The sequence below is a fragment of the Thunnus thynnus genome, chromosome 6 (assembly GCF_963924715.1).
Source record: "Thunnus thynnus chromosome 6, fThuThy2.1, whole genome shotgun sequence".
Lineage (NCBI taxonomy): Eukaryota > Metazoa > Chordata > Actinopteri > Scombriformes > Scombridae > Thunnus > Thunnus thynnus.
In genome coordinates this window covers 7803472-7858246 of record NC_089522.1, presented here as the reverse complement: position 1 = coordinate 7858246, position 54775 = coordinate 7803472, and the positions used below count along the sequence as shown (strand labels likewise).

The following is a 54775-nucleotide window of genomic DNA, read 5'->3' as shown; positions in this document are numbered from 1 at the left end:
AAAGTTAGTGTGTAATGTGGTTGTGGGCTGCTGCTGCTTTGTTAATCTGATACTAAATTTTGTGACTGACTAAAATAACTTTCCTGCAAAAGCTCTGACTGGCTAAGCCCTGACAGATGACAGAAAACTGCAAAGTAAAGAAAAGAAAAGTTAAAGTGGCTACAAGGCCCAAATAAGATCATAAATGGGCTATAATTACCTCTTCAGCATTTTACTACCAGCAGGAGAAAAAGTCAATTGAATTCAGATGTACGGCTCACAAATTTCTTGTGCTCTTGGATTATTAAATTATATATTTTTTTCAATTTTTACTTCAAGACATTTTTACTAGAGAGCAAGTTACATTACATCTTATACAAACTCACACATTGTAGCTGATTTGGATTTCTCTGGACAAGTCTTTAATAAAAATATCTCACACCTATGTGGTCACTGGGATACATATGACACTGTGAGGAAGACTGTCGGAAGTCGCTTTGTTTAGCTAATTCCCCTTTAAACACGGCAGTAGAAAAACATGTTACTCCGTGTATTAATAAAACATAACCATAATAAAAATGTTGAGGCTTTGAACCTTTCAGTGCTCTCCCGCTGTTTTATAAAAGCGCATTTTCTTGATGAAAAATGATACCTCCTGAAGTTTACTAAATGATGTGTTTTTATATCACCCCTGTTATAATTGATATTCCCCACTGTAAGCCGTGGCACTTCCCATTTGGGAGAGGTCTCCTTCCGCCGCATGTAGAGCCGACTGCACGGAAACCAGAGCCAGTCAGTCAGTCAGTCTGCTGGCACAGAGGGAGGCAGAGACGACTTTTCGCTCCTTCGTTTCTTTATTTCTCACAGGCATCTCAATTCCCTTTTCGCCAGTCACAAGTCACCTGGATTAAAACAACAGCAACAACAACAACAAAGAAAAGAAAAAAAACAAAACAATCTTTTCCGACGTGTACTCCACTCGATGTGAAAAAGACAGAGAGGGAAAGGAGAGCAGATAAAACAGAAGCAATGGGAGCGTTCAGGGTGCTGCTGGGGACTTTACATTACATGGGACTCTACATGCAACTTAGTGTCTCAACGAGGCAAGCTGGCCACGGCGAAGTACAGAATCACATCTCTGGCAACGGTAGGTGTGAGATCCGCTTCAGACGTCTGTAATTCGTTTTATCTTATGAGAGGACATCAAAGGGGTTGTGGAGAGGACGGCATAGGTGATACCATCTGCTCACATGCAGAGGAGGAATTAAACAAAGAACAGCACGCAGGCTGAGAGGATGATGCTGATATTATGCCAACTAATGCAAAATGTGTGTTTCCTTTGTGTGTGAATACCCAAAGGGCTTGTGTTTTCTTGCTGTCAGGCATTAAATGAAAAAGAGTTTACGTGTATGCATTCAATAGATCAACCTGTCATTCACTAAGTGCATTTCTGCTCATTTTATTTGACCAACAAGATCTGTGATCTTGTTTAAAAATATATGTTCAGACTATTTCCAGTTATAGTTGTTCAGTCTGGTAGGCAGGATAAATGTGGCAGCCCTCTCTGATGAGTTTAACTACACATTTCTGATGTATACTGAGTATACTGGTGCCTTTAAAGGTTGTTGTGATCTTTGGTGGTGTAGCAGTTTGTGATGTATGGTGATCCAGCGCTCATGACTGACAGGATTTTGTTTTCTCTGAGAGCTGCAGCTCTTCACCAGTGCCTCTCATCCCTCTCTGTCCTGGTCAGTGGGTGATTCATCCAGGCGGAGCAGAGGTGATGTCAGCTGATAGATGGAAGTTAATATTCTCTTCTAGTATCCCCATGAAATCTACGGTATGCTTTCCAAAACTGAACAACCTCCCACCGATTCAGGTCTGCCTCCTACTCTCTCACACCAGGAGCTTCCCTAAACAGCCTCCAGTGTTTACTCTTCCTTACGTCATACAGACCAACACGCAATGTTACGGCTCTCTGGTTTGTCCTGGTAACTTTGGCTCAGCCTGACAATTTCCACAGGTGTCACGCTGTCAGCAGCATTAAGTGTGGGTTGAAAAATAAAGTGAGGAGGTGGAGGAGGTGATAGCCTGAATACCTCAGTGTCCTTGAGCAGACACTGTGTCTTATGTCCGTTTCCAACTTCTCTTACTTCTGTAAAGGTTCTTTATTATCAGATGCTTCTCAACATCCATAACTCAGTTTGGGTCTCACACACTAACCTGCATTATGCAGAAACTGCATCTGAAAAGGCACCTTCATATCAATAGTCACAAAGAGAATTTAAAAACTCTGATAGTTATGCAGCACTAGTCAATCAGACAATATATATATATATATATATATATATATATATATATATATATATATATATATATATATATATATACATATATATATTTGAAAGAGGTGCTCATGGGACATTTTACAGTTGAAAAATAAACTTGTGGATGACTGTGATTTTCTATATATACTTTCACATTTCTGCACTGACATTTGTTGTTATTAATTCTCTGACGTACACACAGATACAGACATTTCTGCAATAACCTATTATCGGCTCAGTCTAGCTCTTACAGCGCACACCGATGAGGATCCTATTCCCTATTAATTGAGACACTGATGAAATTAACTCACCAGGTAGGTTCACGTCTGCACCCGCGGAAAGTGACTAGTGTGAAACTTGAGACGAACTCATCACTTATTAGCTTTTTCTGCGTCTTTCACCTGCATCTCACTGCCTTCATCAGTGGATTGAGTTTTCTCAGTTGTCATGGAGATGGCTCAGTTGTCATGTGATACTCCTGATACTGACTCCTGGTTGATGCTGTGACCGGTTTTGATCCGGTGTTAACAGACAGCTGATGTCATACACACTTCCTCTCGAGAGGTTCCTTTCATCAGGCTGTAGCAGCAGAGATGAATTGGTTTGTGGTAAGTGATGACTGCTTGTGACTTGAAAGTCTGTATGTATGTTCTAACAGTCCAGCCACATAAGGAGCTCCCACGGGAATGCTGCTGGTTGTCTAATACTATAACTGTGTACTATCCATTAGATGTCTCTTTGTTATCCTTTGTTAAAAAGCATGACAGACTGGCCAGGTTGAAGCATGAGCGTGCTGTGTGCAAAATGCTGTTAAAAATATTTTGTGTTTTCATTTTGTTGCCATTTGGAGGACTATGAGTAATATCTCATGGTAAGTTGGTGCATTAATAACAGAAAGGGATCTGTTTTTCAAATTGAAAAATGTTATGGAAAAGAGTGTGTGCAGATAAACTTGTTTTTGTTTAGTCCTGAGGGTAGAGCGAAAGAAAAGAGGAGGGCAACAGGAGATTTAAAACTCTTGCAGATGGTGAGTGCGGTACCAGATCCATGTACTGTTATTGCTAATTGAAATACTGAGTGGCCACGTAATGTAATAATTAGTAAATCATTCAGAACACGGTGCATAATGCTGTGGCGTAGAGTTAAGTCTAATAGGATTGTCAGATGAATTGCAGGTATAATGATTTGCAAGGTGGAAGTGATTATAGTTCAGGGATGTAGAGGATAAACCCACCTGAACTCATTTAACACCTTTTTTATTTGCTGAGTAAATTTTACCATTTTTTCTTTTTTTTTTTTTTTGACTGACATCAATAGGTGTGAGATGAATTCACAAGACAGGCTACACCACAGTGAGTCTTATCAAAACGAATGGCATGAGAACTGGGTCAACTGAGGAAAATCACAAAGCCTTCATTTGTTTTTCTGAGAACAGTGTAATTTCAGGTTGTGGTGGTGTTTTCCGAGCCCCTGGGGGGGTCATGATTTATCCTCCTTTTCCTTCACTGGCACATCACCAGCTGGAATAGAGAGCAGTGAGGAGAAAGAAAAGTGATTGTATAGAAGTGAATGAAAAACAGTCTGAAAATCTCTGCTTGATTTTCATAATGTCTAGATCCACATCTGCCTTGATGCTGTTTTACTCATTGATACTTTTCAATTAACTTCTCATTAAGACATGGTTATCCAGTGAGGTGATTACTCCAGCCAATCAATTGCCTTAATTAATCAGTGAAGGGTAAATGAGCCGTCGGGCCAGTGAGATACTGAAACTTTCCAAAGAAGAAATAGATTCTAATGAGACATCAGGACCAGACTGACCTTCTCATAACATTTGGATAACTGTTTTTTATTTCCTTTTGAGTCATTTATCAGCTGCCATTACAGCCACAGTGACATATCACTCTTACTCCAGCATCAATCTAAAGGAAAACCTTTTCTCCACTTTAATGTAAGGTGACAAACATGTATTTTTGGCTCTACTGACTTGACTAAAGCAGATATTTGTGTCTGTGAGCTGTCACACAGGGCCGGTCTCATATCGTCACCCTCTTTTGACCTCCATTACCTGCAAAACCAGCCCCGTTCTGACTCCTATTATTAGACTATTGGATTTGAAGCGTTCTTCCAATTCAACAGGTGAAACATTTACCATTCAGACAGAACAGAATCCTCTATGGCTGCTGCACCATCTTAAAAGGCTTCAGGCATGGCTGCTCCTCCGCACTATCACAGTGTTTGAGAGGAATATACTGGATGAATGTATGAGTATAAACACAGGTCTGGCACAGATGCAATCACAGCCTGCGATGGTTAAGCCTCCTTCACAACCTGGTCTTTGCCACCTTAAATGCAAAGCAAACTGGAGCACTGTGGCAGTGACATCACACTAGTATTAGACTATTAAAAATTTAAAAATGTAACACTGGCCAATGCAGTATCACTGGCAAACATTCAGCAACAGCTTGTGGGGTTTACTCGTGTCTTCTGCAGAATCAGACACCAAATGTCTCCCTCTGCTCCTCGCCTCCCACTCACTCACTGTTCAGTACCGACGGCGGTGTATCGACACAACAGCAGGCTTCTATACAGTGTCACAGCAGCGAGTATGGAAGAACAGTGCATTTAAGAGCCGAATATACTGCAGGTCTCTGGTGGAGATTCACTGACAGTTTTTCATTACTGTTACAAATATAGAATACACTGTTAACTAGATCAGCTCGCACGGGCACAGATCCAACTAGCACTGAATAAACATAGTACTGGCTTTTTAAAAAATAATTACATGAACAGCTGTTTTATCTCATCAGGATACTCACTGAGATTTTGTAACAAAATTCTGCTAAATTAAAGACAATTAGAATGATGAAGGTAATAAGATGAACATCAAGCCATATTTTTCCACCTGTGTCAGTACAGTCAGTTTAAAAAAGAGCATGTGTAAACTATGCTATTGAACAGATGTGCCACTTTTTGTAGCAGCTATATTCATTTATATTAGCCAACCTAAGAGAATACATTTTTAATTTTTTACAATAACACATACATTATAACCATCGTTTATTTTGAAGTTACAGAGGCCCCAATTCAGGTATAATTTTGTTGCTGGTTGGTTTGAAGACGCTCAGCTGCTTCAACTGTCCTTCACTATCAGCATGGCCAAATACCTTTGAATCAACACACTTTTAAACAATAACTATGAAAATCGTTTCATTGGAAGATTGGTATTAAAGGACCAGTGTGTAGCAGTGAGGTTGCAATTGGCTACAAACTGAATACTACCCCTCCTCATCCTCCCCTTCCAAGCATGCAGGAGAAACTACGGTGGCTGCGAAAAATGCAAAAGGCCCTCTCAAGAGCCAGTGTTTGGTTTGTCCGTTCTGGGCTACTGTAGAAACATGGTGGGCTCCGTGGAAGAGGACCTGCTCCCTATGTAGATATAAAGAGCTCATTCTAAGGTAATGAAAACACAACAATTCTTATTTTCAGGTGATTACACACTAATTAAAACATACTTATGAATATTATATTCCATTTCTTCCAAGTCCATTAAATTGTACACACTGCACCTTTAACATTTTTCACATTTCTCGTATTGCAAACCTGTCTACTAAAATGTGTCATATCTAACTATCTATTAGCAAATAGTTTTATAGAATATGTAATGCTGCCTGTAATATGGGTTGAAAAAAAAAAGAAAATGTCTGTTGTTGTTCCTTGACCTATTGATAATCTGATAACAACAGTTAAACCAAGCGTTGAAGTAACACTATTTTAAAATACAGTAGGTATCAATCTTCCTACTTTACCGCCAGCAAGCTTTTAAATAAAAATGTTTTGATATAAGTGGTGCTGAAACACTCAGATGAATAATTGATTAGTTGGTCAACAGAAAATGAATCATCAGTTCTGGTAATCGATTCATTGTTTTTTGACTGTCAAGAAAAAAATACCAAACATTTGCTGGATTCAGCTCCTCAAATGTGAGCTGAACAGTTTTGTGCCTTGGACAGTTGGTCGGACAAAACAAGCAATTTAAAGATGTTACATTTGGCTCTGGAAAATTGTAATGGCCATTTTTCAATATTCTCTGAAAATAACAGATTGGAGCTCCAGATAGAAGCCCATTCATTGCCTCTTTATAACTGTATTCTCTGCAAAGTCAATAGGTGCTCAATCTGCCTTCATATTCTTTCCAGTATCTGATGTGACCTAAATTTCTTTCAGATTTAAGATACATGGGGCTCTTTTATACTCTCTGTCTGTCCCCCACTGTCAATTAACACTCTCTTGCTCAGAAAGAGACATAAAAACAGAAGAAGAAGGAAAGTGTCAGAGCAAACAGGAAGAACGAGTGAGGGAGGAGAGGAGAGGAGAGAGGGACAGGCTGACAGTTTTAAAGCTTGTTGGTGCTCAGCAGTAGGTAGAGCCATGTATTTAGGTCCTGACCTCAGTATATACTCCTCACTGAGAGGACAAGTGCTGGAGGGCAGGCTGCTATAAACTACAGAGAGGAGAGAAATGATTACACACATAATGCACAGTTTGGTTGTCTCAGGACATAAAAATCAATCTCTTACATGGCTTCGCCTGCATATCCCTTCATGCGCAAAGTATAGCAAAGTTAAAATCCATTATATTTTCATATTAATCTGAATTGATTTCGCTGCTCTGTCATTTGTTGATACAAAACAACAGTGATTCAAGCTAAATCTACATGATAGTTGTTAAATGTCAAGGACTGCCACATGATAGCAGGAATCAAATTAAACTTTGAAATAAAATGTGACTAACATACTAACATATGTTTTATTATAATCAAAAAATCTCTTGTTTCTTTTTGCATAGAAGAGCAACTACACCCTCAATTTCAGCCAGAACCCTCCCCTCCAGGATACAGTATCTTGCAATTCACTGACAGGCACCACTTGAACCAAATTCAACTGTTGAAAAAAAATTTGTGATAAGAAATAAATAAAAGTTTTTGCTGTTTTTTTGTGCTCTTTAATGAAAACTGATTTCCACTCGTTAAAGACACTCACTATATGTAGATTTTTTTTTATGTGATTATATCATCTTTTCAATTCTGTTTTTTAGTTATAGAAACATTACGCAATCTTGCAGATAACTGGTTCAGTGTGGCTTTGAGTTCAATCATGTTTGTCTCCTGATCCGACGAGAGACTACCAAAGTCTCTTTTTCGATACTTCCATTGGGGGGCACCAGAGATGAAAATTCTACGCATTAAGCCTTTAATTCATGGAACAATACAGAGCCATAGTCTTACACCATTAGGGCACTAGTATGTCCATATATGTATACAATTTTATTGCTCAATCTTACAAGTTTTCATGTATGCTGCTGGTGACTTTTTGAATGAAGGCAAAATTGTTTTGCTCAGTGGAGATCTGAAAGCATTTTAGAGTTGGCTGGTCTGCATTCATTTCCCAGGTTCTGTTGCAAAAAACAATAATTAACCAACACTGGACTTTAAAGGCTGATACTGAAATGTTGGGATCTAAACTGCTAATTTGTGTGTTTATAGACAGCATGTTTATACAGTACGCTACTACTTCTTTGCAAAAATACAACAATTAAGTGACTCGCCAGAATTTAGTTTTCATCATGGTAGAAAAGACAAAGGAAATTCTTGTGGGGTTTGCAGCTTAAATGAAGCATCTCATTGAATGTTACAACAACTCTGTACTACAATGAGTCCGGAAATGAATAATGAATACACAGAAAAAACAGAACAATGTTACAAATTAATAGAATATGCCCAGAGCGTATCAATTAATTCCAGCTGTTACTGACAGATGTTCTGTAGCTGCAGCTGCGGTCAGGAAGGAAGTCATATGAGTGGACGACACTGTCTGGCTGTATCTGATACAGGCAGGCAATTCATCAGTCTAACCCTTGAAGAAACATGGCAGCAGTTCAGGTGTTGTACACATTGCTTGACAATTTGGATTCAGACCTTCAGTGTCCTCCATCATTCTTGCCTCCTCCTCCTCCCCTCGCCTGTCACTGCTCGCTGTGTTGTGCTTAATAAACTCAGAATCCTCTCCTCTCCTTCCCCCTGCATCAGAACGCTCTCTTCAAAATCGGCACAAACAAGCTGCGGGGTCAGCTGGCAGTCAAGGACTCTCCCTCTGTCTTTCTCTATAAGTGCCTTCTGCCCCACTCGTCCTTCAGTCTCTTGCAAAGCACTTCACGGGTGTGTTTGTGCGAGTGTGTATGGGGACATACTTTAGAGGAGAAATGATTGCAGGCAGCTCTGAGCGTGGCGATCCAAAGCTGCACTTTCTCTGAGGTGTCCCTCTATGACTGAAACTCATCTCCGGGACTCATCATCCAGCCAGTGTGTGTGTGTGTCTGTGTGTCTGTGTGTCTGTGTGTGTCTGTGTGTGCATGTGTGTCTGTGTGTGCATGTGTGCAAGGCTCTGTGGACTTTGTGTGAGAGATGATAAAGGCAGCTTTGAGACAGATGATCCAAACTCTCGCTCTCTGTATTCCATGTGTGTGTGTGTGTTTGTGTCTTTGCGTGGGTGTACACTGCAAGTTATGTGTGTGTGTGTATGTATGTGCGTGTGTGTGTGTGTGTGTGTGTGTGTGTGTGTGTGTGTGTGTGTGTGTGTGTGTGTGTGTGTGTGTGTGTGTGTGTGTGTGCTCCAGGAGATGGACGGGGATAGAGTATTCCCTCTATTGCACTCAGCATGATGATGTTGGGGGAAGTGCTTGGCTGTGAAGACTTGTCTGAGAGAGTGTTGCTTATCTTCCATTAGACACATTACTGCCAACATTGCCATCAAAGAGGAAAGACATACACACACACACACACTCAGATTTAAAGACACACACACACTTCTCCTGGGGAGGCACTTGGCAGGATTCATCTGTTGGCAGTCTCACTGAGGGAGGAAAGAGGAGGAGGAGGAAGACAGGCGAAGAGGGGAATGTGATGTATCCATGGTCCAGGATCAGTCATTTGCAGCCTGAAAGAGCTCCTCAGCCTGCAGCAGGCCGCCACATAATTTAGTAAAGTATCATTGTTCCCTGGAGAGTCTCTCTAATTTGTGTTAGACATTTTTCAGACTATGCAACTGTATCTTTAGGTTTTAAGTTACATTTTGATTTTACAGGTCATTAGAGATTATCTGTGTTTCTTTGCCTCATGAAGAAAATCTAACTGTTTTTAGTTTGTTATATAAAGTGGATATGAAATGCAGGAGTGATATTTTCAGCACAAGCCTCCATACTGTATGTGTTACATCACACAATGCCTCTGCTACCCAGAACGACTCAGAGGAATGTAAATGAATCATGAGACAAAAATGAAAAGCCAGTATTGTGTGTTTGTTGTGTTCTAAAACAATCAAGCTTACAATGCAAAATGCTGTCTTAGTGCTTTTTAATCAGTTTTAATGCAGGAATGCGATTACAAGGCTGTCTCGTCAGTCCATTGCAGTGAATTTATAGTTCACATACTGCTGAGACATATGAAAATAATCATCCATTGTGCACACTGTAAAGTACACACGTAGGCTACCATATAATAGCCATATTACGAGCTACACTGGAGGCCGGGGCCATTCTCCCTAATATTGCAACACACATCTTCACACACACTCTGGCAGAAATGTATTCGGCTGAGCTCTGTTACTATAAAAAGCCACAATTATTGAAACATTCATAATCCTGCAATGGGTTACTGTCTTTCATTTGCACTGTACGATCCCCCACCTCATAATATTGTGAGTTGGTTGCCACATACAAACAAACTTATGTCTGCTGTAGCATCACTATATTAAACATGCTAATCCCATTGGATTCATATGACAGAACTTATTAATGTATAGGAACATATATGAATATGTTGTATCACCCTATTTTCCATCCCGCAATCCTCAACAGGGTAGTATAGACGATGGATGAATGATGGGATTTTCAAGCTCACCTACACTCTAATGATTGGGCATGAAGGTTCATTCTTCATCTTGGGAACAGTAGAATGTCAAAATATGGTCCACTCACTAGCTTTCAGTCCTATCTCAAAGTCTTTTTTGTAGCCTCAGTCTTTGCAATACCATGTAAAGCCATCAGGTGCATATTTCAAATCCCTTCTACAGGGTTCTCATTTTAAATGTTGAAAACATTAAAGTGGACATATCAAGCACATTTCCATGAACAGACATCCGTGATAAGATAATGTCAGCTTGTCTGCAAGGTAGAAAAAAACATAGCAAATGAAGTATTAAAAAGAGTTGAAGCCCTGGCTTTTGACTAACCGGGAGCATTTCTACATATGTTAACCTCAAGTTTTGGAACTTTGAGCATGTTTAGTATAGATATCCGAAATCATAACAGTATATAAATGAGAGAAAATCACAAAAAGCATAAATGTCCCCTTTTAAAAAGTCAGCCGGACACAGTGTTTTCAACCAACTCATGGAGCCAACATTATCTTAATTAGCTGATAAAATCTTGTCTCCAGCTAGAAATTAAAAGCCTGCTTTTGTTTGAAATTAAGGACCCATTGTTTCATAAAATTACTAAGAATTCTGAGTGGTAAATCTGCCCCAGTTATCATTGTAAACTATATATACTATATACTACTAACTATATATGCATATGCCATGCTAGAATGAAAAAGTTGACAGGCTGAAGTCCAGTAAATTATTTACCTGACAAATCAAGGTATGTCATCACATTGATGCAAACTTTATACAAAAATATGAAATAATATTAAAAAATAATATTAAATGGATTGCCATAATGGTATAAATGAGTTGATAAAATCTCTGACAGCAGAGAAATTTATATATTGCCCAAGCCTATTCTGAATTAAGGTTTTGGGGTCCTTACACCAGGTTATGTGGCTTTATGTGTTGGTCCTGAAACACAAGTTGCATTGTCATCCTGACATTAATTTCTGAATAGTTAGTAAATACATTTTGAACTTTCCAGACTTCTGGACCATGTTAAATAATTTCCATGTGTTCAGTTACGGCAGTGACCAGTTGGAATCTCTTGTCAGTTTTCTCGGGTTGCTGTGAAAAGCATTATTCTACAGTTAATTACATTGAGTCTAGCTGCCTTTACAAGTGGCTATATGTGATTCATTGACTCTATTTTTAAGTTATTGGTCATGTCTTACTTTTAATTGTTATGTACAGCCACCCTCTCCCCTAACCTAGCAATTCCTCACCATAATAACATGTCTCTCATGAAAGTATACGCTGCTATTCTATATACAGCGATGTTATGGCCTCGTGTCAGTCCTTTGAAATCAGCCCATCACATAATCAGCAGGCAGCATCCCATGACTTCAAGCATATGGGGGAAACTGCCTTTGAAGTATGCTTTAATGTGTTTGCTTCTTACTCTGCCTTTCATGTCGTTGATATCGAAGCATTTACATTTACATTTTGATGATTTTTCTGAAGCACTGTTTCAAGGAGAGCATGGAAAGGTTACATTATTCATAAAACTCACATTCAGTCATGCCTTCGATGTGTAAGGTACTACTTTTATTCTGAACCTCTTTAATCCTGTGAGACCCACCAATGACTCCAGGCTCACAAAATGTATTTTAAATTATTGAGCCTATCTCAAAATTTTGATGTTGGGCAAAGTTTTGGAGAGTGTGTATAAAATGATGCAGAGGGCTACTAGAATATTTCTATTTGATTGAATAATGTATGAATATGGCTGGGTTTAAATATTTTTTTACAGAATATACAAAGTTGGCATTGTCTTTCAGTGGTCAAGATGTTTTTACAAAGTTTAAGGTGATGAAATTTAAAAGGGGACTCTGAACCGCGGATTTTACACATCAGAGACTGTTTACAGGTCTTGGAGAATATTATATTGTATAAGGTCTTTTGTGGCTCCAGAAGGAGCTGTGTAAAATCTGATAAATGATGTCAGTTGGGGCTGAAGACTTCGAGTTTGAAAATGAACAGAATTTGGGTGTGTGGAGTAAGTGAGGTTACCGGACCTCTGCAGCCCGCTCCTCATCTCTGCTTGAGGCCTGTTGCTCAAGGCTACATTAGCCACTACTAGTAGAACACACCTGAATCTGACCAAACTGCCCGTGGCGGAGTTGCATTTTGCCACAGGTTTTGACAAGAAAGATGAATGCATGAAAAAAAGAAAATATCTCTGGTTCAGCTGCATTGATTTTTGATTTTTTTAGTGATTTTTTTAAAAATGTCCATCATGAGTTCTACAGTGTTCTAGGAATGCAATGCTAAATTTCATAAAAGTGCTCTTTTAAGGGGAAAATATCAAGTTGGATGCCAAAACCCCTACAGTTCAACAATATTACAAAATGGAGGGGAGTAACTCATCCTACCTAAGTACGTCATATACAGATATGTCATTTAACAGTCTTTAGGGGTGAGAAAGGCTAACTGTGAATGTGATGATGATTGCTCGTATCTGAAAAAGGTTGCATAGCTAAAGTTAAAGTTTATCAAAGCTACATGAACAGTACAAGTTTGAGGCTTTGATAGAATTTAATCTAATCTGAATCCAGACTCTAATCCTTTTTCCGTATTTATTTACAGCACTTTTAGGTAGCATAATGCAGTGGCATGGTGTGACTTCTCCACTAGGTGGGGCTACGGCCCAAGGTGGCTCTGTGTATTTTGGCTTTGAGCATGCACTGTACAGTGTAGCGTGGAGCCAGCTGCTGGTGGCTAGCGGCTAAACTAGCAGTTTCTTAAAGTTTAAAAAATATCTTTTGGTGGCCACTTAGCAACTCTTTTCTCTTTACAGTTATCACCACAGTACCACAGATATCAGTGTACGTTTTGCCTGCCTTCAGGGGTCAAATGTTATCTAATAAAGAAGCAGCAATTGGGTGGAAAATCGTTCAATCTGGCAACATTTCTTGAGCATAAAATTTTCTGCCCCAGACCCATCTATTTATGGTGTGCAGTATCAACCAATCAGGGGTCACCAGGAAAAGCCATATAATGATGTGGCGGAGAAAAGTATGCCCTTCGGCACACAGGGATTGTAGGCATCACATTTTCATTAGTCATTGCACATTTCTATAATTATATATGATTTATGTGAGATTAACAACTGAAAGTTATATACACACACAACACAACAATACCAAAAATTATTTTTATTAAAATATGTATTTCACAATTGGAATTGCAGGAGGGGCAGCGCCTTCAAGGGCCCAAACGCCCCTGACAAAATGTGGAAGAGATTTACCAAGCACCTTATTATGTAAATGTGCTGACAATTTAACATGTCGATTTCACGGCTGAATAAGTGCTGTGTCATTTTGTTTTGTGTCATGACAGCAGTCTGACTAGGTTGACCTAGTAGCATATCCGTAACATTTGCAAGGCAACAGTCCCCAATAGCACCACTCTCTCTTGAGCACCAGGTGCCAAATATCATGCAAGTATTGTGGCTCTTTCCATAATGTTCCTGTCATATCTGAATAAAAATATGTGAATCATTAATGTAATTGGACACCCACAGTACATCTGACTCATAAAAAGCCATTACTTTAAGTTATTCATGAGGCCAGAAATGTTGTATTCAGTTTCTGAAAAGGGCTTGGAGCATAACAAATTTGTGCATATTTGACTTGGAACTAGGAATCTGAACTCAACCTTACCAGTAAAAAAGTCTACATATGCAATGTAGACAGCAAAAGGAGGAGCGTAAATGTATGCATTTTATGCACCTTTGTAATATGTTGGTGCTCTCTGCTTGTAGCTTTACTCCCTCATGTGTATCCATTTCCTTGGACCTGCTTGTACTATATAAGCAGAGAGCTTTTTTTCATCTGAATGTCTATGTGAAGGCAAAATACCTTTAAGTTTTTCATTTTAATGCCAAACGTCTGGCACAGACACTCCTAGTTTCAAATCTCAGACCACCCAGTGTTCACATACAATATAAAGGCACGCAGCTTCAAACTCCACGCTCATTAGGTGCTGCTGGACACATAATCCAGCGAGCAGACACAGAACAAAGCAAGCAGCAAGAAATGCCATTTTTGTAGCCTTGCCTTGTGAAGCACACATACACACACTCGGACATAAACACAAAATGCTCAATTACGTGTGCTGCCCTCGGCCATTTTCGGACAGGGTTATCCATTATGTCTCTGCTGTGACCAGGCCTAATTACACCGCTGTGGAGAGCCTCTTCCCATCACAGTAGGTGTGTATGTATACGGACAGAGAAACGGTGTGTGTGTGTGTGTGTGTGTGTGTGTGTGTGTGTGTTTGTGCGCGACTGTATTCTGTGAATGAGTCCACATCCACTGGTTGGTTCTGCAATTACCCAAACTCCAGCCAAATTAACTGGCGCACACATGTGTAGTTGTTAAAATATTGTTTCGGGTTTACACACACACACACACATACACAAACACTGACTGGCGCACTTTGCTTGAATCCAATAATGCTCTTTCCCTCCTTTAGCCAGCTGCCAGTGATTCACATATTCTGTCTTTCGTGTCCAACTAATAGGCTCTTGGCCATCTTTGAGGCTCTGCATGGTATTTACAAAGGGCTGCTGCTGGACAGCTTGATACCTGTGGGCAGTGTAGAATGAAACATGTAAACACACACATACACACACACTAATACCCTTACACTCAGCTTGGTGTGGTAGTAAAGCATAAGAGTAAACTGTATTTGTTCAGTGTGTTGTGATTTGTAATGGTTGGCTGCACTGATAGGCACTGAATCCTGCTGGTTAGATTTAGTAAAACTGTGTCTTTCAGATCTTATTTGTAAGTATTGTTGGGGCTGCAACTATATATTCTATTTTATTACCTCATTGAATCTTTCAAATATGTTTTCAATTAATCAATTAACCGTTCAGTCCATAAAATGTAAAAATAAGATTCATACCACTTTTACCACTTTGTGTGTTAAGAGAGAGCTTGAATCAGTTAGCCTTGTTTAGCATAAAGACTGGAAGCAAGTGAAAACCACTGGGAAGGCTCTCTTAAAAATTTTGGAGAAAGTATAATTGCAATCTTTTTTAAGTTTTTAAGAATCTTTTATTAGCTACTGACTCTGGGGATTCTGCCATTCTTGTGCTTTTAGATCTCATACCTGCGTTCAACACCATAGACCATAGTATCCTCATCTCTCACCTGGAGCATTGTGTTGGCATCAAAGGTACTGCTGTGGAATGGTTCAGGTCTTACTTGTCTGACAGAAGTTTTTTCTGTCAGCCTTGGTGACTCTGTATCCTCCTCAGCTCCTCTCCTCTGCGGAGTCCCTCGGGGTTCTATTCTTGAGCCAGTCTTATTTTCCCTTTACATGCTCCCCCTTAAGGTCCATTTTTAGAAAATATGGCATCTCGTTCCACTGTTATGCAGATGACTCTCAAATTTACTTGCCTTTGAAACAGAAAGAGGCAAACTCTTTAAAACCATTGTTGGACTGTCTCAGGGACATCAAAGACTGGATGGCCTTACATTTTTTAAACTTTAATAAGAGTAAAACTGAGGTCCTGGTATTTGGATCCAGTGGTGCCTGTGATGCCCCTCATATGGACCTGTGTTCACTGGAACCATATGTAAAACCCACTTTAGAAAATCTGGTTGTGATAATGGACAGTGATCAAATCTAGCTTTTTTCAGCTGAGACTCTTATCTAAGGTCAAGTACTTTTATTGTTTAATGATTTTGAAAGGGTTATACATGCTTTTATCTTGTCCCAACTTGACTACTGTAATGCTCTTCACGTTGGTGTTGGCCAGGTCTCCCTCTCATGCTTACAGCTGGTCCAGAATGCTGCAGCTCATCTTTTAACAGGAACACTCAAACAAGAGCACATTTCCCCCATACTGGCCTCCTTCCACTGGCTCCCTGTATGTTTTAGGATTGATTTTAAGATTTTATTGTTTGCCTACAAATCATTAAATAGGTTAGCTTCAACCTATCTCGCTGACCTTTTACAACCACACGTGAAGGTCACTCAGGTCCGCTGACTAGTTGCTTCTAAAAAAAAACAAAAAGCAAAGATTCTCCAAAATGTTCCTAAAACTAGTCCTTTCAGGAGTCGCTTTCTGTATGTTGAAGTAATGTAAAGATAAAAAAATTATAAAATAAAGCTGATGGGACGTCATGTAGCCTAGTGCTTGAGAATCTCCCGGTTGGACTCTGGCTGGAGACCTTTGTTGCTCTCTTTACCTGCATTTTCTGTCTGCACTGTATCTCTACTATCTATATCAAATAAAGGCACAATTCCCAAGATATCTTTATATAAAAATAAAGCAGATATTTTCCATACCAGGTTTCTGCAGGGCAGTGACAGCTGGCGCCAATACAGAGCGAGCAGCCAAAGCACCCTAATGCTGAAGGGGGTCCCAGACATTTCACAGCTGAGACATGCTGACATGCTGCGACGACAGAAAGGCTGTGGATGAGGCCGCTCACACTCAGAGCTGTACTCAGCTATCCCCTGGGTAGATTTCTGTCCGCATCTGGCTGTGCAACTCGGAGAGGAACACTTTGGCCGGAGAGGATGCAGCTCAATATTGAGGCTACATAGCCCTAAACATGACACAGTATCAATGATGAGAGCATGCTGCATATCCAGCTGAATTGCTACTAGAGGAACGCTTTAACCATGAAACCACTCAGTGCTGAAGCTATAACTCCAGACAAGGGATTAGTGATGAGAACATGTTGCATATCAAATCACCTTTTGCTGCTGTTCAGCATTACATTTAGACTCAGATGTTTCCTAGTTTTCTCTCCCAGGATTCTAGGCTTCACTCGTTTCCACTGCAGTCGCACTGCAGTGACCATTTTGCCTTCATCCCGGTACACTTTCAATTACATGTCTTTAGAATCTCAAAATGGTGTAGGGGAAACAAACAGGCATGAGTGAGCTGGTATGAAAAACAAAATGGTATCATCATAAGGCAGGAAACCAAAGTTGTCCTCTGCTGGTCTGCACTAGCAACATCCACCAATCCTCTTTACCTCATGTACTGTAGAGCCATCACACATTATAATATACAGAGTATTGACTCCTAATGAATGTATTGAATGTTACACAGGTCTAATTTACTGTAAAATATTTACATCATTCTTCAGTTTACATCACTGTGCGACTTGGGTGACAATTCTTAAACCTATTTTTTGTGTTAGAATATATAGTAAACCATGCCCACACATCTATAAATTCTGCCATTGCAGCATGTCAAACACATGGTTGGATGGAATTGGCTGCCATAGTGTTTTGAAAAGCATCTCAAAGAGAATCTCATTTAAACCTCTGTGATTTTCTGTGTCTGATGCGTCAGTTCAGCTGACTCATGAGAGTGACTCATAAGGGTAGTGCACGGTGTAATATGGGTGGAGATGTGTTCATGTTAATGTCTTTGTAGAAGTTGTGTATGCAGAGTTTAGAAATCGTTTAGATATTTGGACTCAGGTGGTACTCACTACGAACCCAAATCATTGTAAAAATACGATCTACAACTTTCTCTATCATGCACACCTAGCAACGTCATCAGTACTGTATGCACTGTGTACAAACCAAGTGGTTTAATCATGAAAATGCAATAAACTCTTTCTTCAGCTACAGCTTCAACATTGTAAAACACTGCACTCACGTTAATATCTGATGCCGTGGGACAAGGTAACATCACTTGAAAATAGTCAGACAAGGAAGGTCAGACAATCAGACAGGAAAAACTCCCACACATCCAATTTGTAATAAATTGAGATTTTCCTTTAAATCACCATTTTGAGAAAGCAACTTTTTTTATAACACGGCTGTGCATCGCAATGTAAATGCATCATATTCTCTGGTGTTGACAAAACAATCTCAGTTCAAGGTCCACTGACCTGCTTGTTCTCGAGCTCTCTACCATATTGCACAGTCTTCATCAGCAGTTGGAGTTTACTCATTTGTGGTGGAACTGTAGATGTTAAAACTTTCCAGAAAAAGCAAGTAAGTGGACCGTGAACTGAGATTGTTTTGTCAGCTGCTGTTTCCAAGGTCAAGAATGAACTGTCAAATCACTTCCTAACATAAACTGGTTTGTTGCAGCCCACTCAGAAAAGACCTGATATAATCACCTCTGATGGAATAGACAAGGCTATTTCAGGTGAGGTTTTTTTTATATGAGAGACAGGATTTCATTTAATAGGACGATTAACAGGTAATGGACACATTACTGCAGCTTCTTTTTCTCACCACTTTCTGAGCCTGGGATACTTATTCATCTTTGTACAGGTGTTAGTTTCCAGTAAATTAACTGACTCAAACACGTTTTTTATTGATAATACTAACCTCACATGCCGATGAGGCCTACAGTACCCCTGCCAAAATTCTGATTTCATGCTTTGGGCTTGTCTCATTAGATATTTAACTCTGGTGTAAACAGTTTGAAAATGCCATTCTCTCTTGATTAAATGTTATTGTGCTTGTAACAGTGAGCCCTTGATAAGCTCTGCTGTCTCGCTGTTGTCCTGAGCTGCACGATACGTCTTGCTCATTAGCTCAGCTAAATTGTAGTTTCAGAAAGACAAACACAGCCGTGCTGCAAATGAATTCTCCTACAAATGAAGCTTAGCGTCGCCGCTGCAAATAGATTACAACCGAGGAGTTGTATTCCCAGTGTCGCCTCTGATTAGCGCCGCAAAGACGCAGCTCGTTCTGTTTTTAGAGAGAGTTGTTCCTGTGTGACAGCTCGGCGTCTCAGAGGAGGCTTGATGTGTTGTGTCCCTATTAGATGTGACACTTTTCGCGTCTGTTATTCTTTTTTTAATCTGGCGTGTCAAAGTCTCTTTGTTTTTCCTCTTTTCCTCAATCTTTTTTGGCTGTGTCGCACTCTTCTTTCACCTTCCTCTTTTTTCTCTCCCTTTTCTCTCTTTCTACACGTATTAATGTGGTGGAGGTGTCATGTGGCAGTCGCCGAGGAGATGAAAAGATCCAGCACTGATGCAGCCAGGGCAGACACTCGTCTATCACAGGAAAAGAGTTCTTTCCCCTCTGATTAATCGAATGTGGTTTACTTTAAAATTCTGGGGAAGTTTTAGAAAGTAGGCCAGGTGACTCTTTTTTCCCCCTCAACTCCTTGTGCTGCTGTCTGGAGTCCTGAGGTGCTTTTTAGTTCAATTTTTTTTCTCCTTAATGTAATGAGCTGTACTGAACTGAGACTGCACAGTTATTTGAAACTGATGCTCCTCTCCTTCCAGTTCATACAGCTACTTTATCACACAGATGGGGTTTAAAAAAAGATTGTGTTAAGAAAAACATATTATTTGGTATTTATATTGATATTATTTAGATTCCTAACAGTTAAGGCTGTCACACCCAACTATGAATCTGTGTTAAGCTTTAATATCAAGATGCTGTGTTAATTCAGTTCTGTAGCTTTTACTCACAGAGGCACAATGAATTACAGCCTTGCCAGACCCCCAACAAGCCCCAGTGTTCACAGTATTCATAGTCACCATCCACACACTACAGTATATCACCTTGATTTTCTTATTAGGCAACCAGACATAAAGAGGTAGTAACTTTCTTTCATTTTATGCCTCCACACCAACGACAGCCTTGGCCAGACGAATTACTGTATGTTTTTGGGTTGTCTGTCCATCCATCTCCATCTCAGGAATGCCTTGAGGGAATTTTTCAAATTTGGCACAAACATCCACTTGAACTCAAGGGTGAATTGATTAAATTTTGGTGATCAAAGGTCAAACCTTTAAACTGTGGTGATGTTATAGATCTTCTGTGCTGCCGGGTTGAAGATATGTGTGAAGAAACTACGTTTTAGAATTTGTAGCTTCTTTGCAGCAACATCCATATCTGAAGCTTTGTCTACTGTCATGGCTACAACAATCCTCTTTATTGACCAAGCATGTGAACACATACAAGGAAAATACACTTACTACCTTTTATTAAATTCCTTCAAAGTCTTTACTACAAACATTATATGAGTCTGGACAGACATGGATGTAAACTGCAACGTGACTGATTGGCTGAGGCATGCAACCATGAGGCAGTATTTCTAGTAATTTTTTTTACTAAAACTGCCTTCTGATGAACAAAAGCACCAACAATCCAGTCTCAAATTATGTCTAAGCTTGAATCTTATCAGAACTGTTTCATTTTTTCATATTGTAAGGCGGTGTTCAGACAGACAAAAGCACTTGGTAAAAACATCACAGCCCCCTCATCCAACTGAATGGGACCGCTGCGTTGGCACAGCGGGTCTCCTGGCGCTTAGGACTACAGAGAAAAAAGTCTCCTGGAGAAGGAGTTGAACTTTTGCCGGCCATCAATCAGCAAGGCACTGCTAGATCATGTTATTTGGCCATTCAAATATGTGCAAGCTCACATTCCAGGTAGATTACTTTGTAATGTGAACAGTATCCTCATGCAGAACAATGACAATGAAACCTAATGGGGCACACTTGAAACCAACAAAGCCCCTTTAAGCCTCCTATAGTGATATTATATAATAATATTATTATAGTGATATTTGTGTTCGGACACTACCTGAATTCCCTTGAAGAGAGTGGCCGGTGAGACCTTTAAAGATTGGTCTCGTATAAGGTGATACAGACTGGGAACAATTGTCCTGATGGTGACCTTATAACAACCATCTGAATTTTAAAACTTTCAGTGTCTGTAGAACTCTCAATGTGCGGATAAAGTGTTTCATATTTAAGTCTTTTACAATGAATTCTGAACAATGACTAAAACTTTTAAATCACCTTCATGGCTAAATTGCAAGACTGGAGAGCTCACTCGCCTTGTAGCTGCTTGCAGCTATAATTTGTTTTGCTATTTCAAATGCCATTTCATAAGATTCACTGCCTCACTCCAAAATGCGTATGGCATTTCTTGATTATTCAATGCTATAATGTGAAGGAAGAGAGTAAAGATGGGACAGAAGGGAGGATGGCATTTAGCAAAAGGTTGATTTGAGGCCAGTTTATAATGTGCACAGGGTACAGGACTGTATGAGTCCATGTTAGTCTTAGCTTCTATTTAGCCAACAGTAAGTTAAAGATCCACTAACTCTTTCCAGAGTCTTCACAGCTGCAGTATCATTATGTTGATCACAAAGGCTGATGTCATCACATCACCCAAAAGTATATCTAAATATAGTTTAGTGGCTAGATCTATACTGGGACATATATCTGCAAACCAGATGAAATGAGCTGTTTCATATGTAAAACAGCTTATTTCAAGGATTTTCTTTCTGTGAAAAATAACTTCACATGACATTAAAATACTTCAAATAAGTAAAGCTGCACTGCAAGTAAACTGATCTCACTACTATCAGAATTTGTTGTCGCAAACCTAAGATAAGTCTGAAATGCCGTATCTCCAACCTTTTATCTTGTAGCTGACAGCTTAAGACCAAGGCCTTGTTTTATATTACTCCACCATTTCAGAACGAGAAAACCTGACTTATTGTTCATTTGTCTGATTTTACAGTGTTTGAATCTTTCTCTAATAGCATCATACTGTGAGTCAGTGCTCTCAATAATTCCATAGCATAGTGGAGATGTCTTTTCAACTTCATTAAGCTGCTGTGTTTATTACATCCTGACATCTTTGCTTACCTTATTACACATATTTCTTTTTTTTTCTAGCATATTCTGGCTTGCTCTCTGGGTCAAAATGTTGTTTCAAGGACTTTTTTAAGGTAACAGAATCCTCAAATGTAAAAGTACTATATGTCACCAGTTTTTTTATTTTTGAAAAACACCATCCTTACTTCCAATAAGCTACTTCATTATTGCTTTTCTACATGTACTGAAGAGACTGAAAAGAGATACACTGTAGTTAACCCTTTATGCTCTTGCTGCAGTAGTTCCACTGAGAGTTTTGTGCCGGTTCTCAAAGATTTGTTTGCCTCATTAGAAATGTTTGTTCATTCATCCAAATCAAATTTGCTGGTAAGTCTTTTGTTGATGTCAATTAAAATAATTTGGAAATTAGTCAGTTATCCAAGTGGATGTTTATTTAGAAGTGGTTGTTAACCACAGTCTTTGATTATGGTTTAAGTTATTTACATATTGGGCAATGGAAGCTTAAGTATAATGGCCAGTTTACACTCTTCGATTTGCTCACAAAACCAACAGGCAATTTCAGCAATTTGACTGCGAAATATACAGCAATAGTACAGCAATATTGTGTGCATTTCATAATTAAATAAATAATGATGATGATACAGGTATAGAAATTGTGCTGACAGTTAACCAAGGAATAAAAAAAACCTTAGAGCAGGACTTGAGAGTTATTTATGAACTTCCTACACTTGGGACAAAATTTGGCATTTCAGTAAAGTCATCCAACCTTTGGAAATACACATTAGCCTATAATAATATAAACAAATTCTAAAAAAGTGTAGCCCCACCATCAGTAATGGGAAATAATAAGGTGTTTGCATGAGTGCAGTCAGTTGCATCCATGACTTGACGCTGAGTGAGAAAATTATTTAATCTGCACATTATTTGAGGCGATGTAACAGCAATCAAAGTTTGATTAATTACGCCCAAAATTGTTGTGACCGACCTGAATGATCACTGTTGCACAACTGTATTTGCTGAGAAAATGCACAATCTTTCAGGGACTTAAAGGGACATTTTGCCACATTTTATTTGGATGTCTAAACACTGTAAAATGTATCCCCATCCATAACATCCTCCCATATTTTGGGATGCCATTTTTGCTGTTGGAGAAGTAGCTAGTTTGAAATACAAGCAAAAAGAACAAGGAAGTTTTGTTTTTGAGCTGCATCTAGTGCACGCTCCCCTGGCTACCCAAAGGCAGAGACTAGAAATCCAAGCTGAAATAGCCTGTAGTTCTTCCTTGCCCCCAACTAACTAGAATACAGGAAATAAAGTTGTTGGGCATGTACAAGAGAGAGCGCAGTGCATGCAATGAGCCAGTTCACTGGTTTATCTGTGCTGTCAGCTCGCCCCATGAGAGCTCGACGAGGAAGAGTGAGAGAAAAGCCGGAAAAGTGCAGGAGGAGAAGAAGCAGGTGTGATTTGGGTGGAGGGGAATTTAACCACTCCCTGCCAGACAGGAAGGCTCAGTTCCAGCTGTCCTGTCTACCAACAAGCCCCCTGCACCCCCCTCTCCTTTGTCTTGTTGCTGCCTGTATGCCTCCAGCATTGGATACAAAGGCTTTCTCAGCTCTGGCTTTTAACAGTGTGGAGATAATGGGTGACTCTTTTGGCTCTGTGCAAACACTCTCCTCACTGTGCGTTCAGTCAAACCAAACAGCATCAATCATTCTCGATGTTAAAGAAAGATGTAAAGACATCCAGCTCATCACATTTCCCTATCCATAAATGTCCCCTTTGCAAGCGGAGCTGAATATGGAGATTCAAGCTGCTGTTTATGAAAATCTTTTTCATTTGCAGCTCTATCGCGCCATGAAATGAAGCATGCTTAGACCACAAAACTCCAGGTATCGCACAACTGCAGATGTTTTTGTAGCCTTTGTTATTAGAATCAGAATCAGCCTTTTCAGCCTCAAAAAATTTGGTTTCCAGTAGCTCTCATTGTACAAACAGTGCCAAGACCAAATGTACAGGAAGATACATGTAGACATACAGCTTAAAACAGATAAGCAAACATAAAGCCAGAGTGTACAGACATGAAGGTATGAAAATAGATACATTTATATACGAACAAGAAATGGACAAGTGTCTATACAGATCAAATTGCAATTATTGCAAACTGTATATATAAGGTTATAAATAGTGCAAATGTGTGTAGGAGTGCAAAGAATTTTGGAATGAATGTATGGAAACTGTAATATACCAACAGGAACATACAGTATGTACAACCTGCTTAGATTTACATCTAAGTATATAAATGTTTAACAGGGTTATTGCACAGAAAGTGTTCTCTGACATCACATGGCTGTTCTTATGTCTGGTTGTGTTGAAGAAGTTGAAACAGGTCATGTTCAGGGTATGAGGGGGGGTCTGCGGTCGTTTTCCCTGCCCGATTCCTAACTCTGCAAGCGTATGAGTCCTGGATCGTGACCAGGTTGGCACTGGTGAGCTTCTTCTCTGCAGACCTGACTGCTCATTGCAGCCTCTTCTTGTCCTCTTTGTTTGGTGGCTGATTCAACCAGACTGTGATTGATGTGCAGAGAACAGACTCGATTGCTGTGTAGAACTGGACCAGCAGCCCCTGTGACAGGTACTTACGCTGGAGATGAGTTTTCTGTGAATTTGGTACAAAAAGTTCTGAGACTGTTATTTATTTTAGTTGTGATGAGTTTAAAAGCAGTTGCCGTGCCAGAGGCATTTCCTTAAAGGAACTGCCTCAGAGAAACTCAAGTATTCAATCATCAATCATTTATCATTGAAAACTACACAAATTTGTTTAATTGCATGTTTGACCTGCTGTGCACTGGCTAAAAGACTAAGTTTTAACAATTAATTAGCAAATTCTTGGGGCTTTACAGACTTGTAAAATACAGTTTTGCCACATAATGTAATAGAATTAACTTTTTTTATAATAAAGAATCATACTAGAAAAATATTCAACTTTACTTATTGGTAATTTAATTTTGTTTTCCGTGATATTATATGTATACTTTTTAAGTGATATAATAACAAAATCTGTCTTCTTCTGTGTTTTTAAATAAGGTTTTTATAGCTCTTTACTTGCTTCCAATGTCTAGTGTAGGTGTTCAAAGTCTTTTCAGGAAGGACAGGAGAGGGCAATAGAGGCTGGCACCGCTGTGGACTGTGGCTAGTGGTTGTGTTTTTCAAGGTGACTTGAATTCTATTTATTCATTTTCTGGACCCAACCCCTTGCCCTTTGCTAAAAATGTAGGATGTAGAAATCCAGCAGCGACAGGCAAAATCTTGTTTTTACCAAGTCCAAACAAATCCACCAATGGGATTTGCAATGTAAATCTACATGTTTCAACAATTCCCCGGAAGCATTATTTGTTTACTTGTGGAGGTATGTGTTTGCCTTATTCAAAGATGCTGACTGCAAAGCAAGAAAATTGCCTTATCTTACCCCTTTTGGGAGAATGTTTCACTTGTTTTGAAAGAATAGTGTTACTATTTGTATACAGCTCTTGTTAAGGGAGACTGTTTTTGTAATATATGCCCCTGGGAAAGAAGTGATTGATATGTAAGACATTAAACAGGCCAAGCTGATTCAGCCTTTTTAGGTCTCTCCTTCCTCCACCCGCAAACCTGCTCCCTTTCAGTTCTCAGGCCCAGCAGAGAAAGCTTACCTTTAGCTGTAAAGCTTGGGTGCTGGGTTTTAGCCTGTGCAGCTGTCAACTCCTATCTATCTGCCTGTGCTGGTGCTAGAGAGGATACTCCAGGGTGCATTAGAGAGGGTTGGGAGATTAGATACTGAGTGCTGATATCTGCTGTCTCGCTCCCGCTACAGTACGTCTCCTCTCCGCCGCCGCTGCCTGGCCCAGGAGAATAGGTTTGGTGGAGGCAGCTTTTAAAGAGGCAGAGGAAGAAAGACTCCCTTTTGTGATTTCTGCATGCCTGTTCTTTTCATTCTGCCTCTTCTTCCCTCTGACTACATCGTCTTCTCCTCTGCTTTCTTCTCTGAAACTAGTCCTCTGATGGCTGCACTGCTACAGAAAATAAGAGGGCTGCAATTGAACCAAAAGAAAACTACTTTATTTTCTGAATAAAAAGAAAACAAAGATTTGCCAGAAGCTTACTGAGTGTTTTGTTCTTGTATTGTTGAAAACATAGCTGAATTTCCACACTTTGTGCAGCTGTTCTGTGTCTATTGGGAGCTGCTATAGATTCACCTTGGAGATGGCTTTATTGATCGCTCTGTCTCTCGGGGTGAGCTACACGCCTTCAAATTCATTGACTGAGTGTTTGGCGAGGTGTTTTAATTGCTATGTGCTTGTACACTGCAATGGTGGAAACAGGAAAATTGAGTCACTGGGGAGACGCAGAAGCAGTGCATATTCCCCAGACGCGCAAGGAGGAATACTGCAGAACCCATAGCAACGGAGACATCATAGGCTTCAAACGACTCTGCATGCAGGCATGTACCTACATAGCTGTGTAAATTATTATTTAAGCACAGTATGTACATGTGTTCGATATGAGCGATGCACCATATGTACTTATCATCAATCTGCTTCATCATTAGGCTGCAGGTATCGGATGGATTGGCATGTAAAGACATTCATGCTCCCTATGGATGAATTATAACTACTTTGGTGATTCCTTAACTTTTCATTTAGCACCATCGTCAGGCAAAATTTTAATTTGTCCAGTACTTTGGTTTATGACCAAATACCCGTAAAACTTATTACATTCCCACAAGGCTCAGATGTACTTTGTGTTTAAAGCTAATTTGCAAATTTTAGTATAAATTATAGTTTGATAACAAAGTGAGTAACAGAGTGATAACAGAGTGAACATCGTAAACGTTACATCTGCTAAACATCAGAAAATGTTTAGTATGTGTGGCAAATTTATCTAAACTCAAAGGTCCATTTACTAGCCTTTTCCAGATCTTTCAACCATTAGCAATAATAGCTGCAAGGTATACCACAAAGTAAAAAAAGCTAGTAAGTAGACCTTTACTTGAGCTTATTATGGTACATGTATTTAAAGTTGCATTCTGTTCTGAATGGGCTTCATGAAGAATAAAGAAAACTGCAGGTCACATACAGTTTAATGTAACAAAAGCTTTCAGTTTGAATACACAAATGACCAAATTTAGCTAATTCTGGATAACTTTAGTATCCGTGATTAAGTAAGAGACTCAGTATGCAAGTGGCGTGCCTTTTACAAGCCCTCATGAACACCATGGAATGGCTCATAAACACAATGGCATTTACGCATGGTTGTTTAAACCTTCATACCATCCATCACTCTTTTATGGCTAGTTAGCTCAGCTCCTGCTGTTCTGACCACACACACCCCACAGGGCATTTTCATTGAGGCTTGTAAAAATCATTACACACCTCAGTGTGATGTGTGCATGTCCTTTTCAATAACTTGAAAAGGCCAAAATGCTCTTGTTACTTGGTGTGAATTCTGACACATTATATAGTATTTTTGAGTGAAGCATGAATAGCGAGAGATTTGTAAAGCATGAATGTGGAGTGTATGTCACAGTCTAAATAACATCACTGTTGCAGTTTCAGCACACACAGTAACACAGAAACAGGTTAAGTCTTTGAAAAAGAGTAGATTTTCTATATTTACAGAAAAAGCTCCCTTGATCTTCTCAAATTTGTCACTGAAATTAGTCAGATTACTCTATCTTCACCACATGGGAAACCATGTTAAATCCATGACAAATAACAGGATGGGTAGGATTAAGTGCCTTTCTACAAATGTTAGAGAGGCTATGAAGTTAACTTTGGAGTGAAAAGATTCAGAGGTTTCTGTTTTTGATAATGTTTTGAAACGGCATCTCTCAATTCCCCTACCCCCAAACTATTTTACATTTATTATGCTGTGGAAACACATTATTTCATTCTGTTGTTTGGACTACTGATGAAAGTTGTGAAGTATTATAGACTTATGAATAGGCAATAGGCATAGCAAATTCCAACTGTGCCGCTCTACAGTGAATTCATTTGTGGTTTCTCATTAGTGAATCTTCAAAAAAAAAAAAAAAAAAAACAACAACAAAAAAAAACAAACGTGTTCCAAAGAGACAAAACAATCTCATGGACTCTGCTCGCTCAGGCTGGTTTGTCTTCGGGTTTGCTCGGGATTAAGGCTTCCGGCAGGTTCTCTGTTTAAATGAGGGCAGTTGTTTACCACGGAACTGTGTAGAGACTCATTATTAATAATAAACAATAATAATACTTTTAATTTGTACTGCACTTTACATTCATAGTGAGGCTCAAAGTGAAGTGAGTTAGACCATGAAGCTTGTTATGAGGCCATGTGAGAGACTCGTTAGTCGCTAATTATTTCTGAGGAGCTGCCTGGAAAGTCTGGATTGACATGAGTGGAGAGAGACACAGAGAGACATCCAGTACAGTAGGAAGATGGATGTGATGTTGGAGAGATATGTTAAAGCCATAATTAATTAAAAGATATAAAAGTAATGATTAGTTTGTCTTTAACTAACTGATATCACATTGGCTTACACTTTCATCCCAAAGCTGTTTTACAGGGTATGAGCTGCACAGACTGCAGATGACAGTAACCATCCAGAAGAGTATGAACAAGACAAACTGTGGCAGTACTGTGGTTAAATTGCTAATTAATGACACATCAGAACCTGTCCAGCTTATTTATGAGACCGGTAGACAGAACACAACAGGTTACTGTTTCAGCGGTGAAAGCCATCTCTCCAGTGAGACCTTGAGCTATGAAAGAGCTGATTTTGTTTCCAATTCATTTTCTCACCTCATATTTGATAAGGTGACCAAGCGGCTAAAGGCCTTTAATTTAAAGCTGCATTATTGGATTCTTTTGGCCACCAGGGGGCAGTGGAACAAACTAAAAGCAGAAGTTGTCGTGGTGAGTGGAATGGCAAACAACTGCTTATTTAGAAAAGAAGTCGATGAGAGCGGAGTTGTGGGTCATAAAACGAAAGCAATGATCTAAAATAGACTAAAAAGCTTTTACGAACTGAGGGTAAGGCGGAATAGGGTGATAATTCTTGGTTGTTTGACCACTTTCACATTACACATCGTCATTTGATCAATTTTTAATATACTGTAAAATATTGATTAGTGCAGCTTTAAATTTCTTGTGATGTTGTCCATGTCTGTGTTGCTAATGCATTAAAATCCATCAAACTTACTAAAAGAGAGAAATATCATTCAGTAAGGATCATAGCTTTGAGATCTATTCAGTTACTGATGATATTTAGGACACTCTGTGTATCACACACACTGTGGCTGCAGGTAAAGGAAATGGGAAGCTGTGTTTTATTGTCCCATGAGTGTCTCTTCATTTCCAGTCTGGCTGTCATCAACATGTTTGCTCTTTAAATGTCAGCTTCACCACCGTCCCAGTGTCCATCCTCTATTGCTCTGTCTCTTTCTCTTATTTTCCATCTGGCATTTTTTCTTCCCTTATCGTTTCTTATATTCTGAGTGGAAGTACTGTACATATATGCAATATATAGATGAGCTTATTAATGTGCTTTAGCCGTGCTTCTCACAGCTCCCAATGAAAGAAAGGGGACATTTTACAGAATCTCACAGGCTGCATGTGTTTTTATGCATAGCACAGAGGACAGAAATAGCCCCAGCTCTGGTCCTGAATTTCTTATTGTTCCAAGCAAGAGCACAAGGCCAAACATCTGATGTGGTCCTACAGAGCTAAATGAGACCCTACTGGATGAGAAGCCAGATTTATGTGTCTGTATTATTCCTGATTGTGACGGAGAGGAAAGACTGGTGTTTGATGTACAGTATTTCTATAAATACTGCACAAAGAAAGGCTGATCTATGTATATGCCAAATTTAGACATGTCGTATTTAAAAGGTTCAGGTAATATTAAAATGATTGTCCTAAATCAAACCGATCACTGTTACCAATGACCATAGTGGATTATTCAGTACATTGTTATTCAGACATAGTTCACCGCCTGATGTTCCTCTTAAACACGTTCATCTCAAACTGTTGTGTACTACAAAGGCGTTGTTGTTATTCTGAACTCTCTGCAACATTGTGTTTTGTGAGGAAGTGATCGTTGAGCGTTGATGTGGTAATAATTTGTTGTGCAGAGGTGGCACCTCTGTTGTGGTGAATTACAGAAAAAAAACGACTCGTCCTTGGTGTTCTAGTGGAACCCTCTGGCTCAGGAAGCCATGTTCTCCTTTTAACCTTTTTCATTTGATTAAGAGGGAAAACAGTGTTTGACCTGCGCTGTGGGGAGTCAGGCCGGCAGCTGGGATTTGGGCCAAAACAGCAGGAAACTGAGCTCAAGTGGAGGAGCTGGCAAAGCCAAGGGTGGTGAAGGTCCACACACATACACACACACACACACACACACACACACACACACACACACTTTTATTGCACATAGAACACAGAAATGCACATCTACATTATTGCATTATGGACTCACACACACAAAGACGTGTGCATGTGCAAATTCATCTATGGTATTTACTGGATAACACACACATTCACATATACACAGACTGAGATTGTCTTGAAGCTACAGCCATTATTTTTTCTTCATTGAATCAAATGACTGTGTTTAATGTAGAGCTGCAACAATTAGCTGACTAATCGGTGAGTCAATCGACAGAAAATTAATGGCCAACTCATTCGATAATCAATTACTAGTTTTGACTTATTTTGATTCCAGCTTCTCAAATGTGAATTTCTGGTTTATTTAGTCTTCTGTGATAGCAAACTAAATATCTTTACAGTTATGGACTGTTGGTCAGGACAAAAGAAGACATCTGAGGACATCACTGTAGGCTTTGGGAAAAATTGCAACATTTTTCACTATTTTCAGACATTTTATTGACCTACTGATAAATCGAAAAAATAATCAACAGATTAATTGATAATAAAAATAATTGTTAGTTGCAGCCCTAGTGTAATTTAAAATGGATTGCTTAAAGTGACAGAACGATAGTGACTTATCAATCAATTCTTCAGCTATACAGCACTTTCAAGCCTCTTTTGTGCTTACTGTTTTGGTTTTATGGCTGTAAATTTACTGTACATTTTACTCTTTAATCAATCTTATGTCCGGCTGCAGCTGTTTTCAGCACATAAGCTCTGATAAGCACACTGTGTGCTACCTGCCCAGCATCAAACAGCAGACAGACAAAGTTAGCGACTAGCTGGTGAAGAAAGTTAAAGGGAGAGTAATAATTTGACTTACATTCATCAGAAGGCAAAAACATAACTCCTATTGCATGATAATGTAGCTCTGCATCTGCTGGATGTGTGAATGAGCAATTGTTTGCACATTAGCCATAACAATAGTTAGTGATGGTTTGTCACGGCTGTGTCTGTCAGCTTGTTTTGGAATTCATCTGCTATCTATTGGCCAATTGATTAATGCAGCTTTATGCACATACAGTGCTATATGAATTTACACACCAAAAGCCATGCACATACATACACTGGCAGATAAAACTAATTTCTTTTTAGACTGTTAGAGGCTTTAGGGTATTTGTATTTATTTATATGTATTTATAATATTCTAAGTATCTTAAGTCAGCTATGGTGAGTCATACTTGTGACCACTGTTCCTCTTCGCTAATCCAGTTTTCCTGTGTTTGAATGACTGAGACTTTTTTCCCTTGAAATCAGCTGTTTGCTAATACGTTTGATGCACCAGCATTTTATGCACCAAATGTCTTTGGCCCTCTTTAAGTTGCTTAATATGCCCTTGAATGTTGTTTAAAAACATTGATTGTCAGACCTCTATTAAAGCTCACACAAACTGATGAATATTCAACCTAATATAACTGCATTTGCTGCATAAATTGCATCAGCTGCAAACACAGGAAAGTTCTGTTTTGTTTTGTTTTTCCAAAGAGAAAAGTCTCAAAAGTCATGGCAACATACACCAAATTTAAAGCCTGTATGACTGAAAACACACACTGCACTACATACCACTGTATACCTTCTTATTTACTTCAAACAAGAATTTCTGAAATTTTATTGTAAATCTTAAGGAATAGCTGTTAAGTAACAGCAGTGCTTCAAGAAAGCGCCCGTTAAGTGTTTGGTTGCAGATTTGATTTTGTACTTGAAAAACATTAAACTCCTATCAGCTCCAGGGCTGCTACTCTTGCTGAGCCTGACCTCTGACCTCCCAGCAGAGAGAAGGCCATGAGGAAAGTGAATTACCTTATATAATATATATGTTTTTCTTTTCTTTTTATCACACAGTATTGATCCCACCTGGGTCATTTCTTGTGCCCTGTGTTAATTGTATTGACTTGAGCATTTAAATGGGCTCAAGACAAGTTATCAAGACATTATAAAGCTCAAGCTCCTGCCTCCATTGTTCTTTGATCCTTTTCAAAGGTGCACCCACACATTGTGTAATGTACCTACAGTGCATCAAGAGATTCAGATTCAGATGCAAAAACAATAGATTTTTACCTTTTGCCGTTTGAGTGAAGCAGTAACTACAAAGATATTTACATTTATATAAGCTATCCATTAGGGAATATCAAGTAAATTAGTCTTGTAATGAAAACACAATTCCATTTAGCAGGAGTGTAATTGAACAACACAGCCATACATTCCGTTTTCTTTCTCAGGGTGTAACAGAAGATGCACATACATCAGCCTAATTACCATTATAATAGCTAGTGAGTCACTCTACACCGTAGCCACTTCCTCCACTGTTATGAAGCCATTTCAAGAAGCTGAAAAGCTCTTGAGAGTACTGTATGCAGCCCGATGCACCACCAGCCATCTCACACACTGAACAGCATTGACATTCAGAGGCTGATGCTGCCGGCTGCCCAATCATGATGGATTCAGATCGAGAGCAGAAAAGGCACAGAGAGCCTCGGTGTTGCCAGAGCCCTTATGTATAAAAAAAACCTGACTGTTGCAGCAGTGCGTCGTGGTTTCTGAGAGGAGAATGTTGAGTGAGTCTGGGTGATACGAGCCTGGAGGCAAAATGCATAGAAGCAAATGCATGACGGGTCTCTCAATATCCTTGTTAGGCAACTGTGAAATAACTTATGAGCACCGGCAAAGTGATGTATTCGGGTTTTGTCGAGGCAGGGAGGAGCAGAAGGAGAGAAGTGAACGGCTAAAAAGTTTTATGTGTATGTTCTGCGTGTTTTTGAGAATATGCATGCTTGAATTCACATGCAGTCACTACAGCAGTGGCCCTCTTCCATTTTGTGACAAGTAGAAGACTTGTAAGCATATGTTGATTCTCCACTTGTCTCAGATGATGTGGTTGCTAGGATGAATGAGATTGAGGTTTTAATGCTGTCCGTACATAGATTATATCCATTTAATATATCTCACTATGCTGTAAACGATGGATTTGTGCCATAAAGATTTCATTTATGTCAGCATATAAATGGTTTAGATGTGTTTGTCTTCTCTGTTAACCTTTAACCTTTAAAATTGGGCTTTTACAAAGGTTAATGATTGATCAGCAACATAATACAAAATATCATCCAGCAATAATGAAGGTTCCTCGCAGCCATAGAAACTGTACAAACTGTAAATTATTATTTTCACTCAGCCCTGTAATGTTCTAATGTACAGTATAGTCTTTGTGTCTGGTGATGGTGTAAATGCTGTTCTAGTGAGTGTTTCCACAGTGATAAGAATAGTCTCTTTTTTTTGGTATGAATAACGTTGCATTGTTTCCACTTTTTTCACATGAAGGAGAAAACTATAGTGTTACACTGCACTTGATAGTTCAGATTTCTGGCCACAATCAGCAGGTGTTTTAGCGCACGTGAGTCCTATGGGAGTTCACTGTTCCTCAGTGGTGACTAATCATTGCTGGAAAACCACAAGTGTAACTAATAATAGTGGCTCTACTCCATTTATGTGTGCCAGTAAATCATCAATGCAAATAACGGGTAGCCTGGAGCCGGGACACAGACAGTAAATGGAATTCAACCAATATTAAAGCTGCATTATTTGATTTTCTCAGCCACTAGCAGACAGAGTAACTCCAAAACAAGCAGACAGACACAAAGCTCTGACATATTATTCTCTTATAAAGTTGTTACGGATAACGTGTTAGCAAACATCTACTTACACATCTAGCAGACATGGAAGCAATATAAGCATTCGTTTGGAGACATGTTTCTGTCCACCTGATGAATGTAGGTCCATTTAGCTCTGTTTTGGTTCCTACTAACTCCTGAGATAAATATCTGGCTCGTTAGATGCTTAACGTTCGATTTTCCTCAACAGCTGCATGGCTGCAGGTAGTGTGCTTTAGGATTATTAGACCCACTTTGCTCGAAACAGCTGCCTTCTGCTGCTGGAAGCAATTTTAATAAGAGTGGTGAGACTGAATCATAGAGGAAATTCACATCCATAAAAGTAAACAACAAGCTAAAAGAGGCTGAAAAGCTCCATAAAGCTGCAGAGTCAGTGGATTCAGTTCATCTTTCATTTGATGGACTTTTCTCTTATTACACAGACTAATTTGATTCAGCGTTAATATAAAAATATTGATTAATGGAGCTTTAAAGTTATCAGTTATGACTGTTTCATAAGTTAGAATGTCCAGTCTAGATTGAGCATTGATCTGTCAGTCTATGGCCACAACTACTTTCCTCCCACTCATTAAACTAAAGCTGTGTGCACTTGCCTACATAGAGTACATCACACTTGACAGGTACGAACCCTGTAAATCCTGTGAAAGTACACCCTTTAATATGAAACTGTCTCTTGTCCTTTCTTTGTGAAACGCTGACATTTTGGAGATAAGTAGATCACTCTTTACTGTATGTATACAAGCTATCAAGTGGAGTAAGATAGAAGTTTAGGATGGCTGGAGTAAGACTGCGCCACAAAGAATCATCTCCTGCTCCCTTTTTATCACAGCTGTTTACCACATTCCATTTCTCAAAGAAATAAACAATAACAGGCTTCCCTGCAGCTTCCCCGCCCACAGCTATCTGCTACCTCACACATTGTCCTCCGCCTTCCTCCTCTTCTTCTGCCTCTCTCTCCCTCTGTCACACACACACACAGCCTCATATTAATTCCTCCCTTTATTCTTGCGATATATTAGTCTCTCACAAACACACCGAGCCTCGCTCTCATAAATACCGACCCACTCATTAATTCAATCTGTGGTGATGATTTATTTTCTAGCTCATCGCACAAACACATACAGAGTCTCTTTTTCTCAGTCTCGTGAACACTCTTTCTCTCATATTAATTTCTCTGTCCTTCTCCCCTTCCTCCCGTGGTAAATGGGTTGACACAGACTATGACTTGGCTGCCGTACTGTAGCTTTCGAGCGCTGATTTGCAGCGATCGCCTGAGAGCCTTCCACTGTTTATCATGGAGATAATGATAATGCTTCAGGGTGAGCAGACCCAACTCATTGCAGCCTTTTATGGCCTCAACAATGGCAGTTTGGAGATTAGAGATGACTATTACCAAGAGATACAGCATTAGATAGCCCCGTGTTTGAATCATTGTAACACCAGAATCAATGGAATATAGAGATTTTTACAGAGCAGCAGGAGATAATCATTAAATAAAGGGGTAATATGTGAGATTTTCTCTCATTTGTTTCCATTTTTTACAGTAAAAGCAATTTTTGAAGGATGAAATATGTGTGGAAATTATTAAAATTAAGAAAAAGATGTTTTACTGGAAGACAAACTGAGAAATAATATATGTATGATTAGATTAGTATCTACTGTATAGATTTTTTAAATTGCTCGGAGAAAATGATCTCCCCTACATTATATGGACTGCTGATGACTGTCACATATTCCTGTGGTCTCCAAATGTGTGAAGCATTAGGCCAGAAATGCACATGGATTTTGCATTGTGGGTTTCACAGCCAAGTAGGAAAAGACAGGTTATCATTGCAGAGAGCAACGTCAGAGGCTCTATCTCTTACACAGCAGTTTTTATGTCCCAGCTTTGAATATTATCTACAAGAGAGGGGCTGTGGGCATTGTTGCTGGCTCTGGCTGCGTAATGTCAAATCGATACCTGGTGCGTTTTGAGTTTCACAAATGAAAAATACAAGCAGATTTGATCAATGTACAAGAGGGATGTATGACTTGAGGCCTGTACTGCGCTGTAATACAAGACAGATCCATAGTTCAGCCTCAGCTGTTGAGCAGCCGAGGTTAATCCATGAACCCAGATGAAAATCGACAATTAGTTGGTTCAGGTTTCACTCATTCTTATTGACTGAATAAGCAAGACAAATCTATGAAAAGGGGTGCGTAGCAAAAGTTGAGAAGGTTTGCAGTTAAATAGTAGATTTTACTTTAAGGAATTATGTATAGGAATCAAACTCTTCATCTGTGATACAGGATTTCCCAAGAGGGAAAATACAATGGGAATTCCCACATGACAAGTAATAGTTGCAATTATTTTTATTGTCACAAGGTGATATACTGCATGGAGTAATCTCGTTTCATAAAAAAAAAAAGAAGATATTTGTCAATGTTATCCACTTGTGCATTGTAAAACCTAGAATGGGATTTGATTTTCATCCCTTAATTCATTCAAATGTTCAGTAATGTGTTTCTAAATGAATTGTTAATGTGCTGTGTCTCAAAGCTGCCCTGGTGGATAATATCTGAACCTTTTCTTTTTACAACTGAATGATTGTTTTACATTCTCTTTAAATAGTTTTTATTGACATTTGAAACTAAGCCAACACCACTTATTAATGTTAATGCGAGACTACTGTATGTAACCTTTCAAAAAAGAAATAGCACAACCTTTCTATTACAAATGAAAAGTTAAATTCATAAACACACACATAACACACCTTTGCTTAATCCAATACACTCAGGGGATTTGCTGCTACAGCTTTATTTGGTCTGGAAGTGATCAGTAGCTTCTGAAAGCTAATATTAGCCAAAGCCAGTAAAGCATAGATAAATATTGCTCAGTCAGTTTGCTAATTTTATGAGTCGTCTCTACTTGTGCTCCTGTGAAGGAGCACTTTTTCCAGTTGACTAGCTTTTGACAGAGCTGTCAACTGGAAAACCTAGTTTGAGCAAACTCCATCAGCAGAAAAGAGCCTGTTCTCCCAAGAAAAACAACTATTGATCTTAAATTCAGTCGCCAAAAACGACCTATTGTTACGTTTGAGTGACAGACGCCATCTAGCAGCCGTAGTAAAATGAGTAATATGACCCAGTTCAGATGATGTCAATGTAAGGTGACAAATTTCCATATTTGGAGGTGGCAGGTTGGGTGTATGGATAGATCCTAACTTGAAAAAAATAGACTTTGCTGCAGGAGACCGCTGTTCATTTCACGTTTCCAACTGTGAGTCAGGACAATATTTTCAAATATGTAACTGTGATTGTTGTGGTGTTTACTCAGGCTTTAAGGAACTAGTAACTTTAACCCACACCACATATCAAGTGATCATTTTAACCCAAACTATGATCTTTCCCAGACCCTAACCAAGTGGTTTTTGTGTCTAAACCTAACCAGACCTTAACCACAGCGCTGTCACATCATAAAACATTATATGTATATACATATATTATTATATCACTATTTTTAACAGTGATTTGTAACAGTTTTGGAAAGCACAGACAAATTATGTTGTCCTGCCTATTACTGCTGATAGAGGCACCTGATTAGAAAATGCTCCTATGGGTCGTTCTGGAGTGCATGGTCAAACAACCTATTTGGTCGTTTAACTTGGGGGTCTTCTTGGCAGAGGAAGACTGTGAGATGTGGTTGAAAGAGTCAGTAAGTGGACCTTAAGTTGAGTTTTTTTTTTTTTTTTTTTTTTGCACTTTACCAAAAGTTACATAGCCTCACTTTAAGTGTTAAAAATAAATGCTTGACTACTTGTTTTCTAATATGAAATGATGACCTGCTGAGCCCACTTAAAAGAAAACGCTTGTTTTTAACGTGGCTGTTACACGTTACAGTCTGTGGTTTGGTGTGGATCTTGAGAAATTTCTGGTTGAACACTTTGCCTGCTATGTTGTAGAAAGCTCCAAAAAGGACATGTCATTTACGAGTTGCTGAGGTTAGGGGTTCCAAAAAAAATTCAGTATATTCATAGTACTGTTATACGAATTGGATAACGGTGTCCAAAAAATGATAACTGACAATGAGCTTTTCCAAGTCTGATAACTATCTATCCAACTGTCAGCACAAAACACAACTGTCAGTCCGCATGTGTCCCAGTTAAACCTTGTTTGCCACTGTTTCTACAAACAGTGGAGTTTCTGCCCGGATTTCACTATTTATGGCTTTTCCATTGGTCTAATTCCAGTGATGTATTTAAGATACAGTCTAGCTTTACCTACAGTGGCTAATAAATGTAACTTTCCAACTTCATGAATGTCACTGAATATTCATGAGTAATAGAGATTTATGGCTCCCTTTAAACTAAATCTTCAGACAAAGGTTATTTCTTGCTAATGTCTGGCTTCCCTGGTGCATTATGATGACCGCAGCAGGTCTGTTGGAGTTTGTTTAATGATATCATGCAGCTTGGTTGAGATGTTAGATTGTGGGTTTAAATTTATCCCCAGCTGCACCTGAACTTCACACTGCACAATGTTCAGGTACGGTATCAGCAGCAAATTACAGGTTGTGCAAAGAAGCTTTATAAGAGGACTTTGTTCGCACTAAAATTTTATGTGTTTTTAAGTGTTTTTTGAGCCACACAGTTTAAGTGATGTCAGGTTTTTTAGAAATGGGGTGAATGTATGCTCTGGTTTTACTATTGGCCTTTTGTGGCAAATAAAATAATAATAATCATTGCTGAGGGTTTTTGCAGTATAGGCATTGTGTCAAACTTTACATCCTGTAAGAAATCAGTTTCCTTGCAGCTGGACCATTGCTTGTTGTGGCTTTATTTTGGAGGACAAAAGCGAATAGGACAATGGACTTTAGCTTACAACGTGATTTCCATTCATCAGGAAGTAACATATCTGGTTTAATGTTAATGTCTTTTATACCCGTACCCTGTGCAAAATAAAAGCAATGAGCTGCCAGCATTTGTTTTTGTCCAGTATTCTACCATTTGGTCGTTGTACATTCTGATGATATGATATTTAATAGTACTGATTGTTCCTGTAATTCAAGTCTTCTATCATATATATGTATCTTCACAATATTATAGCCCCAGCCTTGTAAAAGCTATTGATGTTTTTGACATAGTCCTCATATCTAAACTGTTGCACTGAAAAAGGACCTTTATGATGGAGATGGAGTGTTAATGCTGCTGACCTCAACACAGTATTTACTGTCTCCATAGCAATAGACTGAGCCATTTCAGTCACTAACCTAAATTGGTTGCTGTCATATTTGAAAAAAAAAAGTGGTGAAAATAATGAATATATGACATTTTCAAGTTATTTGAAGTCTCTGAGCCAGCCTTTAACTTAAAGTAAAACCTAACATTTCAGGATGATTGCAAAAATAAGATCTATCCTGAAGTTTTTTTTTGTTTTTTTGTGACAGTGGATTATATATCCTTTCCTCACATGTTGGGCAATGCAGTGGCCTGTTAACCTCTCTTTACTAAGAATGATTAAAAAAAAAAAAAAATCTTAAAACAGTTTTTATGACCTTTGTGGTCTCTACCAGTTTCAATTACATTGAACCTAATGAGTTCTGTCTCCTGATTCTGTAGATTGAATGTCATAAATGCTGTTTCAGCAAACAGTTGATTTGGGAACATTCGCTGAGGGGGTTCAAGTGAACATTCCCCAACGATTCTAAGAAAGTTTAATTAAAGAAATAGTTTGACAGTTTGGGCAATATGCTCATTCCCTTTTTTTTCAGAGTTAGATATGAAGATCAATACCGCTACACACACACACTTCACTTCATCTCCTCACTTTCATCTATCTCACCATCACAGACACTTATAATGCTACTTAGCATCTTGAAAATGAGAAAGAAAAAGAGCTCACCTTTTTTCCATGATTAATGCGTTCAGTGTTTGGGATCCTGTAATGTTGTGTTAGTGAATATTAAGAGTCATTACACCCAGTCAGTCTCTGATTAATCAGCTGTTGCAAAAACACATTAAGGCTTTTGTACAAAAATGATTTAACTGTTTTTTGATACATTACTCGGTATTCATCACTAAATGTTTCCTTCTGCTATTTAAGCCTCAACAACACCTTTAGTTCACGAGCAAATGTTCCAAACACTAACAGTCAGGTCAGCATTTATGCTAACAATCCTGTGTCATTTTATGTTAGTCATTATGGGTTCAAGTCAGAAATCTAACTTTCCCTTCCCTTCCCTGCCAAGAATAAAAATGTGAAGAAACATTATATTCTTATATTTTCTAGCATAAAATTTGTCAGACTTAAAAATTTGGAAAATTATTTTTACCAGCCTCAACCCAAAAATATGATATTAAAAATCGTCTTTTGGTGAAACCTCTATAGGGCATCATCCTTAAACTTTGTTTTCTAACTGCACTGAAAGCAGTCAACTAGACCCATCTGTTAACTGTGTCTCATTCTGTCTGTCCAGCTATGTTCACAGAGGTGCCTCATGATATGACGGCTCAGAGAGGTCAGGATGTCGAGATGGCCTGCTCCTTCAGGGGAGCGGGAATGCCCTCATATTCACTGGAGATCCAGTGGTGGTACATCAGGAACCATCTCGACTGGACAGACAGACAGCCCTGGACAACCAATGAGGTAGGTTTATGACAGGAACTCTGACTGCCTTATGATGTGAAATTATTAACTCTCATACAATGTCTGTGCTGTAAATGAACTCAGCTTCTACTTGGTGTTATGACAACTGTGATTTCACATTTTGGCTTGTACATTAATCTTAAAGAAATTGTCCTTCTGGGTCATCAAAGGGTGACACTATGACACAGAAGAGCGCTGTCAATAACAGTTCCTTTTAAGGATAGAGATGGACCACACAGAAGTAATTCTTGGAACTCAAACAACAGTCTTTCCTTAACCTTACCTAAGTGGTTTATGTATCCCACTCCCAAGCTATAGCTGTGATCAGAACACAGTCATATAAATCATTTTTTGTAACAGTGGTTTGTAAAGCTTTTACAAAGCTGTTGAACAATGTCAGAAAACACAGATCAGATAGGAAAACACTGATATGGGTTGTTTTCAAAGGCAAAGAAACAACGTATTTTGTCATTTATGTTGGAGGACGTGTTGATCTTTAAAGTTCCATTAATCAATTAATCAAATTTCTTAGGTTCTTCTGGCTAAACTGTTACATCTAACTGTCACATCTAGCAGACACAGAGCAACATTAGCATTCATTTGGAGTAAAGTTTCTTGTCATAAGTTTAATACTGACTCTTGTTTTAACTGTGTTTTGGTCCTCACCAACTCCTGAGAAAAACATTTGGGTCTTCAGCTGCTAGATGTTCACTATGTTCACCAGCCACTTTGTGACTGAAAATGGCTGCATACATGATTTAGTGAAAGAATTGAGTTGCAGATTTGGGTAATACTGCACCTCTCTGATTTCAGCTCACAGCCATTTGATTCAATGTTAATATTAAAAAATATTGATTCATTCAGGTATAAAACATAAAAGAATAACAGTGCTCCTGAGAAATGCTGTAGGTTTATAAGACATTAAAAAACCTGTGAGCGTGTGAGAATCCCAGGTCAATTAAACCAGCATATTATCTAATATTACCTGCGTAGATTATGTGAACTTGAAATATCTAATAGTTGGGAGAACAGAATATGTGCAATTGTGTGTTCATGTATATACATTCCCGTGTAAGGTTTATAACCCCAGTCAAACTGTATAAGTTAATAAAGGTATTCAGATTCAATCATGTTTTGTTGTTTGTGTTTCTAGGTGGCTCCTGATGAGGAGATGCCAAAGGATGCTACCAAGATAAGTGTGAGTTAATCACTCTCTGCTGTGATTCTCTAAGAAAATCCTTATGTTTGCCTCAGTGTTATATGATTAAATGAGCCACAAAACCCTTCTGATTACATTTAAATTTCTTGTTCTGGATGATCCGCAGATGTTGTACTTATGCCATACTACACACAAGGATCAGGAAAAGCTCTCACTGCAGTGAACACTCCAGACAACACATCAACACATTCACTTCATCCTTGATAGGTTTGTGGAGTCACAGCCAAAGAGCGGCCATCTCTGGTGCTCGTGGGTGGTTGAGCGTGCTCCTCAAGGGGTCACGGCCAGCAGTGCATCATCTTCAGATTCTCATAAACACTCCTGCATCTTTAACACCAAAGCCCAATAATAAACAGTGAAGGGGACAGTTTGGGAGGTCAGCAGAAATTTTTATATCTCCTCTGGTGTCTATAGAGACTTTTAGTTATTCACTCAAGCCAACGGTTTTCCTCCAGCAAGCAGGCAGAGTCTTCCCCCGAGGGTGACAGCATGGCTCTACAGTGACTTTGGACTGTTTCCTTCTAATTAACTGCAGACATGAAGAAAATATAAGAACTACAGAACATTACTGCTACACCAACCCATCCCTCTTGCTAAATATCTCTCTGCTGACTTCACAATTACAAAAACAAGCAACAAATTCTACCAGCGCATCATACAAGCTTTGAATTTACAAAGCATTGCATTGAAAAGCACTGATATAAGTATAAATAAAATATTGTGTAAAGTTATGCTTTTTCCCTGTCCTTATCTCGGTTACATAGTCTTGATATATATGATTTATAAAAACATACTGTATATACTGTATGTATATAAACATATTAATCTTCTTCTAGAGCTTCCAAATACATGCACATGTGTGTGCAGAAACACACACACACACAAAACATGAAGCCTCTCTCTCTTTCTCCCATTAGGCTAACTGCTGCTGATTCGCTGTAATGAAAGCACCAGCTGTGGTTTGGATGACTGAGTGCGTGTATGTGTGTGTGAGTGTGTGTGTGTGTGTGTGTTTGTGTGGGTGGAGCCGAACACTGCAGGCTGTACAGCTGGAAAATCATTATGAGCTTTCTGCATATAATAGATGTTGGCCCAAATCCATATAAACATGGTAGATGCCCACTCAGACGCATAGACTGATGGACGAGTACAGACAACAGCTTTAGGTGTTAAGCTTTTACACACACACAAATGGAGAGGGATTGTCTGTGGCACACACACACACACAAAATCCATCTACTGGCGTCACAGGGAGTAAGGTGGGTGATAAACGAACTAGTATTTATATCTTGGTGAGTCACATCTCCCGCATGTCCCCAGACTCTCATCATCCCGACAGTGCTGCTCTGTGAACTTGCAAAGCTTTTACCCCCAAGATGTAGTCTCTTCATACTTTTAAAGGCCACAAATAGAACTTGCTATGTAGCACCTTTGTCTGAGTGTGTGTAAGCGAGTGGGAGTGATTGGCTGCAAGGAGGTACTGCTGGCTATAGAGGCTACACTAAAGAAGTGGTTTCAGTATCACATTCACATTGCAGCTCTAATATTCTTTCTTTGTATCTCTCTATCACCTTTTTAAACACAGCAATTTATCATAGGCACCCATAAACCTTTTATTTATATTTAAACAGATAATCACTGTAAAATTGTCGAGTGGGTGGTAACTGGCAAGTATCTTGTTTGACTAAATTTATATGCAAGGAGGATACCATAAAAGGAAAAGTTTGACATTTTAGAAAGGAAGCTTCTTTGCTTTTTTGCTCCAAGTTAAATGAGTATATCCATACTGCACTCATTTCTGTAAATACGTAGCTGGAGAGAGATAGAACTTGATGTTAATTAGTCAGCTTTAGGGGTGCTACTATGTAGATTTTTTTTAACCTTTGGACAGAGCCAGGCTTTATGACTCTATGAGTCACTATTTGGCTTCTATGCCTCTATCTGGAAGTCTGAGGAAGAGCCTTGTGCTTGAAACATCACAGCAGAAAATTTTAAAAAAGTCCTTTAAACAGGAACTATTTGATGTGTGGATCTCCCTGTTCAAATATTTGGCTCCACCAAATAGTGTTTTTTCCCTCTAAACTTCTCATATGGTTTCATTTCAATAAATGTTCAAATGATCCAATATTTCAGCAGAAATCAAAGATTAGAGAAGAAGTCCAAAAACTGAAAACAGATTTGTGTATCAGAACTTTGTTTTTTCTTCTTTCCTCTCCCATTAATCATCTCACGACCCCCCAGATTTATCTGGTGACCCTTTGGAGGGGCCCGACCCCTAGGTTGGGAACAACTGGACTAAACTAGCTAACTGTATATAAAGTAGTTGAAACAAGCTCCACCTCCAGCAGCTACAACAGTAACATGCTGCTCTAACACTGATGCTTCACTATTAATAATCTAATGATGTCATATATAATAATATATCAGTCAGAGGAACCAAACCACTACTTTTACTGCAATACTTTAACTACATCAAGCTGATAATACTTACGTACTTTTACTTAAGTATGACTTTTCATGCAGGACTTTTATTTGTAATGGAGTATTTTTACATTGATATATTGGTACTTTTACTTTAGTGAAGGATCTGAATACTTCTTCCACTACTGCATACTGTGAATGCCCTAAATGAAATGACATGAATGTAACAATACAAGTTTGTGAGGTTACATATAATTCAGGGATCATTTCCTGCTAAAGTATTTCATTTCCCCCCTTTAGGAGTCAGATGATTGTCAGTGCCTAACATATCACAGACACATAATTTAGACACTATGAAATAAAGATCAGAGACTATGAGCTAGCTAAATGATGGCATGAAGTTTCCTGTGATGAATAATTCCTATCTTGAAGTTGTTTTTCATCCTGTACAAGAATAACAGGCAGGAAAAGGAATAAAAGCATCACTGATATATGGAAATACACTGACTGTGAATGATGTTAGAGGAGTGGGAAACCTGGTTGTTGGTCAGTCAGTGCAAGTAGGCATGTGTTAGCTAGCAGATGTATGAGTGTACTTTTTGCAGGACATTCCCACTTATTGCCAGACAGTTACACTAACTGAGCATCTGTGCGATACCAGTAAGTGTTTGTGTGTTACAGAGTAAAAAGGCTGCTCTTTTCTTAGTCATGCGCATCCGCTGTGATGTTGCAGCTATTTCATTTTGAAGGCTCATCTTCAGCTACATTTATGATAAAAGGGCAAAGACACTGAAGGACAGGGTGGGAAAGATAAGCTGATAGACAGATGAGGAGAAACACAGGAAAAGGACACAGTGAAGAAAAGCAAAGATAAAAAAGGACAAAACAAAAAAGACATTCACAAAGGAGCAAAAGACAAAGCCAGCAAAAAACAAGCAGACCTACTTGGGATACCAATATGATACCAATACCAAATGATCTGCTCATTATATTTGATATAAAACGAGCACACATCCAACAATATTTAGATGTTAAACCAATGTTGATATGACATTTGGCACTGGGGATGTGAATTGTTGGCTTAACAGCAAGTCAATTGACAATTTAATGGTTAGTATGAGTATTAATGGTCCTGCAGCACCTCAGTGCACTTTTGTACTGTGCACTCTGACATGTCGGTTTGTGAAGACCAGCGTAAGCAATGTTAGATTCTGCTAGGCTGACCATGAAGAAAGTAGACTTGTGACAAACACTGACCTGTGTTTCAGGAAAATGATCTATTTGCAATGAATGATTTTGTGCTACTCTTATTTTATACCAACACTGAAAATAACTATCTATATTCTCCTTGAACATTGATTTATATAAGTTGAAGAGTTTTTTTTGAAGGTTTTAGCTTAATGAAAGAAGAAATAGAGCATCTCTCCTCTTCCAAATGAAAAGGTGAAGTCATAACCAATAAAACACACCTCAATTCAATACATTCAGGGTTTTTTGCCTGTTTTTGGTCAGGTATGACCAGTATCTTATGATGGCTAATGTCTCTTGTGTGACTATTATCCTGTGATTTCGGCCGCCATCCAGCAAGTTTTTCATAGGCTTGTATGATTTAACCATAATTTCTTGCTGTTCTCTTTTTATTTTGTTAATCTTTGCCAGGTTGTGAAGGTTGTAGGAAGCAACATCTCCCATAAACTCCGCCTCTCCCGAGTCAAGCCGTCTGATGAGGGCACCTATGAGTGCCGTGTCATTGACTTCAGTGATGATGCAGGTACCCGCCACCACCGTGTGCGCGCTTACTTGCAGGTGGTGCCAGAGAGCGACATCATCGACAGCAATCACAACGACAACTTTGAGGCCCTGGATGACACCAAGAGAGGAGTGGGATTCGCTGATGGGGACGATGTGGAGTCTCACGGTGGCACCAAAGAGCATGCTCACGGTCACCACCAGAATCACGGGCACCACCAGGAGAACGGCAAGCGGCCTTCATCGGCGGCTCACCATGGCCACAGCCACGGTGGCAGCAGTCAGCAGCACAAGGCAGGCAGGGAGCTGAGGAAGAGGGACGTGGACAGTAACCACAGCCACAATGACTGCTCCAACGAACCCAGCTGTACGCTTTAGATGTCGTCTTATTACACCTGAGTGATAGATTGCACAAGGATTGCATAACATGATGTGTGTCACAGCATAAAAAGCTATTCTTCCCACACAGTGGAGGCCTGTGCACAAATCCACAATCCGTAGAAATGTACAATATGGCTTATTCAGAGCACTGTGCCGTGAACTCGAGGACGCGCTGTGCTGGGAATGTAGCTTTTTCTTGCTGTGCATGGGTCTGGGCTGGACTGCTCACTGTCTGTAAAGCCTGGCTTCACGACATACAGCAAGGGGGGCTGACATGTAGATCTAGGCAGCTCCACCGTTTCTGGTCTCAGCACCAACAAAAAAAGACTCTTGTCTCACTATTAACCCATGCTCTGTTCTGTTGTACTTTATATACTGTAAATGACCCAACCCCGCTTTCACTCTCATTCTGCTTCCACTGCCTTACTCTTTCATTTCATACACACCCAGAAAAAAGTAAATTATTATATCTTTACAATAGAAGCATAATGTTGTACCTTTTTTCAGCTAAAGGTTGCTTTTATTCTGAGAGTGTACTGAATGAAACTCAATGTCAGTAACTCTTTCCCTGGAAAGCTTGTCATGTCTGATTTCTCAGCTTTTTACCAACAACACTAGCTGTGTTGGTGAAGATTCTGTGTACATCCAAAAATCTCCAAGTTGTTCTGTTTGAAATATATTCCCAACACACAGGCAGAAGGAAACATGCTTTCTTCAGCAGGAATTCATCAAGGTCTCAGAGCAGCAGTGCTCATCATCATCAAGGACAGGTACGGCCTCAACTCATTTCAGTCGTACTAAATACACTGGCAGTGCAGGAAATGTGGGATTTCTATGACCACATTTGTACACAGTTCAAAGCACATCGCAGGATGTATTTTCCCCACAGTATTTTGAGATTATGAATTTGCAGCCCAACAAAAAATATGTTTTTTGTTCAACCCTTGTGCTACAGCTTTGATTCATTCATGGCTGTTCAGCCAGAGAGAAATCAATCAAATTGTTCCACATGGACCCCGTCTGTTTGGAAAGCCACAAAAAGATCAAATCTGTGTCACTAAATTAAAAATCAGACTTAGAGTGCCTCTGAATCCACCCTGTGATGATAAATCAGTAGAAGAAATGTGATCTTGGTGCACAATACTTTTTGGGAAGAGCAGTATTCATATCCCAACTTTAAAGTTATTCTGATGCTCTGGCCCAGTGCTCATCAATCATTAAAAAAGCCTCAATCCTCCATACTACAAGCCTCTAATCCACTCTGTATATATGTCTGTATAATATGAAATAAAGTGAGTGCATGTTCAGTAATTTTCTTAAAAACTTTTTCCACCAACCATATACAAAGACAGTGTATTAGTTAAGATATTTTTTGTTTGGTTCATAAAAAATATCACTGTCCTTTCTGTTCTGAATCTCTTTTTCTACTTTAGAAGTCCTGTCAAATAGGTCTCTTATTTTTCTTTTCAAAGCGGTTTTCCGCTGCTTTACTGCTCTCCAAAAGTGCTGTACAGACAAATGAATGACACATTTTCTTCATAGCTGCTCAGAAAGGGGTTTCCCTAATGTATCTTAGTACTTAAAGCAGTGTTTCTTAAACTACTGTATGGTATGTACGGGCCCGCAAACATGAGTGTTACTGTGTTTTCAAGAGCCTGAAAAGTGGGATTGATTTCATGCAGATTGGGACTTGGTCTGGAAAGGTTTGAGAGACTGTGCTCCATTTTACTTCTGCCATTTTTGTAACTCAATGATAATCTCATTGCATAGATTCCTGTGTGAGGCACAAGCCTTGTCTGTAAAGGTATTGGAAAGAGCAAACAGTATGAGGCATTCAGGACAATACCTCACTCTGGAGGGATTAAATGGGACAACGTGAATGTGGATACATACTGGATAAAGCCTTGGGCACTGAGGGCGAGAAAAGAGGAAAATGTTCTTAGTGAAACAATGACATTGGCTGCCCACATTGTCACAAAATATAGTCTATGTCTCAAGGCCATGAGGGGCTTTACTTCTCTGCTACATTATCCATCAGATGAAGAACAGCGCTCCTGCTATTGTGGGCGGTCCCTGTAGACTGTGAGGGTGCTTTAGTGGGAGGAGGAGGGATCAGTGGGATTGTTTTGTTTTTTTTTCCAACCAGTAACTCTAATTTGATGTTTTGTAAAGAAGAGATCTCTGTTAATAGAAAGAAAGGGAAAATGTACATTTCTTCTAGAATGTTTGGTCTCACGCTAAGTGTATGCCTTTATCAAATGAAATAAATTGTATATGAAACAACAGTGAGTCTTGGGTCAATCAATTTCTCATTGATTGAGGTGTGAAAAGGTGCATTGAAAATGGGCAGAATAAACTTACTTCTACATCTGCTTGTGGTCTAACTTTTGGGCCTTGCTCTGTGTGTGTGTGTGTGTGTGTGTGTGTCTGGCTGTCTGTGTGTATTAAGAAGAAATGATATTAGCAGTTGCCTGTGTGTAGTAGGTGCTGCACCCCCCCACCCCCCTTCCCATTGCTGATGATGACTAATGGTGCTATTGTCAGCACTGGCAGCAGGATAAATAGCAACAGCGCAGGATGAGATAAAGAGGCGCTGTGCGGTGCTTGCTAGAGTTAAGCCAGGCCAGCTAAATACAAAACACGTACCAATCTCGTTTCCTCACACTAGAAGGTCCATACATTTATTATGGAGCAATGAGGTGGGAATGCTCCATTTCTCCCATCAGTGAGGTGATGTGATAATGGAGGGAGCTTCCTGTTTCCTTAATTTAAACATCTCTTGAACTCCATAGGGCTTTGAGTGATAACAGCTACAATGATAGACTGGCCAGTATAGCTGTAATGAGGCATTCAACTCCCACTTATTTACACAACCTAGTGCACCCTCTTCCACAGCACAGGATGTGTCTGGTTTTATACTTTTCTTACTGTCAGAAAATTCCATAGAAAGACCAAAACCAATAATTCATTAGTCCTCTCAATTAGGGATGCACAATATTATTGGCACGTCATCGGTATCGGCCGATTAAAGCTCTAAAATGAAGTATCGGCATAAGTGAATTCTGCCGATTATGAGAGGCCGATATGTCGCCATCTCCTCCGCCGCCTCACCCTGACGGTCCCGGGGCTTCCTCCGCAGGCTCCACTTCACTCAAGCTGCCTGCTGCTTCTTCCCACTTTAACCTGAATAACAAACTGGGGCTTGGTGCTCCACATAGAGAGCCAGGGCTAACGTTAGCTGGGAGGCTAGCGAAGGCTAGCTGGCTGTGCCTCCCTCTGGTCATGCTGTGGCTAACACTCCGATTTGAAAAATAAAAAACTTCATCTTCTTCTTTATAACGGCGGTTGGCAACCAGCGTATTAGGTGCATTACCGCCACCTTCTGCTCCGGAGTGTGGACCAGAGATTAAATCCTACACATTAATCCTGTCTGTCTAATAAACTCAAAGAAAACTCCACTGCTCCACCCACTTGGCAAGTTCATTAAAGTTTTAATGCTGAGCTCCTGAATCCAGTCTTCCTAAATTCTTCCTTCATATATTGTCTTTCTTGATCATACTTAGTACAATCTATGCTTGCATGCATAATAGTCTCCTCTGGAAAAAAATATGTGTATATATCGGTATCGCAATCGGCCACAATGAGTTGGAAATATCGGCATATCGGATATCGGCAAAAAATCCAATATCATGCATCCCTACTCTCAATACTGTCCAACTTACCTTCCCTGTCTGTGGCACTAAGCCTTTAAGGGGATGCTGCCTCTCAGCAGACTTCCAGTGGCTCGGGAGGCTACATAAACAAACAGTATAAGTAGAATTTTACTTGTTCTCTACTCGGATTGGAAACTTATATGCTCATACATGTTCGAGCCTGAATCTGATCCGAAATATGCAAGTGGACAACGTGAACAACCTGTTCATGTCATCACAAGGAGAGAGTTGAGGTAAATTTGCAAATGAAGCGCTCAGAGCAGGTTGAAACCCTGGCTTTTGACCTGCAGGGAGCAAGTAAAAAACCTCAAGTTTTGGACCTTTGACCATGTCTAACAAAGACATCTGACATCATAACAGTATAGAAATAAGAGAAAATCACAAAATACATGACATGTCCCCTTCGAGCACATTGGTTCCTACTGAGTTTCCTTATTAAAAAAGGCTAAATAATTTCCATAAACAGCTGGGCACTGTAGTTTTCAGGACATGTAACCAGGAAGTGAATTGTTTATTTGATATGGACTATATTGCACAGAGGAATAAACTGTATCAGGCTCTGTCTACACAGACAATATTTAGTTAGTGGGATCAATTCATTGTTGGTTTTAGCCTTTTCGAGGGATTTGTTGACAACAATAAAAATATTGAGTATTACCATCCTTATCTACTTTAAGTAAAATACTGAACCCAGATGTGCTCCAGATATATTAAACTAGATTCTTGAGCCAGCACCATCCATCTCTCCAGCTTGTGAAGAAACTCTTGTCCTCCTACAAATTATAGAATTAAATGAAAATTTCATATTAGTCCGTTTATTCATGTGGTATGGTTCAATTAAGAACAGACTTGATTTGTGAGAAATCTCTTGCAGGGCTATCATGTGAAATCTTTTGCCACTTGTGCTGATTCACATATGGAAGCCAAAACAATAGTTTTCAGTACCTTACTCTGAGGAATATAAACATATTTCTCTACACACCCTTTTTGTCATTTAACAAAAAAAGCCGAAGTTCATAAATGTTATTTTTGCTAAACTTTAAATCTGCACAAAAAATGAAAAAGATTACCTAATTTAAATGAAGACTCTTGTTTTCATACAGTAATCTTTGGTAAATTCATAGGATTATCCAATCCATCCACAAGAACTCCCCATCAAAGTACAGATTTCTGGATGTAAAACACAGAAAAATTATGTAACATTACATTCAAATTACCCTCCTTTGACACCCATTAATGGTATCTTGAGAGCTTTAAGCTTTTATTTTATGTGATTATCCAATCTATTTACAGTAAATCCCTGGTTAATGTTGGTTTTATACTGTACAAAAAATAAGATCATGTGATAATGGTTTACAAAATCATAATTTTAATAATCATTACTTTATATAAACATTATTTGACAGTAATTACAAGCTGCTGTTTTTTTTTGGGGGGGGGGGTAATGTTTGTGTGGTACCTGTGTTAGTGAGGAGTTTGGCTGCTAACTGCTTTTAGCAGTATTTTTCGGTAAAAGTAGAGAATAACAGTTTTATACTGTATTTATAACAGCAACAACAAACTGAATTTATAGCTATTAAGGTCAGTATTGGGGGTAAGTTTTTGCACAGCGGTAAGTCTTAGAATAAAGTAAGTAAGGTAGGTATTACTGTAGGTTAAGGTAGGTCCCAGACTAACTTAAATTATTAAGGTAAACATTACACTTAAGTATTAAGGTAGGAAGGAGGTGAATGTTAAGTTGCATTTGGGTACATAGTTAATCAAGCAATTCTGAGGCTAATTGTATAGGGAAATTTTGGGCTGAGGCCCTAGAGTGAGAGTAGGTAGGTCTAAAGGTAAGTTAAAGGTTTCTTAGGTATTTTGGGAGTCTAAGAGATTGGATCCTTCCAGGCTGTGGTTGAATCGTCCACCAGAGTTTCTTCAGCTTCTATGGTCCGTAGGGTTGTCCTAGGTCCCGGTGCATCCGCGGCCTAGCCCCCTAAGCTGGACTAGGGGATGGAGAATTTGGGGGTTGTGAGAAAATTTGAAGGAGACCGATTGTTTGGGCGCCAAGGTCAGATTCGTCGTGTGTGGTGCATTGTGGGCTGTTGCATGAGTGAGGCTAACCTTCATAGTAGACTGGGCCATGTTCAAGGTCCTGCCGCCCTGGACCACCACACCCTGAGTGCTGCCCTATAGTCGGGACACAGGGGGGCTGCATACTTACCACTTGACCACCGCAGGCTATTTGTTAACACCGCTAGGTTGCCCTAGCCTGGCCAGTCAGGTCTGAAGATCCTAGGTCTCGTGACTTTTAAAACCGGATTGTGGAGCCTATGTTGCCTGTGTTCCATACACTGCACAACCCCGGGATATGCCATTATACTTACCATTATACTGCAGGAACAGAAATCTGTGTCATGCTGAAATTCAGTTTGTAGGTGCCTTTATAAATAGAGCATAAAACTGTAATTTTCTACTTTTACAGCAAAATACTGTTACAAGCAGTGTAAATTAACAGTAAATTGTGTATTACTGTTAATTTTAACTTTTCACAAGTGGCATACTTACAGATTTTTACCGTAAACAGCAAAATGTACGACATACTACTCAACACACTATTGTGTAACTGACTACTAACAGTAAGGACTACAGTGAGTTTCAATTAACAACAACAACTGAATACTCAACTAGTCAAATCACTTGCATGTAAGTGTACAGTCTATTGGCAGAAACAAACACATTACTGTTCTTGGTTTCATTACATAATGTTTGTGTGGTACCTGTGTTAGTGAGGAGCTTGGTGGCCTCCAATACCTTCTCTGTGTAGACTCCAGGTTCATAATTATCCATTTCAGAAGTGACCGGGTGGAAAACTCTGGCAGCACGGCCTCGAATAGCCCCAGCAGTGCAATCCAAACCGTCAACATCTTTCTCCTGCAGAGTGATGACACTTATTCACATCCTCTAGCATGTGGTTCTCTGGGACATAAAACAATGATGCAGTTAGTTGTATATATGTTTTTAGTCAACCACCTTGTTGTAAACATGCCACGTGCCTGCCTGGATACAAAGGTTAGAAGGTAGTGCAGGAATATATTCATTTTTTTTAACCTGAGACATGCTTTAACCAAAGATGGAACATGTCATCGTTGAGTAGATTTGGTTTGTCAAAGACACTAGTAGAGCAATAAAATAAGTGCAGCAGAAACGTCAGTTCAGACCACTGTGTTTAACTAACTGACTGCTAACAGTGAGGACTACGGTGAGATTAAATTTTAAATATTTTTCCCACAAACCTTGTTACTTGACATAATTACTCAGACAGTATTTACAACAGTGAACAAACAGCCATTTGAATTGTGACCTCAAATGTTAAGACAAATTATACAACTTCAAAGTGTTTCTTTCAAACCATGTCTCACTTTATTAACATTATAAATGAATGATGCTAAACATTTGTACATAATTATAAATTAATATAACAAAGCATGGAGTTTATTCAGGTAGTTAAACATTCAAAAGTCATTTAAAATGTAAACATTTAAACAAGTAGTGTAGTCTGTCTGAACATTGTACACAAATAAAGACAAAATATATCAACATGCTCCTCTAACTGTTGCATGTCAAAAAATGCTGGGACGATTGAACTGGAAAAATGATATGGTTAAAGAACAATGGGACAGCTTTAGTGGGTGTATGTCTGTATCCTAAGAATCTGATGATTTGGTACAGTACATCTGTAATTGCTGCCATATACTAATGCTCACCACATTATTGTAACCAAATAACTGCATCTAATATCAGTGCCTGTTTTTTTAAACTCGGTATTTTCCACTAAAAAACCCATGTCCCTCTAATGCAAGTTGTAACCAGACTGTCCAAGTGTGTATTTATAAAAGTTTGTAATGAGCGAATGACTGACTGAGAAAGTGAATGAGTAACCAAGACTAACTGAGTAACTGAAAAGTGTGGCTAAGAGACTGATTGTATAGGTGGGTGAGAGGGTTCGCTGTCCCATTCAAAAGTCCATTAGTTTCTTTAGGAGACTGAACACACAAGGGTTGACTGATGTCATCTTTCTCCATCTTCAGTGAAAGGACGGGGTACCTCTCTGTGTTTTTCCCTGTCAACCACCTGAAAAACAAACAGTGTGTATCATAAACTGTAGTAGTCCTTCAGTGTTGCATCCATCCAGGAATGCAACAATGAAGGACTGGGATATTGCTGCAAATTGCTGATGTGTTTCATACAGGCCACTAGAGTAATAAATCTACAAGTACACAACACTACACAGACAGTGATGGGACATTATCTACATAAGTTATTTGGGCATGTTGTCATATAAATCAAGTAAAATGAAAACTGTGTAATTTGGAGCATCAGAATCACAAGTCCAGCTCCGCTCTCAGAAATGTTGACTTGCTGCTGAAACAAGACATTATTTTAGCAACAGTACAGATGTAGTTAGCAAGACGGATTTCAAAAACTTAATTCCTGCATCTTCAGTCCTATGCCTTTTACATTTCAACGGAATTAAATTCACTTCAGGAAAACAATTTGAGCAAAAACTCCAAATCGTCAAGATTGGTCAGTAAGTTGGAAAGAATGTCAAAGAATAGATCACAGGTTTAACGAAAAAAATATATACCAGTAAAATAGTTTTTTGTTTGATGTTGTGATTGGATGACATGGTACCAAATTATCATGAC

The 54775-nt window shown here is 39.1% G+C and overlaps 1 protein-coding gene across 1 annotated transcript; it reads left to right on the top strand.

Annotated features, from left to right (window-relative positions):
- Window positions 1-793: 793 nt before the first annotated feature.
- LOC137184115 (V-set and transmembrane domain-containing protein 2-like protein) lies at window positions 794-48656 on the top strand. Its single transcript, XM_067591489.1, has 4 exons — window positions 794-1126; window positions 40432-40601; window positions 41755-41799; window positions 45901-48656. Exons 1-4 carry the CDS (start codon window positions 1009-1011, stop codon window positions 46366-46368), a joined length of 801 nt encoding a protein of 266 aa, XP_067447590.1. The 5' UTR covers window positions 794-1008; the 3' UTR covers window positions 46369-48656.
- The last annotated feature ends 6119 nt before the right edge of the window (window positions 48657-54775 follow it).

What these genes read in the sequence shown, in the direction of transcription:
- LOC137184115 (XM_067591489.1), top strand. Translation starts at nt 1,009, where the DNA reads ATGGGAGCGTTCAGGGTGCTGCTGGGGACTTTACATTACATGGGACTC. An exon ending in GAATCACATCTCTGGCAACG is followed by an intron (nt 1,127 to 40,431) that starts GTAGGTGTGAGA and finishes CTGTCTGTCCAG; the next exon opens with CTATGTTCACAGAGGTGCCT. An exon ending in AGCCCTGGACAACCAATGAG is followed by an intron (nt 40,602 to 41,754) that starts GTAGGTTTATGA and finishes TTGTGTTTCTAG; the next exon opens with GTGGCTCCTGATGAGGAGAT.